At 33.1% G+C, this 71158-nt stretch overlaps 8 protein-coding genes across 8 annotated transcripts; 4 read left to right on the forward strand and 4 right to left on the reverse strand.

The window, feature by feature from the left end:
* Positions 1-893: 893 nt before the first annotated feature.
* Positions 894-4216, forward strand: LOC118056778 (oligopeptide transporter 1). The gene is made up of 7 exons (XM_035069122.2): positions 894-948; positions 1336-1781; positions 1928-2025; positions 2143-2715; positions 2811-3078; positions 3159-3341; positions 3424-4216. The coding sequence occupies exons 1-7, from the start codon at positions 894-896 to the stop codon at positions 4042-4044; spliced, it is 2244 nt and encodes a 747-aa protein (XP_034925013.1). The 3' UTR covers positions 4045-4216.
* An 11082-nt stretch (positions 4217-15298) lies between these two features.
* Positions 15299-17483, reverse strand: LOC118056867 (pentatricopeptide repeat-containing protein At5g66520). Its single transcript, XM_035069258.2, has one exon. It carries the CDS (start codon positions 17415-17417, stop codon positions 15534-15536), a length of 1884 nt encoding a protein of 627 aa, XP_034925149.1. The 5' UTR covers positions 17418-17483; the 3' UTR covers positions 15299-15533.
* Positions 17484-21995: 4512 nt separating this feature from the next.
* On the forward strand, positions 21996-27426 carry LOC118056865 (ER membrane protein complex subunit 8/9 homolog). Its single transcript, XM_035069257.2, has 5 exons — positions 21996-22344; positions 22540-22686; positions 22769-22828; positions 26838-27004; positions 27146-27426. The coding sequence occupies exons 1-5, from the start codon at positions 22135-22137 to the stop codon at positions 27174-27176; spliced, it is 615 nt and encodes a 204-aa protein (XP_034925148.1). The 5' UTR covers positions 21996-22134; the 3' UTR covers positions 27177-27426.
* A 1483-nt stretch (positions 27427-28909) lies between these two features.
* On the forward strand, positions 28910-31912 carry LOC118056776 (oligopeptide transporter 1). The gene is made up of 7 exons (XM_035069121.2): positions 28910-28991; positions 29211-29656; positions 29753-29850; positions 29968-30540; positions 30636-30903; positions 30982-31164; positions 31247-31912. Exons 1-7 carry the CDS (start codon positions 28910-28912, stop codon positions 31865-31867), a joined length of 2271 nt encoding a protein of 756 aa, XP_034925012.1. The 3' UTR covers positions 31868-31912.
* Positions 31913-39609: 7697 nt separating this feature from the next.
* Positions 39610-43471, reverse strand: LOC118056864 (ER membrane protein complex subunit 8/9 homolog). Its single transcript, XM_035069255.2, has 5 exons — positions 43078-43471; positions 42735-42881; positions 42593-42652; positions 40078-40244; positions 39610-39933 (listed from the first exon to the last, which is right to left on the reverse strand). The coding sequence occupies exons 1-5, from the start codon at positions 43285-43287 to the stop codon at positions 39903-39905; spliced, it is 615 nt and encodes a 204-aa protein (XP_034925146.1). The 5' UTR covers positions 43288-43471; the 3' UTR covers positions 39610-39902.
* Positions 43472-49515: 6044 nt separating this feature from the next.
* LOC118056863 (uncharacterized) lies at positions 49516-52121 on the reverse strand. Its single transcript, XM_035069254.2, has 6 exons — positions 51964-52121; positions 51828-51868; positions 51270-51433; positions 50927-51026; positions 50629-50798; positions 49516-50376 (listed from the first exon to the last, which is right to left on the reverse strand). Exons 1-6 carry the CDS (start codon positions 52017-52019, stop codon positions 49861-49863), a joined length of 1047 nt encoding a protein of 348 aa, XP_034925145.1. The 5' UTR covers positions 52020-52121; the 3' UTR covers positions 49516-49860.
* A 5440-nt stretch (positions 52122-57561) lies between these two features.
* Positions 57562-61065, forward strand: LOC118056775 (uncharacterized). The gene is made up of 8 exons (XM_035069120.1): positions 57562-57686; positions 57991-58135; positions 58960-59066; positions 59181-59222; positions 59304-59391; positions 59991-60087; positions 60297-60414; positions 60908-61065. Exons 2-8 carry the CDS (start codon positions 58005-58007, stop codon positions 61063-61065), a joined length of 741 nt encoding a protein of 246 aa, XP_034925011.1. The 5' UTR covers positions 57562-57686; positions 57991-58004.
* Positions 61066-65897: 4832 nt separating this feature from the next.
* On the reverse strand, positions 65898-69079 carry LOC118056862 (uncharacterized). The gene has a single exon (XM_035069253.2). The coding sequence runs from the start codon at positions 68800-68802 to the stop codon at positions 66916-66918; it is 1887 nt and encodes a 628-aa protein (XP_034925144.1). The 5' UTR covers positions 68803-69079; the 3' UTR covers positions 65898-66915.
* Between the last annotated feature and the right edge of the window lie 2079 nt (positions 69080-71158).

Consider the following 71158-nt stretch of genomic DNA (forward strand, 5'->3'; position numbering starts at 1 on the left):
AATTTCTTTTCAATATATATATATTTTTCCATTTTTGCTTCCTCTTGATTTGCTGTCATTTTCCTATCCTTATAATCTCTTTATATATTCCATATTTTTTATACAACCATCCTAAATTATTTTCTCTTAAAAGACATTTAAAAATATGATAATAATTATTTTTAAAGTACTTTTTATTAAAAAAAAAAATATATTAAAATAATATTTTTTTATAACAACATATATATATATATATATATATATATATATATATATATATATATATATATATATATATTTTTTACCACCCTCCATTTAAAACGCAATAGTGGTGGAATACTGAAATAGGGTTTTCAGCCAACCCAAATAATCATCTTTTTGAAAAATGTCGAAGCTTATAGTCAACATGAAGACAATGTGAAAAAGGCAAATAATAAATGTAGATGGGACGGGGATCCATATTAAGATGAAATAAACTACAAAAGTGTGTTTGTGCGCGTGCCTTGTTATAGCGGTGCAGTGTATGTTAGTGTGTTTATATTCATATTACCTGGTGTATTTACAGCTAGCGCTTTAATTATATCTCTACTGGTGCAAGCTAAGAACATATCCACAGTGGAAATTTCGTCCTTCAAAGCAGGTAAATCCCGGGTGGCCCGGTTCTCAGTCATCATTATCACTATGCATCGATTACCCTAATTAAGAGAAGAAGAAGAACATGGTCAGAAAATGATGCAGGATTCATTTCCTGTTCATGCACAGTTATGGCATGCATGAGTACATAAGGAAAGAAAATCAGAATATATAAGCAAGGCATTTTGGAGAATCTGTATAAACAGGTTGGAAGTGATCATTTGCTTGGAGCCTTGGACTATCCTCTTCCTCTCCCTCCCAGCAAACATAATCAAGGAGAGATGAGAAATTTGCCTGGTGATTATGTGAAGCATCATTTCGAAATCGACAAAGCAGGTAATCTACCATGTACATCTCCTCTTCTCTCTCAGATATTGGTTCAATGCATCTGTTCATCAGCTCTTCTCTCAAATATACATGTATAGATGATCAAATCATGCAGTTTTAGCCTTGTTTTGTGGATGCGTGTATGAGAAATTATTAGTTAAACAAGAAGTTGCAGGCTTCTCTTTTTACATGGAGAAGAAATCCATTATAAAAATTATTTATGTACCTCGACTTTATGAAAGAGAGGAGATTAGAACAACTCTGAATATATATCAACAATTACGTGCAAAAATCTGAAAGAAGATGCTTGCTTTGGAAGCATTTAATGTTTTTAGCATGCATGGTTAAGCCAGGTACAGTTTGTAATGAATAAAATTTTATGACTTGTTTATGTAGAAGATGAAGAAGTGAACGATAATCCAATTGAGGAAGTCAGGCTCACAGTTCCAATCACCGATGACCCTACACAGGCAGTCCTGACGATTCGAACATGGGTTCTTGGGTTGGCAGCGTGCATCCTTCTTTCCTTTGTGAATCAATTCTTCCAGTATCGTTCTAATCAGCTATCTATCGGTTCAGTTACAATACAGATTCTTGTTCTCCCCGTAGGAAAGTTCATGGCTGCAAAACTCCCAAAGAAACAAGTCTCGATCCCTTTTACAAAATGGTCATTTTCATTGAATCCAGGGCCTTTCAACATGAAAGAACATGTATTGATCACCATATTTGCCAACTGTGGAGCCGGTGGTGTATATGCAGTGTACATCATTACAATTACGAAAGCCTTCTACCACAGAGGGCTCCATCCTGTCGCTGCTATGTTGCTAGCACAAACCACTCAGGTATAACATATATGATTTGGATTTTATTTTTTATTCATGCAACACACACACAGATACACACACACACACACAGACATACATACATACATACATGTCAATAAATGTTTTCTATCTATCTTATAATGTTTCGTGGCACTTGATGCAAGTTGCTTGGTTATGGATGGGCTGGCATGTTCAGAACAATTCTCGTGGATTCGCCTTACATGTGGTGGCCTGCAACCCTTGTCCAAGTCTCTCTATTCAGGCATGTACTACTGCGATCTCTCTATATCTTTCTTCCCTTGTATTGAAAAGACTTGTATGGAAAGTCTGTTAATTAAACACTGGTGTAATGGTGGATATATATTTATGCAAACTGCAGGGCATTGCACGAGAAGGAAAAGAGAAAAAAGGGAGAACGTACAAGGCTGCAATTCTTTGCCATCGTCTTCGTTGCAAGCTTTGCTTACTATATTGTTCCTGGCCACTTTTTCCCTTCACTATCAGCTCTCTCCTTTGTTTGCTGGATATGGAAGCGCTCGATCACCGCTCAACAGATCGGTGCAGGGTTAAATGGTCTTGGAATTGGCTCCTTTGGTCTTGACTGGGCGACAGTTGCCTCTTTCTTGGGAACTCCTCTAGCTTACCCTTTCTTTGCCATTGCCAATACTATGGTTGGTTTCATCTTGGTTATGTATGTCCTTGTCCCCATAGCATACTGGTCTAACTTTCGTGAAGCCAAGCGATTTCCCATATTTACCTCTCACACTTTTGATGAAGATGGTCAGATATTCAACATTACCCGTGTTCTTAATGAGAAAACATTCGACCTTAATCTAGTGGAATATGAGAATTATAGCAAACTCTATTTAAGTATCTTCTTCGCCTTCTTATATGGATTGAGTTTTGCATCTCTAACAGCTACCCTTACTCACGTTGCTCTTTTTGACGGAAAGTACGCCATCTTCCTCAACATTAATTTTATTTAATTCCAGCCTAATTAATTGCTTTTTGTTTGTTTGTTTTGATATGGAATTTTCTTTTGAGCAGAAATATCATAAAAATGTTGAAGAAGACGACAACTGCAGTGAAAGACGAGTTTAGTGATGTGCACACAAGAATTATGAAGAAGAACTACGCCGTAGTCCCTCAATGGTGGTTTACCGTTATCTTGGTTATATCACTGGCTCTTTCGCTTCTGGCCGTGGAAGGTTTTGACCGACAGCTTCAGCTTCCTTGGTGGGGACTTCTCCTAGCCTGTTTCATTGCTCTAGTATTCACCTTACCCGTTGGAGTTGTTCAGGCGACAACAAACATGGTATGATCTTGTCTTTTGGGAAGCAATAGACACACAGACACATACTCCATCTCTCATGAACTGTGTAAACATCTATGCAGCAAATCGGACTAAATGTGATCACAGAATTGGTTATTGGGTACATGTACCCAGGGAAGCCTCTTGCTAACGTGGCTTTCAAGACGTATGGCTACATTAGCATGACACAAGCACTCAGTTTTCTCGGTGACTTCAAAATGGGGCACTATATGAAGATCCCCCCCAAATCTATGTTCATTGTACAGGTAAATCTTTATGCTGGCCACCCTCTAACTAGTCTATTTCATTTAAATATAGGATACTAACTTGGTTTTATTGTGTCTACAGCTAGTTGGAACAGTAGTTTCTTCCACTGTTTACTTTGCCACAGCATGGTGGCTTCTCTCATCTGTTGAAAACATCTGCAATCCAGACTTGCTTCCTGATGGGAGTCCTTGGACCTGTCCTGGAAGCGATGTCTTCTACAATGCTTCAATCATCTGGGGAGTAGTAGGACCTCTCAGAATGTTCACAGACAAGGGAGTCTACCCGGAGCAGAACTGGTGGTTCCTCGTTGGTTTCCTTGCCCCAGTTCCAATGTGGTTTCTCCAGCGCAAATTCCCTGAGAAAAAATGGATAAAGTTGATTCACATCCCCCTTATCCTCAGTGCCTCATCAGCCATGCCATCAGCGAAAACTGTGCACTACTGGTCTTGGGCATTTGTTGGATTTATCTTCAACTACATTATTTACAGGAGGTACAAGAGATGGTGGGCTAAGCACACCTACATCTTATCAGCTGCTTTGGATGCTGGTGTTGCCTTCTTGGGAGTTATCCTTTATTTTACCCTTCAATCCAAAGATATCTATGGCCCAGCTTGGTGGGGTGCTGACGTTTCTGACCATTGTCCATTGGCAAAATGTCCTACAGCACCAGGGATAAAGGTCAAGGGATGCCCTGTTCTCTAAGAAAGATTGAGAAATTCTACATCTTTTAAACTATAGGAATTCCCCCAGTTCTGTAAACTTTTAATCACGTTCTCCCTTTCAATCCCTGTTTTCTTTCTTCCATCTCGTTGCTGTTGCTTTGAATCTTGTTAATAAATTTACAAATGCTGGCCGCTGTGTGGTGCATTGCAAATTATGTTAGCTTCTCTATGAATGTTTCCAAAAAGGATACTGAAGCGCTCATGCTCCTGCACAAACAGTCGTCACTCTCATTTTGTACAGTCCTGATGCCATCAAGAGCAGCTCCCTCAAAATAGCAAACTGTGTCAAGCCACCTGGAGCATATTCGATTGCATAACGTAGGCAGGCAGCTCTCTTATCTTTTGAAAAATTCATTATTTTGGTATTTGTCATTGAGATTGTTTTATAAATATTATTGAAAATTCAATCCATTTTCATAAATAATTTCAAAAGTTGTGAAAGTTAAAAAGCATTTTTTTTTAATTTTCTAAACAATAAAAATGCAATAAATTATGGAAAAATAGAAAACAAACTAAAATTATATCATTTTGTTTTGGAGTACCAATGATGCAAATGAATTTATATAAGTAATTTTAGTGTGATTCTCAAAACTTTGCATATATGATTTTAAAAATTAACCTTTTTTTTTCAAATGCTTGCAAATATTTTGAGAGTTTTGTTATTCTAGGATTAAGGCAAATTAAGTGTGTCACTAATATTAACAAATAATGTAAATTAATTCTAATAAATATAATAACCAACAATATAATTAAAATGCTTAAAGTAAAAAGGTAAGGAAAAGAATTTACAAACTCGATTTTTAATATTTTTAACATGATTTAACAAGTCTACATTCACACCTCAACTTAACATTCACTTCTTCCATGATAAAAACATCCATTTGAAAAAGTGTAAAGTTGGCATGACAAGTATAGGCTAAAAATATCCTTATTGATTCTAGTACAACTACCAGTACAAATGTTTTTTCATAATTAATAGCTTCTTCTTGATCATATTCTTTGACAAATAGTCTAATTTTGTTTCTTACTATTATCCCATGTTTATCAGCTTTATTTCTAAACATCCATTTAGTTTTAGTAATTGAATGGTTGTTAGGTTTATGGAACAATTCTCAAACATCATTTCTTTCAAATTAGTTTAACTCATCTTGCATAAATAAAATCCATTTTTCACCCTCTTCAACTTCTAGAAATGATTTAGGCTCTATATAAAAAATAAATGCATAATGACCACTTATGTTTTTAAGATAATCTAGTATTAGTATCTTAAAAAGGATTACCAATAATTAACTCGAAAGGGAGAGAGCTTACATACCTTAGCTTCTTTTAGTGGCAAAAAAGAGTTACTTATCATTTCTTATTGATTGTTTGTGCTTGGTTGATCTTTTTCCATTCCTTCATTATTAGCTTCCATGAGTGACTTATCATTAAGACTCAAATGTTGAACACTTTTATTAATGTCATCTAGAATATCAATAATTTTTTTTTTCATTTTGAGTTTCCTCAGAGGCAATATGCATGGATTCTTCAAGACAAAGTGTTTTATTATTGTAAACTTTATATGCTTTGCTTGAGGAGTAAAAACCAAGAAAAATTCCAAATGAACCTTGAATCAAATTTGTCTAAATTATCCTTGGTGTCGAGAATAAAATACTTTGAACAATTTTTTTTGAAATATGAGATGTTGGGTTTCCTCCCTCTACAAAGCTCATAAATAGTCCTTTTCAACTCTAGTATCAAGGTAACATGATTTAAAACATACCAAGAGATGTTTACAACTTCTAGCAAAAAAAACTTTAGGAATATAAAATTCATTTAACATTGTTCTTTTCATTTCTTGAAGACACCGATTTTTTCTTTCCATAACCCTATTTTGTTGGGGAGTTTAGGTGTTGAAAAATCATGGTGGTATCATTTTTCTTCACAAAACGATTCAAACAAATTACTTATAAATTCACTCCATGATCATTCCTTATGTTTATGATGGAAAAACCTTTTTTTTTTTCAACCTTTTTTGAAAACTTTCCAAATTCATAAATAGTTTTATCTTTTGATTTTAAAAATAAAATCCATGTACATCTAATTAAGTCATTAATAATTATAAACATGAATCTATTTCTACTTATACATTTAGTTCTAGTTGGTCTAAATAGATCGATGTGTAGAAATTCTAAAGGTCTTTCAATTGAGATGCAATTCTTGCTTTTAAATGAAATTTTTACCTGTTTGTCTATTTGGCAAGCATCATTTAACTTTTCTTTCTTAAAAGCTATATGAGGAAGATCTTTAATTAGATCATTTTTAACTAGTTTAGAAATAATGTTCATGTTTATATGACATAGTCTTCTATATATATATATATAAAACTATTATTAATGTTAGAAATAAGACAAATTTGTATCTTTATGCATGCATTAATCTTAATTTTGTAGGCATTGTCTTGTCTATTTCCTACATAGATTACTTTGTCATTCTCAAGAATGAAACAACATGCATGGTAAAAAACAATCTTATAGCCTTCATAACATAATTGAATGATACTTAACAAAATGTTTTAAGCTATTAACAAGAAATACATTTTTAATTAAAGGTGAAGATTTCCCTCCAATACTACCAACTCTAATGATTTTACCTTTTGAGTTGTCTCTAAAAGTGACCTTTTCTCCATTGATTTTGGTAATGCTTGAAAACAATAATCATCTTGAGCAAACACTATTTAAACACCACTCCCTATACTTTTTTGATTAATTACTACATAAAAAAATTAAGATGAAGCTTTTGATACCCATACTGATTAGTACTTAAAAGTGCATATTTATCAAGGTTTTATATTATTATTTTGCACTTAAAGTATCAATAACTCCTTAACTAAAGCATGTTTTATAATAATAAGTCTAATACTATAAAATGCTCTAATATATGGTAAATGTTCATCTTAAATGCAGGCCTATCACATAAATCAAAGGATTGATTGATGAATTCAACTACTGAAATTTGTGAAGATAAAGAGAGGGTGAAACTTAGAAAAGAGATGTTGGTGCAGTCCAAACTAGAACACTGTTCGGTAATTGGGTCATATCTCGAGTTCTAAATGTCCAAATGACCTCAAATTTTTACACGGATTCAGTAAGACATAGGCCTACAACTTTCATGTTTTCATTAAGATCTAAGAAGTCTATTTTCAAGTCCAAATTATAGTAATAACGGAGAAGTGCGAATCTGTCCTGCAGCCCGAACACTGTTCAGTGTTTGGCCCATATCTGGAGTTCTAGAAGTCCAAATGACCTCTATTTTTTTTCCTGGAAAGTTGAGTCAATTTCTTACAACTTTTATGTTTTCTAGTGGACCCAGTTCGGATGGTAGCATTTTTGTTTTATTTAGACAAGAAGATAATGATTTTCACCAAGTCAAAAGTTGGCCACCCACTCAACAATTAGTCATCAAATCAATAATTTTGAATTTTGGCCTATAAAAGGAGGCATTTGCCATGTATTTGGTGGCTTGGCTGTTCAGATAAAGCTCATGCTCTTTATTTCTCTCTTTATATTTTTTTTATAATTTTTAAGTTTTGCTTTCATTAATATCTTGTTTATGCTTTTCATTTCCTTTCCTTTACTTAGTTAACTTGTATTTTCTTTATGTTCTTGTTTTGTTTATTTATGTTTCTCTTCTTCATTATGTTTAGCTAAGTTTATTATGTGAAGGTAAAAAGGTTACACTAATGGTGTAAGAATAAATATAGTGTAAACTCAACATGGATCTTAATGTTTAATATTAACATGTCTTATCTTTTTATCTTACTAATTCTTAATACCTTGCTTGTTAAATAGTTAATCTAGATTTGTGTTGTATAACACTTGGTACAACAAATACTTGGCACTCTCATAGCCCAACAGTATGGTATTACCTACACCTATGAAAGGAACTTGATTTGTTGTTAACATCAGTTAACATCATGAATTCCTGATAATATTTAAAAGTTTGGTGTTATGTAATTAAGATAATTAATATGATCATGTTAATAATTTATAATGAGCTATTAATGAGAAATCATGCGATTGGAACCTCCTTTATGTGTGGTTTCCAGTTGAATAATAAGAGTTTATACTATACTTGTTTGAAATACCATTGGTGGATCCTCTAACCTTGACATTTATTTTTATCATTGTTTAATCCTTACATTAATCTTCCATCTCAAAGTTTTCATTAATTTCTTCCTCCTCTTCTTTTTATTACTACTACTACTACTACTACTAGTATTATTATTATTATTATTATTATTACTATTATTACTACTACTACTATTACTATTAATATTATTACTATTATTACTATTATTATTATTATTTACATTCTGTTTATATTATATAATTTATAATTTATCTCTTTGATCTTTTCATAAACTCAGTATATAGGCTGGAAACCTGTGACCCGATCTTTTAGATTATTCTCAGGTATAACAACGCCACGTACTGAGTATTATTATTGTTGTTGTTGTTGTTGTTGTTGTTGTTGTTGTTGTTGTTGTCTTGTTATTTATAATTTATACAATTAACCTCTCTGTGGTTCGACCCCGGTCTTGCCGAGTTATTTATTACTTTGACACCCTGCACTTGGGAGAAGACATCAATTTTTTGGTCATGTCACATACCTTCTTATAACTTTTATGGTTATAAGTGGTTCCTTTTAGGACCTAAGTTATATTACAAACTTTGTCCTTCTTAATAGGACATGCATAAATCAAATGACCTATAACTCTACAATAATTGCACTTATGGTTAGGTTCATATGATTGTTTGGCTTTAACAAAATATTTTTTTATTCACTTTTAATTATTTTTAGGTTGGTAACCTCAACCTATTTTTTTTTTTTAAAAAACACATATTTGGCTAGAAAGCATGGTTTCTAAAATCTTAAAGCCTTATATGAATTTAGCTAAGGTAGTGTTCAACTTGTCTACTTTTTCTTTCAAGGATTTATTTTCACTCTCAAATTGATTCACCTTATCAATATCATCAATGAAAATGCAAGCTTTCTTTTCCAAAGTTTTTTTTTTCCAACAAGTAATCATGCATAGTTCTATTTCAATATATTATATTTTGAACTTACTTTTTTTAAATTCATCATATAAAGTTCAAATGCATAATGCAATTCATTTTAGGTAGGGTTAGATTCATCATCTAAAGATTGTACCTTATTTTTACTTTCAATTGTCTTGAAGTGTATGTTTATAACATGCTATTCTTTATCACTTGAACTAGAGTTTGAATCATCACTCCATATGGATTTCATTGCTTTTTTGTGATGATGGTTCTGCCTTTTATTTTGAATAAGTGGACAATCTACCTTGATGCATCTTGTTTTGTTACATTTGTAATGTTTAAAGACTTCCTTAATTCTTTCTTGTTTTAATCCTTATTGAAGTTTGAGAATCTTTTATTCCCTTATTTTTTTTCTTAGAAAATTTCAAAATTGCTTTGTAATTAGAGTAATGTCCTCTCCAATATCTATATCATCATTATCATCATCATCATCAGTTTCAACATAATGAACAATTTTGAATGCCAAATCCTTCTTTGGCTTTTCTTATTATTATTGTTTCTCTATTGCAATTAATTTCATGTGTCATCAAAGAACCAATAAGCTCTTCCAATAGAAGTTTAGTGAGATCCTTGGCTTCTCGAACAACCATCACCTTTTCTTCACAAGTTTTCAATAGGGACCTAAGAATTTTGCTTATAATTTTGGCCTTAGTATAAGTCCTACCAAGAGCATCCAAACTATTAGTTATTGTAGTCATTCTAGTAAACACACTAGTTATGGATTCACTAGGAAACATTTTGAATAATTCATATTCATGAACTAACATATTGATTTTAGATTTTTTAACTTAGTTAGTTAAAATCTTCAATTTTAATTGGTTTATAAGGACCATTCTCTGTGGATAACCATAAATCATAATTTAAAGATTGAAGATAAATAATAGTTCTAGCTTTCCAAGAAGCATAATCATTACTATCAAAAAAAGGTTTCCTAGAGGTGGATGATCCTTTATTTTAGATATTATAGCTAGTGATTAAAGATAAATAATAGTTTAAGCTTTGATGCTAACTATTGTTGTAGGATTAAGGCAACTATAACATTTAAGAGGGGGTGAATTAACTGTATCACTAATATTAACAAATAATAAAAATCAATTCAAATGAACACAATAATAAAAAAAATATAATTGAAGTTCTTAAAATAAATAGGTAAAGGAGAGAATTTACAAACTCGATTTTTAATGTGATTTAGCAGGTCTATATTCACACCTTAAGTGCCAAACCATATTTGAGTACAATAACAACCTGATGAATCTACACCAAGATTTTACACTACTTGAAGATTTTCCATGTTCAAGATTTTTCTTCAACTTAAAGATAAATCCTCTTCAATATTTTCTTTTCGTGAAAATACCTCACCAATACCAAGAGTTTTTCCCTAATTCTCAAGTATCTTTATATCTAAATAGATAACACTTATAGGATTATAAAATATTTAAGATAATTGTTATTTGGTTTTGACCATTAAAATTAATAAAAAAAATCACTTTTAACATAATTCATATTTTGGTATTTGTCATTGAAATCTTTTATAAATATTAATGAAAATTGAATCCATTTTCATAAATAATTTGAATTGTTTCGAAGTTGAAAAATATATATTAAAAAAAAATTTAACAAATTATAAAAATAGAAAACAAGCCAAATTATCTCAAATTGTTCTTGAGTCCTAATGATGTTATATGAATTTATACAAGTAATTTCGGTGTGATTTTCAAAACTTTACAGTTTAAAAAATTAACCTATTTTTCAAATGTTTGCAAATATTTTAATTTGGACCCTAATAAAATTTAAGACCATTCCAAAATATCTTATATATTTTTTTTTTAAAAAAATTGTTATTAAAAAAAACTAAAAAAGCTTCTTAATCTCAATTTTTTTGAAAAGTAAATTGAATTTTTTTAGGATATATAAAAAGTGTTAGCTCAAATGGAAGTGCCATATGGAATTGGTTTTTTCTTTGCAATGTTTAGGGTCAACTATTTTCTTACCCTCAGAGATTAACTCGTTATCTTTCTCACGAGGTTCAAGAATATATTTTTCAATAACCTTACCACTACGAGGAGTAGTGGCTGATTTGACTTGATCAATGTGTTGGCTTCTGGAGCTACTCGCACTTGAATTGTATTGTCTTTTGGGATTTTATTGTGGTTAAGATGAAAACTTATCTTTTTCATGAAAACTAAGAGCAGATGTGAATTTTGCAAGAGTATCTTTCAAATTTGCCATAGTTTGAGCATTTTGAGTGTTAATTGTCTCTTACTTTTCAATGAATGCATGCAATGTTTCCTCAAGATTCTTTCTAGGAGGGGGGATATAAGGAAGTGCATATCCATGAGAATTTTGAAAATTATGGTTTGCTTGAAGTTATGGCCGTGAAGTTTGTGCATTATTGTTATCACTCTTCCAACTTGAATTTGTGTGATTTCTCCAACCAGGGTTGTACATTTGGGAGTATGGATTATGACATGGCATTTGAAAACTATTTAAAGCACTGGCTTGTTCATGAAGACATTCCTTGAAAGAAGGCACAGTTGGACAATCATTAGTTGAATGTTCATTAGTTTCACAAATTTGACACATAATTTCTTAAACAGATTTTAATTGATCACTTTTTTTCAATTCTAGTGCCTCGACTTTTCTAGCTAACGATGCAAATTTGGCTTGGAGTTAATGATCTTCCCTAAAGTTGTACATGCCTTCATTAGATGTATGAGGTTGAGTTTTACCTGGTGCCTCATAAGTGCATGTAGTGTCTTAATTTTGAGCATTTTCAGCAAACAAGTCTAGGTACTCAATTACTTCATCAGGGTCTTTATCTTCAAAAGTTCCATTGCACATCAATTCCACCATTTGCTTAACTTTAGGTGTTAACCCTTCATAAAAATGTGAAACCAATTTCTATGTTTCAAAACCATGATGAGGATAGATATCAAGCAAGTCTCTACATCTATCCCAACATTAGTAAAATGTTTCTCCTGATTTTTTTAGTAAAAGTGGTGATTTGTTTTTTGAAAGAGTTTGTTCTATGAGAAGAGAAAAATTTTCATTAAAAACTGTTGTTGCATTTTATCCCAAGCACGAATGGATCCTAACCTAAGATTTTATAGCCATGTTTTAGCTTTATTTTTTAAGGAACAAGGAAAAAGCTTTAATCTGATGGTGTTCATGCTATAATTTAAGTCATTATAGGTGTTACAAACTTCTTCAAATTCTCTGAAATGCAAGTATGAATTTTCTAGATCTAAGCCATGAAAAGTAGGTAAAAGTTGAATAATGCCTGACTTAAAATTAAAATAAGATGCATCAAGAGAAAAAATTATACATGATGGTGCACTTGTTCTTGTTGGATTCATATGATCTCTAAGTGTTCTAACATAATTATTCTCATTATTCTCAATATGAAGTAACTGGTTATCTTTGTCGGCCATGTTTTCTGAAGAAGATGACGATTCTCTAGAAAGTCTACCACTTAATGTGCATGTCTAAATTCCTATACAAGTGCAGAAAAAAGAAGAAGAAGAAACTAAAATTAGAAAAACAAATAAAATTGAAAAGAAAAGAAAATATATAATTTATATGGTAACTTACCTCTTTGGCAACAGTGCCAAAAACTTGACATGATCAAAAGATTGATGTCTTATCCCAAGTGCAGGAGTGTCGAAGTAATAAATAACCCAGCAAGACCGAGGTCAAACTACAGGGAGGTCAACTATATAAATTACAAATAATAAAAGGAGTTGAAGAGAACTTTGAGAAGTGATAATGATGATAAGATTAAACAAGGATAAAAACAAATGTCAAGATTAAAGGATCCACTAATGGTTTTGCAAATAGGTATAATATAAACTGTTTTTATTACTCAACTGGAAACCACACATAAAAAAGGTTCCAATAGGAAGATTATCGTTATTAGCTCATTATAAATTATTAACATGATCATATTAATCATCTTATTTAAGTAACACCATAATTCTAAATATTTTTTAGCTATTTATGATGCTAACTTATATTAATAACAAATCAAGTTTCTTTCATAACAACGATGTTGGCCGAAGACTATGAATGATCAAGCATTTATTGTACCAAGTGTTATATAACACAAATCTAGATTAACCATTTAACAAGCGACATATTAAGAATTAATAAGATAAAAATGATAAGATATATTAATAGCAAATTATTTTGGATATAAGTATTGAAGTTCATGTTGAGTTTATATTATATTTATTTTAACACCATTAGTAAAGCCTTTTCATCTTGACATAATGAACTTAACTAAACATTATAAAGAAGAGAAACATGAACAAACAAGATAAGAACATGATTATGATATAAGTTAACTAAGTATATGAAAGGAAATGAAAAGCATAAACAATAGATTAATATAACATGGAAGAAAACTTGAACATTACAAAGAGAGAAAGCAAGAAAATAATTTGATCTCAAAATCAAGATGCCTAAATGCATGGTAAATACCTCATTTTACAGGCTAAAATTTAAAACATTGATTACATGACTAACTATTTAGTTGGTGGACAACCATTGACTTATTTGCTGGTTATTGATATTGTTGGCTAACCAAAACATCATTGCTAACATTAAAATTTGAGTACATAGTCTCATGAAAGTTGTGGGCAATTATATTAGCTTTCCAACAAAAAAACTCAAAGCTCATTTGAACTTCTAGAACTCGAGATATGGGATGAACATTGAACATTGTCTGGGCTGCAGGACAGATTCCGGCTTCTTTTTTGTTGCTAAGATTTGAACTTGAAAACGGCAGCTTTGAATCTTGGACTTTTCATAAAAGTTTTAGGCATATATCTTAGCTTTTCATCAAGATAAACTAGATCTAAATCCAAGGTCTACAACTCTAGTTATGATTCAACAACTGAATAATGTTTCAATTTGAATTGAACCAACATCTCTTCTCTAAGCTTATTCTTTTCTTTGTCTTCTTACTTTCAATAGTTAATCACATGAATCAATCCTTTGAATTATGAGATATAACTACATTTAAAATGAACATTTACCATAAATTAAAGTTATCTTATATTATTAGACTTGTTAATATAAACATGCTTAAGTTAGGGAATTTAATGATACTTTAGTGCAATATGATGACATAAAACCTTAATAAAAATGTATTTTTAAGTACTAATCACAAAACTTCACATAATCAAAAAATTGATATCTCTAAGCCTTCACTTTGCTTCCTTCTTGGACTTCTTGATTTATTTTTTAATGAAATCCTTCATACTTATTGATATGATATGTATATAAAACTTGTTTTTTAATATTTATTCTCAACCAGATATATTATTAGTTCAATTTTTATTTTATTATTATCATTATCAAAATATATAAAATCATAAATGTGTGATCTAAAAGTCATCAAATTTTACTAAGATTAAACAAGTAAATTTATATGATTTTCTAGGAGACCAACAAATTTTTGTAATCTCAAAAACTCTTATAGCAAATTGAATTTTTAATGGCATATTTTTAAAGTAGTTTGATCAAATGATATGTTATATAATTTGTGGTGTCTTCTTGAGTTTATACTTTTATTAATTAATTTAATTTATTTTATTCTTGAATTATGATATTTTAGATAATTTTTATTTGGTTCGACCATTAAAAATAATAAAAGCATTTCTTTAACAGAATTAATATTTTAGTATTTGTCAATGAAATGTTTTATAAATATTAATGAAAATTCAATCCATTTTCATAAATAATTTGAATTTTTTTGAAGTTGAAAAATATATTTTTTAAAACAAAACAATTTAACAAATTAAAATAGAAAACATGCCAAATTATCTCAAATTGTTCTTGAGTCCCAATGATTTCATATGAATTTATATAAGTAATTTTAGTGTGATTTTAAAAAATTTACAATTTAAAAAATTAATCTATTTTTCAAATTGCAAATATTTTAATTTGGACCCAAATAAAATTTGGGAGCATTCCAAAATATCTTATATTTTTTAAAAAAAATTTGTTATTTAAAACAAAAAAACTTAAAAAGCTGCTTAATCTCAATTTTTTAAAAAAATTAAATTGATTTTTTTTAGCATATATAAAAAATGTGAGCTCAAAATTGTATGTTTTTTTTTTAAAAAAAGAAAAGAAAAGAAGGTTTCATCAAAGGACAACGGAAGGACAATATTTACCCAAAACATATGACAACCCAGGCAAAAATTGGCATAAAACCGAGTACTACTTGGTTCAACTTGCTTCTCTCTTCAAGACTTCAAGACACAATTGCCTAAATTTCTAACCAAAAAGTGTGGAAAAGATGATTAAATTTGCAGCCAACTGTGACACTGCAATTTGAGAACACTTTGTTGCTGTCGATAAATTACCAGAAATCCCTACAAGAACACTGGCCATCTCTAAAACAATGGAAACGGTTTCTGTCACGTACAATTATCTCTCGACTTGTCATCCCTGATATGATTTTGAGGGCAGCATGGCAATCCTCACAAACACGGAGATTTTTCATAATCCTGATGGGTGTTCCCTCTGGCGTGGTCATTAACCCAAAAACCACAGCTAATTTCTCACTGTGACGATACAAAAACTTCTCCTTCTCCTTCTCCTCCACGTCCAACAGAACAACAGATGTCTTAGGTGCATATCCTCTACGCTTCATTTTGACCAGTAGTTTGTCCCATATCTTGCATATATCCTCAGCCTGAGGGTGTGTCTGATCTCCAGCAACAAACTCATGAACCACTCCATTAACAGTGATTGAACTCCACCCACTTGTCTTCTTCACCCCTCGATCTTTCATCAACTTCCTCACCCTTGCTGCGTCTTCCCATCGTTCTGCTTCTGCATAAATGTTTGATATAACCACATAGTACCCATCATTAAGAGGATCCAATTCAGAAAGGTGTTTTATTGCTTCCTCGGCCAAATCAATGTTTTTGTGAACTTTGCACCCACCAAGGAGAGCCCCCCACACCACTCCATTTGGCTTAATAGGCATGCTCAAGATAAACTCGCGAGCCTCTTCAAGGAGCCCTGCCCTACTAAAAAGGTCAACCACGCAACCATAATGCTCAATCTGTGGAATCACACCATAATCCGCAGTCATGCTAGCAAAAAACCTACGACCCTCATCAATCAATCCCATGTGGCTACATGCATGCAAGAGCCCAATAAAAGTAACCCCATTAGGCTTCACACCTAGTTTGATCATCTCAGAGAAAAGACACAGAGCTTCCTCTGCTTGCCCATGCATTGCAAGCCCAGCAATCATTGCTGACCATGACACCACAGTCCGTTCTTCCATTTCATAAAACACTCTTCTGGCATTCTCCAGGCATCCACATTTGACATACATATCAATCAAGGTATTACAAACATGAACATTTCTCTCAAACCCACTTTTTGTCGAGTATTCATGAACACTCCTCCCAAGATCTAGATCACCTAGATCAGCACAAGCTGCAAGAACAGAAACAACAGTCACCTCATTCGGCCTCACCGCTTCATCTTCCAACTTCATAAACAAATCAATAGCCTCCTTAGGTTTGCCACACTGAACAAAACCCGAAATCATCGAAGTCCATGACCTAACATTCTTGTTAGGCATCCGCAAGAAAAAGCCATAAGCACCATCAATCTCTCCCCTCTTGACCAACTGGGCTATCACTATATTCCAAGTAACAGCATCTCGTTGCGGCATTTTCTCAAACAACAACATAGCATCACCCATCTCCCCACACAGACCATACAAATTCAAGATCATATTTTGCAAGAACAAATTTGAGCCAAACCCAAGCTTCTGAAAAAGCCCATGAATGATTTTACCATTCACAACATCAGATAGTTTCAGACACGCTTTTAGGACAAAAGAACAAGTGAAAGTATCAGGCAAGACATCAAACAAACGCATTTGATAAAACAACAAAAGGGCATTAGAAGGGCAATCGCCCTCAGCAAAACGTATTAAACAAGAATTCCAAATGGAAGTTTGAGGTATTTCAAGGATATGAGAAAAGATTTGGTGGGCATAAGAGAAGGAAGGGGAGAGAGCACAAACAAAAGCAACTTTGGTTAAAGGGAGGATAGAGAGAGGAGTGTTTGTTTTTATAAGGCGAGCATGGAGTTGTTTTAGCTCAAGTGGAGTGTTGAAATTGTGGATCAGGCGATCATTATTTTTGAGGTTTTGGAAAGTGAGGGAAGGTGGTGGGAAACAGTGAAGGGAAGAAGATAGAGAGGAAGAGGACATCATTTCCTCTTCCACTTTCAGTTAACATATGTTATTCTTCTTGAATCCTTCCTTTGGCCTGTGAGGGTGCTTTATATATATATATATATATATCATTATTAATTTTAGGATCCATAAATTAATTAAGATAAACAAAAACTAATCTAATATTCATTTTAATAATAAAAAATTTCCTTCATAAAAATTAAGCATTCGAACTCTTAATTTGATTGATTGTGTTCCACATCAGGCATTACCATCTCCTATTCATTCTCCATGACTAAGTGTTGAAATGATTTCGTCAAAGCTGTCCACGGCAAGGCTTTGGCAATAGCCACGTCAAATGGTATTTACTGAGGCTTGCCTTTCTCAAGTGATTGGAGTGCTATAGCTTACTTTCGAAAAACATATAATTGAGATGAGGTGGTGGGAGCCACTACCCCACATCGACTACTAGCATGCTAATTGGCCCTTTTTCTAGCCTACCTCTCCAATACAAATATTCTTTTTGAATTCAACTGTATGAAGGCTAATGCTTTGCCCTCAAGATCGCACAACGAGCTTCCAATGAAGAACAGATCACATGATATAGCATCAAAACAAGAACTCTTAGGAAATCACCTACCAAACTACATATCCAGTCAATCTGATGAGGAAAATTAGAGATTAAACAGATAGTAGTGATGTATTTATGGCGAGGGGCAGCCATTCAACTTTCAAAACTCTGAACTTCAACACAGTAATACTTCTCAGAAGAAAATATCATGTTCCTTATCTGGGAAACTTCACAATTTAACACAGATATATCACTGCAAAATTTTCTTATTAATGGCAACCACGAGCCCAATGCTCATCCAAATCATTAACATTTAAATTTCGTCTGGTCTACATGCACGGCTGGGGCCAACCTTACTTGAAGAGTTCTGGATTCAGCCAGTCCCTGCAAATACAAAAACAAATTGCTGATATGATTTCTATGAATAAATAAGGTGCAAAGCCTGATGCTAAACTTGTCTGCATGTATATGAAAACAGAAGACACGCCATTCGACTCACACTCGACACATGCATATGATGCTTACTTGGTAATGTCATCAAGGTGGTCATCAAAGTCTACCACATCCTCCCACTTCTTGGATGAAATATAATCCAACAGAACAGCATTTGCAGCTGGTTCCTTAGTTGTCAATCGGCAGCCTCCATCTGATCCAGCTAGCTTCCAGTTCTTGGATGCATCCCTTGTGTAAAGCTAGTACAAGAAGGGAACAAATGTACTTAGACGCTAGACTGAAAATTCATTAAATGGGGGGTAAATTGGGCAATTAACAAAGTAAACATAAAAAATTCACGGAATAACACCGTTTAAAAATGTTATGGCGAAACAACACACTTTCACCTTGTTGCGTTTCAGAAGCACAGCATTTACTTTTACTAAATGTTGCTATTCCTAAGCGTGGCAAGATAGTTCTCACACTTTCAAATAACAACATTTAGTAAATGTAGCGCTTCTGAAGCGCGACAAGGTAAAAACTGGTCAACCAATTCGTAATGGTCAACAAAACCGATCGACTAATTCCGAAAATAGTAAGGAAAATCTCAAAATTGCCAAAAATAGAAGGCCTCGACGAGATTTTTTATATCTAGAGATCCGATGGTCCTCGTAGCGAAAAAATGGTTGCTATAGAGAAAACAACTTCTAGAAACTTCTATAAAAATCTGAGCACGATCCAACAGTTGAATCAAATGTTAAGGTTTTTTTGAGCTGTTATTTTGGTCTAATGCGACCAGACCTCCTCTTAGGCCTAGAACTATCCCACTGATCATAAATACATCTGCTAGGCCATCCACGTAATCTGATTGAGGCAGATCCTCATTTAGTTATGACAAACCCATACCTGACTGTTTAGAATCACTCGTTATCACAAGCTTGACTACATAATTGACATTGAAAAATAAAGGACAACAACTGTATGAATAATAACTTTATGTTATTTTAGTTGGAGTCTATTTTTGAGTTTACAAGACAAAGATGTATATTTTAACTCAAAAAACATATTTGAAAAAAACAAAGTTCATTAAATAATGGTTTTTATGTGGAACGGTCGACCTATTAATACAACAAGATCCAACGGGGCGATCAGTTGAGTCAAATGATTGGACTTTCACCTTGTCACAATTTAAAAGCACGACAAGGTGAAAGTGTGCTATTTCACCAAATCCTTTTCAAACAGTGTCATTCTGCCAATATTTAACATTTATTGTGCTAATTTGACCAAAAAAAAAAAAAAACAACCTTAAATGGGACCATCATACTAGGGTTCATCTATCAATTAGTGAGTGGTATGAGTTAATGGTGGCGCAATGGTAGGGGAGCGAGATTGTTTAATTTTTTAACACAACAGTGAACTATCACAGAATAATCACAAAAGTAACTGTCGGAATGCTAACAAAGGAGAAACTAAGAAATTAATGAAATCTCAAAAGAAAAGTTCAAACAGATAACTACACCAAAAACATATCATGTTGCTGATGGCATGAAAAAGACCTTAGATCAGTAAACACATAGACAAGTAACTTGTTGCATATCTGTAAAAGGTAACTTAAGAAGACGGGTAATGTTGAATATCTTACCATTATGAAAATATACCTCATGAAAAAAATCTTTTATTATATATTTTGATGTTATCACTCAAATTATTTTTAAATAGATTACATAAACTTAATAAATGATCTCTTACACTTTGATCACACTAAAAGTATCTTTTTTTATTTTTAACTAAGTGGTAAGATTGTACTTTGAAAGAGTTATACTTAACTTATTTTACTCTTAAGAGTTAATTTGTTTAACACTTAAAAGCTCCAGTGAAAACTTGTTTTCTCTAAAAAATGTGTTATAATCTTTTTTAATAGATGGAAGAATACATTGAAAATTCAAAATATTTTACTCCATCTTTCTTAGGGAGAGTAATGGCTATGCGATGATTTTCACCTAAAAATACCACTTGTTCACCTTGTGTAAATTACCTTACAACACTTTAAGCTTATAAACTCTTTAATCTACAAGCTTTTATTATTTTCATAATCCTCTCAAAAAATTAAACTTTATTTGCATCAATCATCCATTCCACATTCTTGAGATAGATTACATTCCATAAAGCTATTATATTGTAAGGTATGAAAAATCCTTAAAGGAGAGAATCTATTGTGAAAGTGTAAGTAGCACTTAAACCATTTAGAAAAATATTTGATTGTGAGCTATTAAAAAGTTAAGATCTTGATCTTGAAAAAAGATTATGAGTGAAAGGTTTTCTAATCTTGTTCCTATAAAAAAAAAAATCAGTGTATTGGTAAGGTCTCACATGTTAAGAAAATCATAAGTTAATAGTAAGTATTTGAATGATGATTCAATGAGTAGAGTAGGTGATTGTCCAAACCACAATAAACTTGGTATGTCTCTCTTGATCTTTATCTCATTTTATTTGTGCATTTCATATTTGATATTTGTTACCAAAAATTTGAAGATTTAAAATGATTAAATTTTTTAAAGTATCAAATATTCAATTAAAACCTAATTACCCTCTTTTAGGTGTTATTTTAGACTTTCAAGAGAATCTAGTATTAAAAATGAAGATATTTGGTATTGATTTTTGTTTTTATTTTTCAAATATTTGGAAAGAAAATATGAAAATTATAAAAAAGTGGTTTCAAACTTTTTAGTGGATTATATCTTGAGTTATGGTTGAGACTTGGTACAGGGTGTCTTGGATTCAATTCAAGAGCATGTTCGATGCGCTCAAGCATTTAATGACTAGGTTTGGGGTTTGGGTCAGGAATTGGGTTAGAAGGCTTAATATTTGGTTCTAAACCATGTCTAGGATGTCTAGGGTCTAGACTGACACTTGGTTCAGGGTGACCAAAAGTTGGTTTAAATTAGGTTCAGAGCAATCGAGATTTAGGCCAAGACCTTGTTTAGGGCGCATAAAGTTCGGGTTAAAATCCAAACCAGATTCAAGTTGGGACCCCAAACTAGAATGCCTACAAGTTTGTCATAGAAATCAAGGTTTGGTATAGGGAGTTAAAAGAGTTAACTTGAAGAATCAAGGTTTGTTTGAGACCTAGTCTAAAGCGCTCAGAAGCTGGGTAAGGACTAAGTTTATAACAATTAGGATTTGAGTTAGTCTAAGATAAAATCTAAGGTGCTTCTAGTTATGGCTAAGCCATTATTAGAGTTTGAGATGCAATAGGTTCTGGTCAAGGGTGCTCGAGATTCGTGATCTACATCAAGACACATATAAAAGTTGATTTGAGACATTTGAAGTTCGGGCTAAGTTTGATGTGGGGGTATGGTTTAGGTTGGGACTAATGTTGCGATTTGGATTGGGAATAAGTTTGAGACATTGAGTTTTGATCTCAATCCAAATTGTATGGTTTAAGAAGAGACTTCGTGTTTATTTAAAAATTGTTGGTGTTGCTTTTTAAATTTATTTTTTATTTATAAAATTTTATTTTTGATATTAGTTAATTAAAACCATATAAAAATATATATTTTAAAACTAAAAGAATAAAAAATAAAAATAAAAATATATAGTTGTAACATGTTGTGAAAAAACACCTAATACGAAGAATTAAGCCAAGACTGATTACGGGATGCTAAATAGTTGGAGAATTGAGACTGAGCGATAGACAGACAAACCCAGCCAAGATACGAGGCAATTTTCTCGAATTGAGAAGAAAAAAACACGATGGGTGGTAGTGGTGGTGAATTGAGATACGAGATTTCACAAAACGCCTACATAAAACTAGTACTCCACTCTCTCAAGCACAAAACCTCCGCCGTCAACGGGGTTTTCGTTGGCAGTTCCTGTGACGATGTTGTCCAGATCATCGACTCTGTCCCTCTGTTCCACAACCACCTAGGTCTTCTGCCTCCTCTCGAGATCTCTCTCATCATGGTAAACAACTAGTAATCAATATTTTCTTTTTCACTTTTGGTTAATAAAAGTAAGATCCTTTGTTAATTCAATGTAATTAACATGTACTTATTAGTTATAATTTGAAAAGTTCTGGGATTGATTTATACTTATGAGATGAGATTGTTGATTTTTTTTTCTAAAAAAAACTGGTTTTCTTGAATTGTTTGTGAATAGATAGAGGAGTATTATAGCGCTCGAGGTTTGGGTATAGTGGGTTACTTTCACGCAAATGAGAGGTCTGATGATGTGGAGCTTGGTAGCGTTGCAAAGAATATTGGCGATCACATCTATCGCTACTTTCCCCAAGCTGCCATTCTTTTGGTATGTATTCTTTCTGTTGTAGATGATGATGCTCTTGTCTGTTGTTTCTTGCTGGCTTTCATTTTGAACCTTTTCTATGCAGTTAGATAACAAAAAGCTTGAAGCTTTGCCAAAGGGGAAAGATCGGCTCCCTGTTATGCAGGTTAGCAGCTTTGTCTTATCCCGGTTGTGTTATTTGGAAAACGTCTAATGTTTGCTGGGAACATTTAGCAAGTGGTGGTTCCATCATAAAAGAGCCTTTGGTTTGCTATGCAGTGACTGAGAAGATAAATTATGCACCAAATATTACATTATTCTACTAAATCCTTTTGAGTGGCTTTAGAACCACTGCTTTTGATATATCCACAGATAGGACTATAGTTTACGGCCATTTTGCCAAGGGTCAATGGCATGCCTATGATTTATTCTGCAACAAATGAATTAATCCAATTTATGTTGTTTTTCATGGTGTTTTATCTACTGATTTGGGCTGTTTGGGAGGGAAAGAGGGGGAGGAAACAAATCTAGCATGGAATTGGTTGTAGAATGTTACTCATCTGGCAATGTAGGTTCGAACATCTTCGAGTTGACAGGACATCTAGTGGCATGAACTCTAGGGGAATAATAATTTATTAGTCTTTATGAGTCTCAAAAAATATTTGATTTTGATGGTTGCTGTAAGACTAATTGAAGAGCACTCAGGGGTGTCTAAAAATGCTGTTGCACATTGTGACAATGAAAGAAATGCAAATCAACGTGAAGTTTTCTGTAAGCCTACCAGTCTACTATACTTGATGTCTGATGCTTTTTGCTCTCCAATTTCAATGTATGCATAACCTTGCCTGAATTTAATCTCTCTCTCTCTCTCTCTCTCTCAAATAGAAACATAGGCTTCCATTTCAAATTCAAATGATTTACATCAGTGTTGATAACCCCAGGTATAGTCTCTAAGAACAGTTTCTTATCCTGAGAGCTAAAGCCTAGTCTAACACATTCATGAGCCGCTTGACTTGGCATCACTACATAACCATCAAGATAAAAGAGAGGGTTGTGCTGTGTGAGAATTTGTTCTGTGTTATGGTTTATGGACAACTTAGGTCCCTGATATGTTAGTATTTGGACATTGTTTCTAGTATTAGCTATTACTTGAATATGAAGCTCTCAGTTTGCATTTGTATCTAATTTTACTAGTTTGTAATCACAAAAGGATCCAAGGAAAATTTGGTCCAATAACAATTGGGGTGTCAATTCACTAATGAGCTTAGAAATGGTCTGGTTAGAGTTAAACAAATTGGGAACTGTAGTGGGCGATTGCATTTGAATTGTTGGCAGAATTGAGTGTAGTTAATTGCATGAATGAAGATCCTATGGGGATAGTTAGTTAGATTAAGGAAGCAACATCTGTGAGAAGGGACTGTGCTGGATTGTTCTGGTAAGAAGGGAAATGGTTGTTACACTGGCTTTGATGTGCTTGATAGAATACATGCCAAGAATAGGAATTGAAGGAACATATTGTTTATTATCAGCTAGACAGATCAGTCATAAAGAGGGAAAGGAGAATGTGATGGTTTAGGAAAGAAGTACTGGGGAAATGGCTAGATGGCTGTATATGTAATCATAGTGAAGTTTGAGTAATATAAACATGATACTTGGTGCAAAAGAGCAGGCATATCAGGAGATGAGCATGAATAATGTTGCTTAGTCAGTTGCAGTAGCAGGATGTCATGATTCATAACATCCTAGTTCTTGTATCACCTACATTTGAGAATTTAATCATCATTTTGTAATGCAGTGCTAACCCACCATATAGCTGCATGCATCAATCCTTGTTCGTCCAAAGCAGCTGAGAATCTGATCTTTGATTTGTGATGTCTCCGACTCGTTTTCAGAAACTGTATGGAGTTGGGACTTGATTTAGTGGAGAGTTCCTGTCCAATAGAGGTATATTGAGTTTTCAATGTGGCTGCACACACCTGTGTTTGATAGGGAGGGAGTTATACCTCCTATGGGTTTTGACAGGAACTACTTGTTGCCAGGACAAGGAGCAATAAAAAACCGATTCCATTTAATTCTGGTGAATAACAGTTGGAAAAAAGATCTATGTGGGAAAATTAGGTCCAAAACTGTCAACAAAATAAACTTGTGTGCCTAAGCATTTGTGACTTTGATATACTCTTTTCAGGAAAGTAGACCTTTCATTACATGAGGTACAAAAACAATGTGCTGTCTGAATCTCAATGGTGTGCATGCTGATTCTCAAAAAAGTCATGAGCCACTCCACTGGCTTCCCATTTGCAATTAGAATCCTGTAAAAGTTCCAGGGAGGCAGGCAACATTCGATGTACTCTATCAATAGAGTGAATTCAATTGACAGTTATTCCTTGTTGTGCATCAACTATTACAAAATCATTTCCCACCAGGAGGCTTGTGTAATCTGCATTTCTTACTGTATGGATTCCAAAATGCAATTGCCATTGCTTCTCCTATTTCTGGAATCATCTTGCTTGTGCTCCTCTGGTTGTGACTAGCTTAAGAATTTCCCTTGTGCTCATGAATTGCGCATCATTCCTGTTTTCTGAGCATCAGAGCAGATAGTAGCACCTGTGTGAATCTTGAAATTACCTTGTGTTGGGGGCATCAATACTTCTCTTCAACTATCTTTTAAACTCTCATGTGATCTCTCCATTGCTGCTCTGTGGTCTGATAGGAAGTTAATGGCTCTATTGATAATAACTATAACTCTACTTACATGCCAGAATTAATTGTTTATCCATATTTAGTGATTTATAGATATGTTGAAATATCAATGATCATCTGTTAAGTTACCTTTTACAGATATGCAACAAGTTACTTGTCTATGTGTTTATTGATCTAAGGTCTTTTTCATGCCATCAGCAACATGATATGTTTTTGGTGTAGTTATCTGTTTGAACTTTTCTTTTGAGATTTCATTAATTTCTTAGTTTCTCCTTTGTTAGCATTCCGACAGTTACTTTTGTGATTATTCTGTGATAGTTCACTGCTGTGTTAAAAAATTAAACAATCTCGCTCCCCTACCATTGCGCCACCATTAACTCATACCACTCACTAATTGATAGATGAACCCTAGTATGATGGTCCCATTGAAGTTTTTTTTTTTTTGTCAAATTAGCACAATAAATGTTAAATATTGGCAGAATGACACTGTTTGAAAAGGATTTGGTGAAATAGCACACTTTCACCTTGTCGTGCTTTTAAATTGTGACAAGGTGAAAGTCCAATCATTTGACTCAACTGATCGCCCCGTTGGATCTTGTTGTATTAATAGGTCGACCGTTCCACATAAAAACCATTATTTAATGAACTTTGTTTTTTCAAATATGTTTTTTGAGTTAAAATATACATCTTTGTCTTGTAAACTCAAAAATAGACTCCAACTAAAATAACAGAAAGTTATTATTCATACAGTTGTTGTCCTTTATTTTTCAATGTCAATGATGTAGTCAAGCTTGTGATAACGAGTGATTCTAAACAGTCAGGTGTGGGTTTGTCATAACTAAATAAGGATCTGCCTCAATCAGATTACGTGGATGGCCTAGCAGATGTATTTATGATCAGTGGGATAGTTCTAGGCCTAAGAGGAGGTCTGGTCGTATTAGACCAAAATAACAGCTCAAAAAAACCTTAACATTTGATTCAACTGTTGGATCGCGCTCAGATTTTTATAGAAGTTTCTAGAAGTTGTTTTCTCTATAGCAACCATTGTTTCGCTACGAGGACCATCGGATCTCTAGATATAAAAAATCTCGTCGAGGCCTCCTATTTTTGGCAATTTTGAGATTTTCCTTACTATTTTCGGAATTAGTCGATCGGTTTTGTTGACCATTACGAATTGGTTGACCAGTTTTTACCTTGTCGCGCTTCAGAAGCGCTACATTTACTAAATGTTGTTATTTGAAAGTGTGAGAACTATCTTGCCACGCTTAGGAATAGCAACATTTAGTAAAAGTAAATACCGCGCTTCTGAAACGCAACAAGGTAACAAGGTGAAAGTGTGTTGTTTCGCCATAACATTTTCAAACGGTGTTATTCCGTGAATTTTTTATGTTTACTTTGTTAATTGCCCAATTTACCCCCCATTTAATGAATTTTCAGTCTAGCGTCTAAGTACATTTGTTCCCTTCTTGTACTAGCTTTACACAAGGGATGCATCCAAGAACTGGAAGCTAGCTGGATCAGATGGAGGCTGCCGATTGACAACTAAGGAACCAGCTGCAAATGCTGTTCTGTTGGATTATATTTCATCCAAGAAGTGGGAGGATGTGGTAGACTTTGATGACCACCTTGATGACATTACCAAGTAAGCATCATATGCATGTGTCGAGTGTGAGTCGAATGGTGTGTCTTCTGTTTTCATATACATGCAGACAAGTTTAGCATCAGGCTTTGCACCTTATTTATTCATAGAAATCATATCAGCAATTTGTTTTTGTATTTGCAGGGACTGGCTGAATCCAGAACTCTTCAAGTAAGGTTGGCCCCAGCCGTGCATGTAGACCAGACGAAATTTAAATGTTAATGATTTGGATGAGCATTGGGCTCGTGGTTGCCATTAATAAGAAAATTTTGCAGTGATATATCTGTGTTAAATTGTGAAGTTTCCCAGATAAGGAACATGATATTTTCTTCTAAGAAGTATTACTGTGTTGAAGTTCAGAGTTTTGAAAGTGGAATGGCTGCCCCTCTCCATAAATACATCACTACTATCTGTTTAATCTCTAATTTTCCTCATCAAATTGACTGGATATGTAGTTTGGTAGGTGATTTCCTAAGAGTTCTTGTTTTGATGCTATATCATGTGATCTGTTCTTCATTGGAAGCTCGTTGTGCGATCTTGAGGGCAAAGCATTAGCCTTCATACAGTTGAATTCAAAAAGAATATTTGTATTGGAGAGGTAGGCTAGAAAAAAGGGCCAATTAGCATGCTAGTAGTCGATGTGGGGTAGTGGCTCCCACCACCTCATCTCAATTATATGTTTTTCGAAAGTAAGCTATAGCACTCCAATCACTTGAGAAAGGCAAGCCTCAGTAAATACCATTTGACGTGGCTATTGCCAAAGCCTTGCCGTGGACAGCTTTGACGAAATCATTTCAACACTTAGTCATGGAGAATGAATAGGAGATGGTAATGCCTGATGTGGAACACAATCAATCAAATTAAGAGTTCGAATGCTTAATTTTTTTGAAGGAAATTTTTTATTATTAAAATGAATATTAGATTAGTTTTTGTTTATCTTAATTAATTTATGGATTCTAAAATTAATAATTAGAAATATACTAAAAGGGATCAACCTTTCACTGTAGCAATCCACAGTGAAAGGCTGAAATGTCTTCTTCTTCTTCTTCTTCTTCTTTTTCTTCTTTTTTTTTTTCTTTTTACTTTGTTTTTTTTTTTCTTTGTTTTTCTTTCTTCTTCTTCTTTTTTTTTTTTTTTCTTTCTTTTTATATATAAAGCACCCTCACAGGCCAAAGGAAGGATTCAAGAAGAATAACATATATTAACTGAAAGTGGAAGAGGAAATGATGTCCTCTTCCTCTCTATCTTCTTCCCTTCACTGTTTCCCACCACCTTCCCTCACTTTCCAAAACCTCAAAAATAATGATCGCCTGATCCACAATTTCAACACTCCACTTGAGCTAAAACAACTCCATGCTCGCCTTATCAAAACAATCGAATTATCAAAACACAACTTAGTTATTGTTTTGGTTGTCCTGTTGGAGTTGTTAAAACAAAGAATGGAGTGAGATTTGTTTTTCTTTTTGGCTTCAGGCGTTGGAGATACCCTTACCCAGTGTGTTTATAGCATATACATAATTAGACTAGAATCCTTCAAAGTAGGTAAATACTGGCTGGCCCCATTGGCCTCGTTTTTTGTCAGAAAATGATGCAGGATTCATCTCTTTTTCATATGAATCATCAGATGCATGTTTACTAAGTTGGCGGACAGCCAAATTTGGGCAAGGGCTTCCTTGACTGTGAATGTATGGCTATTACATGATAGAATTTGTCTTTTTATTGCAAACTGTCGGTCAATGCTAGAATATAGAAGGCATGCTCCAACTAAGGACGATGTAGGATCTGTATAAATAGGTTTGATAATGTTTGTGTTGCTTTGAAGAGATTTGCTAAGAGCCTAGGACTATTCTCTTACTCTCTCTCCCGGGAAAAAAAACATAGGAGATGTAGAGAGAGGAGCTACGAAACATGGCAAATTTAGTCGACGAAGCAGCGCCCCAATTCAAGTTGCCTGATCGTGAGAAGCATCATTTTGAAATTGACGAAGCAGGTAATCAACCATATGCCTCTCCTCTTCTCTCTCATATATATATGGTTTTTGTTCAGAAAAAAAGTTGTTTTGTTGAATACTGCTGTACAATATTTTTTCACAGACAAATATTAAAGTTAAAGATGCTTGCTTTGTATACGTTTAATATTTTTAGCATGCATGCATGGTGAAGTCGGGTACAGTTTGTAATGAATAATATTTTATGGCTTGCTTATGTAGAAGCTGAAGAAGTGAACGATAATCCAATTGAGCAAGTCAGGCTTACAGTTCCAATCACCGATGATCCTACACAGGCAGTCTTAACATTTCGAACATGGGTTCTTGGGTTGGCAGCGTGCATCCTTCTTTCCTTTGTGAATCAATTCTTCCAGTATCGTTCTAATCAGCTATCTATCAGTTCAGTTACAATACAGATTCTTGTTCTCCCCATAGGAAAGTTCATGGCTGCAAAACTCCCAAAGAAACAAATCTCGATCCCATTTACAAAATGCTCAGTTTCATTGAATCCAGGGCCTTTCAACCTGAAAGAACATGTATTGATCACCATATTTGCCAACTGTGGAGCCGGTGGTGTATATGCAGTGTACATTATTACAATTATCAAAGCCTTCTACCACAGAGGGCTCCATCCTGTCGCTGCTATGTTGCTTGCACAAACCACTCAGGTATATATATATAAAAAAACACACACGCGCGCGCGCGTATGTCAAGAAATGTTTCTATGTATCTTATAATGTTTCCTGGCACTTGATGCAATTCAGTTGCTTGGTTATGGATGGGCTGGTACGTTCAGAAAAATTCTTGTGGATTCGCCTTACATGTGGTGGCCTGCAACGCTTGTCCAAGTCTCTCTATTCAGGTATGTACTACTTCGATCTCTCTAGATCTTTCTTCCCTTCTCTTGAAAAAACTTGTATGGAAAGTCTGTTAATTAAACACTTGTGTAATGGTGCATGTATATTTATGCAAACTGCAGGGCATTGCACGAGAAGGAAAAGAGAAAAAAGGGAGAACGTACAAGGCTGCAATTCTTTGCCATTGTCTTCGTTGCAAGCTTTGCTTACTATATTGTTCCTGGCCACCTTTTCCCTTCACTATCAGCTCTCTCCTTTGTTTGCTGGATATGGAAGCGCTCGATCACCGCTCAACAGATCGGTGCAGGGTTAAATGGTCTTGGAATTGGCTCCTTTGGTCTTGACTGGGCGACTGTTGCCTCTTTCTTGGGAACTCCTCTAGCTTACCCTTTCTTTGCCATTGCCAATACTATGGTTGGTTTCATCCTGGTTATGTATGTCCTTGTCCCCATAGCATACTGGTCTAACTTTCGTGAAGCCAAGCGATTTCCCATATTTACCTCTCACACTTTCGATGAAGATGGTCAGATATTCAACATTACCCGTGTTCTTAATGAGAAAACATTCGACCTTAATCTAGTGGAATATGAGAATTATAGCAAGCTCTATTTAAGTATCTTCTTCGCCTTCTTATATGGATTGAGTTTTGCATCTCTAACAGCTACCCTTACTCATGTTGCTCTTTTTGACGGAAAGTACGCCATCTTCCTCACCATTAATTTTGTTTAATTCCAGCCTAATTAATTGTTTTTTGTTTGTTTGTTTTGATATAGAATTTTCGTTTGCGCAGAAATATCATAAACATGTGGAAGAAGACGACAACTGCAGTGAAAGACGAGTTTAGTGATGTGCACACAAGAATTATGAAGAAGAACTACGCGGTAGTCCCTCAGTGGTGGTTTACTGCCATCTTGGTTATATCACTGGCTCTTTCGCTTCTGGCTGTGGAAGGTTTTGACCATCAGCTTCAGCTTCCTTGGTGGGGACTTCTCCTAGCCTGTTTCATCGCTCTAGTATTCACCTTACCCGTTGGAGTTGTTCAGGCGACAACAAACATGGTATGATCTTGTCTTTTGGGAAGCAATAGACACACACACACAATCCATCACTCATGAACTGTGTAAACATCTATGCAGCAAATCGGACTAAATGTGATCACAGAATTGGTTATTGGGTACATGTACCCAGGGAAGCCTCTTGCTAACGTGGCTTTCAAGACGTATGGCTACATTAGCATGACACAAGCACTCAGTTTTCTCGGTGACTTCAAAATGGGGCACTATATGAAGATCCCCCCCAAATCTATGTTCATTGTACAGGTAAATCTTTATGTTGACCACCCTCTAACTAGTCTATTTCATTTGGATATAGGATACTAACTTGGTTTTATTGTGTCTACAGCTAGTTGGAACAGTAGTTTCTTCCACTGTTTACTTTGGCACAGCATGGTGGCTTCTCTCATCTGTTGAAAACATCTGCAATCCAGACTTGCTTCCTGATGGGAGTCCTTGGACCTGTCCTGGAAGCGATGTCTTCTACAATGCTTCAATCATCTGGGGAGTAGTAGGACCTCTCAGAATGTTCACAGACAAGGGAGTCTACCCGGAGCAGAACTGGTGGTTCCTCGTTGGTTTCCTTGCCCCAGTTCCAATGTGGTTTCTCCAGCGCAAATTTCCAGAGAAAAAATGGATCAAGTTGATTCACATCCCCCTTATCCTTAGTGCCTCATCAGCCATGCCATCAGCGAAAACTGTGCACTACTGGTCTTGGGCATCTGTTGGATTTATCTTCAACTACATTATTTACAGGAGGTACAAGGGATGGTGGGCTAAGCACACCTACATCTTATCAGCTGCTTTGGATGCTGGTGTTGCCTTCATGGGAGTCATCCTTTATTTTACCCTTCAATCCAAGGATATCTATGGCCCAGCTTGGTGGGGTGCTGACGTTTCTGACCATTGTCCATTGGCAAAATGTCCTACAGCACCAGGGATCAAGGTCAAGGGATGCCCTGTTCTCTAAGAAAGATTGAGAAATTCTACATCTTTTAAACTATAGGAATTTGCGCAAGGAAACTATATGAAAAATTTGGTCGGTGACGTTGATAGAGACTGCTCAAGGGAAATAAAGAAGACAAAGCAGTGAAGTTCATTAATTCAGAAGAAGTTTACTGAAACAGCCACAGCCGTTGTACATAACATGTCGTCTTCATTCTAGATTCCAGTATTTGAGTTATTATTGGTTTTTTTTTTCTTTTTTATCGTATGATCTCAATGATACCAGTCTGACGTAGTAGAAGCTTCTATGGAAATAGAACGCCGCCTGTTTCTAGGAAAATTGTTCGAATCCTCGAACTAAGAAAATTACACTCGAATCCATGAGTTTTAGAAATTAAAATTCTCCCAGAGAAAATTCTTTATTGAATTCAAAAGTGCCTTACAATGAAAAAAGGCGGCCTTTATATAGGCTGCAAGTCCTAATTTGACTAGGAATATAATTGTTTAGGAAAGAAATAACTAGAATAAAGAAAGCAAATACTACAGCCAGGAAAGTAAATAAATCCTGATATTATGACATTAATGAGGACTCCTAAATAAGGTGGCAATCTGCTGGAAGAAGACTCCAATGGTAACTGCAGTTCTTGATTTCTCTGTATTTATATTATTCCCCGCAATCTGCTCTTCCTCTCCTCCTGTAGACTGTTCTGCATCAGTCTCTCCTGCATAAAAAGAACTCAACCCCGAGTGAGTTAAGTGAGAAGACGTCATATCTAGAGGATGATACTCATACAAATCTGCCACGTTGAAAGGAGGGGAAATGGCCATTTCTGCAGGAAGGTTTACAACATATACGTTGTCATTAATTTTCTGAAGGATCTGGAAAGGTCCATACTTCTTGTCTTTAAGCTTGTTGTATGCTCCTACATGCTGTCGTCCTTTGCATAAATAGACCATCACAAGGTCTCCTTCTTGAAAGGTTTGGACCCTTCGCTTTTTATCTGTTGTAGTTTTGTACTTGGCATTAGAAGCCTCAAAGTTTTGTCGCGCTTCTTCTTGAATGGACTTTATACGATCTGCCATATTTTCTGCTGCTATGCTTAAACCTGGCAGTTTTGGTAGAGGAACTAAGTCCAACGCATGGCGTGGGGACAACAATAAACAATCTAGAATAATGTCTTCCCAGTGGACCGGTTGAGCATACTGTTATAAGCAAACTCGGTTTGTGTCAACGTAATATCCCACTGTTTTGGTTTTGTCCCAGAAAGGTAGCGAATCAGATTCCTAAGAGTGCAGTTTACTACCTACGTCTAGCCATCTGACTGAGGATGGCTGGTGCTGTTAAAATTTAGGGATGTGTCAAACCATAGCCATAACGTTCGCCAAAAATGAGTCAAGAATTTGGTGTCTCTGTCGGATTTGATGGACTTGGGAACCCCATGCAGACACACCACCTCCTTGAAAATAAATTTGCTACGTGCACTACATTTGCAGTCTTCTTACAAGCAATAAAAAGAGTCATTTTGAAATACCTGTCGACCACCACGAAAACTGAATCAAATCCGCGTTGGGTTCATGGTAGGCCTAAGATAAAATCCATGGAAAGATCCTCCCAAGGTGCTGCTGGGATAGGCAAGGGCATATACAAACTGGTATTTTGGAACTGTCCCTTAGCAGCCTGACATACGGGGCACCATTTAACATAGTTGCCAATGTCTCTTTTTAACTAGGGCCAATAATATCTCTCCTCAGTAATGGCTATTGTTTTGTCACGCCTCAAGTGTCCACGCAAATCTCCACTGTGCAAGTCATGAATTATTTGAGCTCATAGTGAGCTCCTAGGTATGCATAATCGATTACCATGGAATAAATAGCCTTCATGGATATGCAGGTTCTCCACAGGAAGCTCGATTTGGCACTTTGTCCAACTATCTTGAAAATCTTCATCTCCAGCGTACAGTTCTTTTAGGCAATCAAACCCAATGACTTCAATTTGTAGAGTGACCAGTAGTAATGTCCTTCAGCTGAGAGCATCAGCTGCTCGGTTTAGTCGCCCAGCCTTATGTTACAGTGTGAATGTGAAGCATTGAATGAATGAAATCCAGCAGCCATGCATTCTGTTGACACTATTCTGGCTATTGATAAATCTTAGTGGCTGATGGTCGCTGAATAAGGGTACTACGTAGTGCTCCTAGACTTTTAAGGCGCGAAAGACAGCATATAACTCCAGCTCATAGGTAGACCATTTCTGGCGAGCTTCACTAAGTTTTTCACTACAGAACACGATTGTTCTGCCTTCTTGATACAACATAGCACCAATACCTATGATGGAGGCATCACACTCTACTTGAAATAATTTATCAAAATTTAGGAGTGCCAGAACTTGGGTCGATGATAGTTTTTCTTTGATCAGTTTGAAGCTCTGCTCTGCTGCTTCTCCCCAATAGAATTTCCTTATCTTCATGCACTCAGTAATGGGTGCAACTATTCGGCTAAAATCTCTAACAAATCGTATGTAAAACGTTGCTAGTCCATGAAAACTACGGACCTTGCTTACTATTCGCGGAGTTGGCCAATCTCGAATGGCATGGATCTTTTCCTCATCTACCTTAATTCCATCAACACTTATTATAAACTCGAAGAATAGCAAGCTACTGGTCATAAAGCTGTATTTTTTTAAATTAACATACAACATATTTTGCTGCAGAATTTTAAGTACTTCCCTCAAGTGTTCAACATGGTCAAATTGGGTTTGGCTGTAGATTAATATATCATCAAAGTATACCACCACAAATTTTCCCGTGATAGGTTTTAGTACCTAGTTCATAAACCGCATGAAAGTACTAGGTGTATTGGTTAGCCCGAACGGCATTACTAACCACTCATATAATCCCTCCTTTGTTTTAAAAACAGTCTTCTACTCGTCTCCCGGTCTGATCCGAATTTGTTAGTACCCACTTCGCAAATCAAGTTTTGAAAAAACTTTGGACCCGGATAACATGTCCAGCATATCTTCTAATCAAGGGATAGGTAACATGTATTTAATTGTGATCTTGTTGATTGCTCAACTGTCGATACACATGCGCCAACTACCATCTTTCTTTGGCACTAACAAGGCTGGTACTGCACAAGGGCTCATGCTCTCCTATATTATTCCCTTATTAATCAGTTCTTCTACCTGTGCTTGCAGAACCTAACTTTCCTTGGGATTCATCCGGTAATGGGGATGATTTGGCAAACTAGCTCCTAGCATGAAATCAATCTGATGTTGTATGTCCCGTACATGAGGTAATCCATTAGGTAGGTCTAACGGTATCACCTCCTGAAATTCCTCTAGTAATGGTAGCAGTGTGGGTGGAATGTCAATAGAATCCCTGCCAACTTCTCCTCTTACTACTACGGAAAAAATCTCTCTGGCCTTCTTAGTCTCTTCCATGAATTTGCCCCCATCCACTAGCAATATTGGTTTTCCTTGTGACTTCAATTTAATGCTGGCAAACTCTTCTTTTATAAGACCTAGAACGACCTTCAGGCCCCCCTTTATGAAGACATAAATGTTGTCATGGCCCCTGTAAGTGGCATCTACATCATACTGCTAGGGTCATCCCAGGATTATATGGCAGGTATACATTTCCACCACGTCACATGTAACCTCATTTGCATAATTCTTCCCAATTGAGAATTTAATGTGGCAAACTTTAGTCACTTTGACTTCAGTGCCACATTTGATCCAGCCAATTTTATATGGTGCAGGATGCTTCCTAGTTTGCAATCCCAATTTAGTAACCATTGCTTTTGATACTATATTTTCGTTACTACCACTGTCAATGATAATATCACAGACCCTCTTGTTCACAGTACACCTGGTTCTGAATATATTATGCTGCTAGGAGGGTTCTTCTCGTTTTGGTGTCAATAGTAGTCGTTGAAATATAAGAGACCACGAGAATAGTTTTCCCTCATCGCCTCCTGTTACTTCTTCTTTTTCATACGTATAGGCTGCTCCATTATCATCTTTCTCTATATCAAAGAGGTACTCTTCTTCTGGATCTATTAGGTTCACGGTACTCCTTCTTGGACACTGGTTGGAACGGTGTCCTGGTTGTCCACATCTATAACATTTATCCAAACCTGGACGGGCATAAGGATTTTTGGGCGTCACCTCGGGTGGAATGGTGTTGGCAGGCTTTGTTGGTGCTCCACTGCTGCTTATTCCTCGTATAGTGTTAGAGAAGGAGGGTTGAGTTGTTGAAGTCAGCGGGGTCATCGAATTTATTTCCACTAATTTTTCTATTAATAGAAAGGTCATCCATATTTTTTATGAGATCAAAATATTTGGTTTTCTCATCAAAATAGATATTCCAAATCCTTGTATACTTTAGAAAATGTTTTAGATTCAAAACCTTCAAGTTGTGTCAAATACACATCTTCATGAAGATTCTCATTCAGAAATGAAGTTGTGACATCCATTTGTCAAATCTCATAATCATTGTATGCATCTCCAATAAAAAAGATCTTTGTTTCATCAAAGTCAACCTTTGTCTTTATTTGTAACCTTTAACAAATAGTTTAGCTTTGTACATTTATAAGTTGTCATCAACCCACTTATATCCTATGAGTTTTATACCTTTTTAGCCCTAGTTGGTGTATATGGAATCCATCTTATATTTCATGGCCTCAAGCCATTTCTTATAATTAATATTAGATATTGTTTCCATGTAATTGGTAGGCTAATCAAGTATAAGTAATTCATCATTTTCAATTTTCATAAGAAGTTAATAACTCTATAGAGTTCTTGTGTTTCTTAAGCTTCAGGTTAAATGTTATAGCCTCAAGCTTGAGGTCTAATTGGATGATTTTTTTGTTTTGGAATTTCTTTAAGTTTTATTTTTCTCTCACTACTCTTTTCGGAAAAAAAATTATTTCTATCGAAATATAGCATGTTTTGAGACAAAAACCCTTTGTCTCAATAAGATGGTAAAAAAATATCCAATAGTTTCTTTTGGATATCCAACAAATTTATATTTGTCTAACTTAACTCTTAGCTTTGCAAATACAATACACGTTATATAAGTCTCACATCTTTAAATCTTTAAATATGATGAGTTTGGTCTCCTACCTTTTCATATCTCATATAAATTATAATAAATAGTTTTTATTGAAACTCTATTTAAAAAGTAAGCAATAGCTTGTAAGGAATAAACCTATAAATAAAATGGAAGGTTTACATAGCTCATTATGGACCACACTATATCAATTAAGGTGTTCCAAGAGGTTTCCCTTGTGAGATAATCTCATATTCTTTTAGATAATGTTAAAAATATTTACTCAAGTATTGACCATCTTAATCAGATTAAAGTATAATAATACTCTTTCCCATTTGTTTTCAACTTTACTTATGAATTCTTTGAATCTTTCAATTGATTTAGACTTATGTTTAATCAAATACACAAAACAATATCTAGAATGATCATCAATAAATGTAATGAAATATGTATATCCATATATGACATGAATCATCATTAGTTCACATATATTTATATGTATCGGACCTAACAATTCTTTAGGCCTTTCACTCTTTTCAATAAAGAGTGTTTTGTTCATCTTACATAATAAACAAACTTTACAAGTTTTATATGATTCATAATCAAAAGTATCACAATATCATTCTTTATTTAACTTATTGATTGTTTTTTCATTAAGCTAACTTAGTCTACAATTCCATAAATAAGATGGATATTCATTATCTAATCTATTCTTTTTTATGTTTATATTAAACATAGGCATTTCCAAATCAAGTATATACAAACCATTTATATAAGTACTAGAACCATAATAAACATTATTATTATAAAAGAAATAATATTTGCCCTTAATAATAAATTTAAATCTTTCAAAGCTAAATAAAAAACAGATACAATGCTTCTAGAAAGTATTGGAACAAAATAATAATTATCAAGTTATTGTATCAGCCTACTTGGAAAAGTATAATAAGAAGTTCTTAAGGCCAAAGCAACAACTCGTGCTCCATTTCTAACTTGTCAATCAAGTTCCTCTTTATATAATCTTATACTTTTCTTTAGTTCCTGTAAATTATTGCAAATATGAAAAAAAAACAAAAAAAAAAAACACATTTGGTATCCAATACCCAAAAACTACTACGTGAAGCACAAACATAGTTCTCACTCATAAACATACATGAAGTATAAACTTTAATAAGCTTCATAAACTTCATGGTTTTAAAATGTTCATTGCAATTCCTCATTTAGTGGCCTTCTTTGCCATAATGATAACAAGTACCCTTATATTTCTTGATGCCCTAGTAGGCTTGTGTGCTTTAAAGATATAATCTTTATTATCCTTATCTTCTTGCTTCTTGTTTTTTTAAAAAACTTTTTAGAAGACTAAACTAGGAGAATATAGCTTCTTCTTTTTTTCCTTTTTTTTAGGGCCTCTTCAGTAATGTTAAACATATTGAGTAGTTTTATCAATGCATTATTCAACTTATTCATGTGATAGTTCATAATGAATTGTGAAACACTTTGTGGTAAATAATGCAAGACCAAGTCAACATTTAACTCATGCCTATGATAAAGCCCAATTAAGCTAATTTCTTAACATACCCAATCATTTTCAAAAAAAGATGCTCACATACCCCATTAAGCTTTCCTCTTCTTCCCTCACTTCCCTTATCTTCTCTCACTAAACTCTATTTTCTCTTAATTTCCTCTCTTAATTACAAGTGTTAGAGTGTTTAGAATTGAAGGCACGCTCCATATCCATCAGTTGTGCCTCCACAAGAGCTTTTAGGTGATAAGTAGTTGACTATCTTTTTCCTGTCTGACATTATTGCTCAAGTTACCCAAAAAATGCAGGCAACATCATACACATGTGTCAACAACTTTTTCTTTTCTATGATATTTATTTTTTTATTAAAATACTAAGTTGCCTTTCATGTAAATTGAAAAAAATAATCATGATAAAAAAACATAAAAACCCTGATAGCAAGTTTTGCATTTTTTTTTTTTTTTGAAGTATTTTAATCTTTTAGCTATTTTGATAAAAACAAAAAAAGACTGAAATCCTTATTAGCCAAACAATTTTTTTTTATTCCAAATATAGTAACTTCACCATACAACAAAAATGTAAAAATATAAAAATCTATTTTAATCTTTTTTTTTTTTTTGTAACCCGGGATGTCAAGACCAGCTTATGCGCACCACAACTAATCTCCGGACTCACTAAACATCCTGCAAGCCCAGTAAGCAGGTAAGGCACCGCGGGGGTGACAGGTGTGCACAAGTAAAACTTGAATCCTGGTGCAGAGAAAGGACACAAGGCCCTTCCACCACTGGGCTATAAGCTCAAGTGCTTAATCTAAATTTTTATTCCAAGGGTATATGGTAACTGCTATATTCAATTTGAAAAGACCAATTAAACTCAATGAAAAAATCATTTCACCTCTTAATCCACTCTTTTCTTGCTATCATGTGAACAAAAAACAATTTCATGTGATTGGAGTAATGTCATGTGTCTATCCATCGCATAACCCCTTTATTTAATTTTTCCCCCCTAAGGCTTGCCTTTCTCGAGTGATTGGAGTACTATAGCTAACTTCCGAAACCCATATAAATGAGATGAGGTGGTGGGAGGCACCACCCCACATCGCCTACTTGCATACTAATTCGCCCTTTTTTCTAGCCTTACGTCTCCGGTACAAATTCAATTGTATGAGGGCTAATGCTTTGCCCTCAAGATCACATGATATGGCATCAATACAAGAACTCTTAGTAAATCACCTACCAAACTACATATCCAGTCAATTTGATGAGGAAAATAGGAGATTAAACAGATAGTAGTGATGTATTTATGGAGAGGGGCAACCTTTCCACTTTTAAAACTCTTAACTTCAACACAGTACTACTTCTCAGGAGAAAATATCGGGTTCCTTATCCGGGAAACTTCACAATTTAACACATATATCACTGCAAGATTTTCTTATTAATGGCAACCACGAGCCCAATGATCATCCAAATACAGATGCATGGCTGGGGCCAACCTTACTCGAAGAGTCCTGGATTCAGCCAGTCCCTGCAAATACAAAAATAAGTTGCTGATATGATTTCTATGAATAAATAAGGTGCAAAGCAGTGCCTGATGCTAAACTTGTCTGCATGTATATGAAAACACAAGACGCACCATTCCACACACTCGACACATGCATATGATGCTTACTTGGTAATGTCATCAAGGTGGTCATCAAAGTCTACCACATCCTCCCACTTCTTGGATGAAATATAATCCAAGAGAACAGCATTTGCCGCTGGTTCCTTAGTTGTCAATTGGCAGCCTCCATCGGATCCAGCTAGCTTCCAGTTCTTGGATGCATCCCTTGTATAAAGCTAGTACAGAAAAGGGAACAAATGTACTTAGACGCTTGACTGAAAATTCATTAAATGGGACCATCATACTAGTGTTCATCTATTAATTAGTAAGTGGTATGAATTAATGGTGGTGAGATGGCAGGGGGGCGAGATTGTTTAATTTTTGCACACAGCAGTGACCTATAACAGAATAATCACAAAAGTAATTGTCGAGATGCCAACATATGAGAAACCAAGAAATTAAGAAGTCTCGAAAGAAAGTTCAAACAGATAACTACACCAAAAACATATCATGTTGCTGATAGCATGAAAAGGACCTCAGATCAGTAAACAAATAGGCACGTAGCAAGTTGCATATCTGTAAAAGGTAACTTGACAGATGATCACTGATATTCCAACATATCTATAAATCACGAAATATGGATAAACAATTAAATCTGGCATCTAAGTAGAGTTATAGTTATCATCAATAGAACCATTAACTTCCTATCAGACTACAGAGCAGCAACAGAGAGATCACATGAGAGTTTAAAAGCTAGTTGAAGAGAAGTATGGATGCCCCCAGCACAAAGTAATGTCAAGCTTCATACAGATGCTCCTATCTGCCCTGATGCTCAGAAAACAGGATTGGTATGCACAATTCATGAGCAAAAGGGAAATTCTTAAGCTACTCGCAACCAGAAATAGGAGAGGCAATCCCAATTGCATTATGGAATCCATGGAGTAACAAATGCAGATTACAGAAGCCTCCTGGTGGAAAATGATAGTGTAATAGTTGATGCACAAGGAACAACCATCAATTGAACTCACTCTATTGATAGAGTACATCGTGTGTTGCCTACCTCCTGCAACTTTTACAGGATTCTAATTCAAATGGGAAGCCAATGGCATGATTACAAACTAGTAAAATTAGACCCAAACGCAAACTGAGAGCTTCCTGTTCAAGTAATAGATAATGCAGGGTCATGGTAACCTGAATTATTAAAATTGATGGATTCATTAAAATCTCATAAATAAATCAATCTCTCCACATAGAACACCATGGCTCTTCCTTTTGTGATATCACTCCATCCCAGCACAGAATTCAATGCATGTGCATTATTCATCCATACAATGGAGACCCAAACAGACATGAAATTTTCACACAAATCAAGACAGGGCTGCACACCAGTTCCAAATACAAATGGAAACCCAAACTTAAAACACAAAATGAACTCACTCAATTCTGCCCAGATCCAACTGGAGAATAAATTGAGACCCAACTTGATTTGCTAGCAACAACATAATGGAGGCAGTGAATCAATATGGATTGATCTGATTTCAGACAAATTACAAATCATACGATTCCTAGTAGGAAAAATACTAGAAACAATGACCAAATACTAACATATCATGAACCCAAGTTGTCCATAAACCATAACACAGAATGAATTCTCACACAGCACAACCCTCTCTTTTAAAAGAGAGATGGTGATGCCAAGTCAAGCAGCTCATGAATGTGTTAGACTAGCTTTAGCTCTCGGGATAAGCAACTGTTCTTAGAGACTATGCCTGGGGCTATCAACTCTGATGTAAATCATTTGAATTTGAAATGGAAGCCTGTGTTTCTATTTGAGATCAAGAGAGAGAGTTCTTGTGGAAAATTAAATTCATGCAAGATTATTCAGACATTGAAATTGGAGAGCAAAAAGCGCCAGACATCAACAGCATTTTCAGACACCCCTCAGTGCTCTTCAATTAGTCTTACAGCAACCATCAAAATCAAATATTTTTTATTTCTCATAAAGACTACTAAATTCTTTTTACAAATTGGAAAAAGGAAAAAGACTTTTTCATTTTTCCATGATAAAGCTTGGGATTGGGAAACATCTAGATGTTCTCCAAATTTTTCCACCCACTAAAAGCATAATGGAAAAGGCGCTTCTCCTTGTTCTTTTTTTATAATGACAACTGTATTCTACACACATACACCTCTTATCCCTGCCATATGAATAACAACAAAGCCAATGCCAGATTTGCAACACCCCCCCCCTCCTTTTTCCCCCCTCCCAAGCAGCCCAAATCAGTAGATAAAACACCATGAAAAACAACATCAATTGGATTGATTCATTCTCTGTGTAATAAATCATAGGCATGCCATTGACCCCAGGCAAACTGGCCATAAACTATAGTCCAATCTGTGGATATATCAAAAGCAGTGGTTCTGGCGCCACTCAGAAAAGGTTATAGAAGGATAATGTAATATTTATCTTCTCAGTCACTGCATAGGCAACCAAAGGCTCTTTTATGATGGCACCAACACTTGCTAAATGTTCCCAGCAAACATTTTCCAAATAACACAACCGGGATAAGACAAAGCTACTAACCTGCAAAACAGGGAGCCGATCTTTCCCCTTTGGCAAAGCTTCAAGCTTTTTGTTATCTAACTGCATAGAAAAGGTTCAAAATGAAAGCCAGCAAGAAACAACAGACAAGAGCATCGTCATCTACAACAGAAAGAATACATACCAAAAGAATGGCAGCTTGGGGAAAGTAGCGATAGATGTGATCGCCAATATTCTTTGCAACGCTACCAAGCTCCACATCATCAGACCTCTCATTTGCGTGAAAGTAACCCACTATACCCAAACCTCGAGCGCTATAATACTCCTCTATCTATTCACAAACAATTCAAGAAAACCAGTTTTTTTTTAGAAAAAAAAATCAACAATCTCATCTCATAAGTATAAATCAATCCCAGAACTTTTCAAATTATAACTAATAAGTACATGTTAATTACATTGAATTAACAAAGGATCTTACTTTTATTAACCAAAAGTGAAAAAGAAAATATTGATTACTAGCTGTTTACCATGATGAGAGAGATCTCGAGAGGAGGCAGAAGACCTAGGTGGTTGTGGAACAGAGGGACAGAGTCGATGATCTGGACAACATCGTCACAGGAACTGCCAACGAAAACCCCGTTGACGGCGGAGGTTTTGTGCTTGAGAGAGTGGAGTACTAGTTTTATGTAGGCGTTTTGTGAAATCTCGTATCTCAATTCACCACCACCACCACCCATTTCAATACGAGAAAATTGCCTCGTCTCTTGGCTTCGTCTGTCTGTCTATCGCTCTCTCTTCCTTCATCAAAATAAATCGAAAGAGTGTGCATTATAGTACCAGTTTAATCCCTCAATAAATTATCATTATCCAATAGATCTTTGAATCATTTTGTTCATCGGAAACGAAGTTAAAAGTGACGTGAGTTGCACATGCTATATTTTGATTTCATAAATGTGATACGTTAAATAGTTCGATTTATCCTCATACTCGAGAGTTGTCTCTCATAAATCCCTTCGTATTTATGAGATATTATATTATGAGATATTATATTATGTGATATTATATTATATTATAACTTATTTGGTTCACGAGCTTTTCCTTCTTCTTTTTCAAAAAATGCAGTAAAGTTACTGTGTTTAAGATATAATTTACTATTATTAAAATAGTATAATTACTATTTTGTTCCTTCATCATTAAATCTTTTAACTTTGGGATAACATGATATTTTCAATATGATATAAATATTTTTTTTTGTTGAATGTATGGGGTTATGTTGGTAATTTTGTTTCTAAATATATATTCTAATTACTCATTTAGCCCTTAAATAAAATAATCAATTGCCTTCTACTCGACCATTTTTTCATCTTTATTTTTTATAAAATAGTGTAATTGCTCTGAAACCTTAAAAAATAAAACCAATTAAACTTACCCAATGATTTTTTTTGTCATTTTACTTCATTTTTATTGTAAATTTTAAGGGTGCTCAAAAATATTATTGTAAATTATATTTATTGAATATAATTAAAAAGCATGGGGGTGGCCACCAAACACCGCCTTTGGGGGCACTGTTTGAAAAATCTCGGCGTCTCCGACCTGACAAGGCAATACATGTGCCATCATTCACTGCTGTTAGACACTAGCAGACATATCTTTTTCACTCTTTTTTTTTCTCTCTCTACCTAGATTTTTGTGCCACCGTTTAAGAAAGAAAGTCGTTAACGATAATTAAAACTTATAATGCAATCGCATTCTCTACTCCAATTGAAACTGGAAAAATTAAGAAATAGTTGTAGATCAAAATATTTAATCTCGCAACACAGATCATATATCTAGTTGTAATCAATACTATGTTTCTTATAATAAATATTTTATTCAATCAAACAATGATAGAAACATAACATAAATAAGAAAGTGACTGAATAATATGAAAGAAAAAAATTATGCAAGGTTTCAAATATTAAAAAAAAAATGTTATAATTTTATGTAAAAACCAAGTAAAAACTAAACGATATTTAATCAAAAACTAAATTATAAAGTTGAGAGATAGATGTGGTTGTAGATATTTGATCTTGAAAGACAGGCCATAGACTTAATTATATTTAATAACAATATTTCTTGTAACCAATACTTCATTTAATAAAAAATAAATTAAAAAAAAATTCATAGGTAAGCAATTAAATAAATATAAAGCAAAAAAAATCCGGCTACAAAGCAAGAATGCCTTCTAATATAAGAAAAAATGTTGAAGTCATATGTAAACTAAGTAAGAATTAAATCATGTTCTATTAAAAAAAACATCATAAGAATTTGTTATAAATTATTAAATTTGAATACAAATAGTCAACAAAAGATGAAATTGCAAGAAAAAAAATTAAAAAAAAAACCCAGGCGCACAAGCTTAGATTGAGTAGCCTGGTATGCTTGGGAAGACTTTTTTTTATTAAAAGTTGGAGTATTTGGTGTCCTCCTCTTGTTTTCTTGAAAAAAAAAAAACATGTGAAGCATTGCCTTCTGGTTCAGTTTCAAGTGACCGGAGATTCACCAAAAAATAGGTCAAGGATTTTCAATCTAATTTTTACTAAAATACCTAGAAAACACCCTACACGCATTGAAAAACATATTAATGACCTCAAATAACCCAAAAAAATGGATTAAAAACAAAAATCAACCTGAAATCAAAAAATATCGTGAGCTTAAAAAATACAATCTTTGGCAATATGAAGGGAAAAGTAGACCTAGGATAAACTCTTATTTGTGAATGGAACTCTAACATCAAAATTGATATTTTTCATGGCCAGAATCGATATCAACTAGGATTATCTCTCCTTCGCTAAATTCTAGCCACTTTCTCTCTCCTTTATAAAACAAGAGACTAAAAAATAAAAATAAAATTTTATATCACAATTGAATTCTCAAAATATCATGGGACTAAAATTTTTTCATTTAAAAAGTAAGAGAACCTAAGTAAATTTTTCGACTCATTTTTTAAACCTTAGTCAATTTCTTCTTGTTTCACGTTGTGGTCTTCTTGTTTAAATTATGACCCTTCTTAATTATTATTATTATTTTTTGTTGATAAATTAGCAATTAATTTGGGCATAAAAGGATGCAATTTAGAAGAAAAAAAATTTGAGGACTAAATTTTTATTTATGTATGTATGTATAATTGTGGATTGCTGAAAACCCCATTCATTTTACTTTCTCTCTAATTGAAGAAAAAAGAAAGAAAGACAGGCGGCATTGTGAATCCACGGGTTCTTTCTCCTAACGTCCATGGTGAAATTTAGATATTCCAGATCCTAGTAGAATTGGAAACCTTCTTTTGGCCCTCACAATCTAACTTCAATATGCGTGCAAAGATGGAGCAGTTATGAGAATAAAGAGAGTCCTTGTAATAATACATTACCTAGAAGCATAATCTATGATTAGGGATGGCAATTTCAATCATGTATCTGGTATCATCCAATTCAATTGGAATTTTTATTCAATTTTATCAGAGTCAAACCTGCAAAAGACCTCAACCATAATTATTAAACTCGGACAGGCCTGATAGGTCGACTCGGAAGCTAGACTTGTCCAAGTTTGTTAAAAGACCCTATGATGCAACAACCCAATCAAACCCAGTCAATCTATGACTTGGGCGACCCAAGTGAAACATGAGCAAGACTCGGTGTTTTTTTTTTTCAAATGTGAAATTTGAAACGCATTAATATATATACTCTATATTTCAAAGAAAAAAATTATGTTTTTTTAATCTGGGATAAAAAAAAAACATTTTGGTTTAAATACTTTAACTTAAAAGGATAACATAGTATATTTTTAATGTGAAATTTGAAACCCATTAGTATATATACTCTATGTTCCCAAGAAAAAAACTATATTTTTTCAATATGGGATAAAAAAAATATTTAAATACTTAAACTTAAAAGCTTAACATAATATCTTTTTAAAATTGAAATTTATATACTCTATATTTCAAAGAAAAAAGTTATGTTTTTTCAATGTGAGATAAAAAACATTTTGGTTTAAATACTTAAACTTAAAAGCTTAACATAATATCTTTTTAATGTAGAATAAAAAACTTTTTAGAATATTCTTTTAAACTTCATTGTTTACAATATATAGTCTATATTTACATGGATTTCTTTTTAATTTTTTCATATAAAATATTAAAAATTTAATTATTTTTTTTAATTTTTCCAGGTTGATTTGGGTTAACCCATGAAACTTGGGACCCGACCCCTTGGTCGAGTCAACCCCCAAGCCGGGTTTAATAATTATGCCTCAACGGTTTTTTAAATTTTAAAAAAAAAATTAATAACTTTATTTTCATAGTGAGCATTTTTTTTCCTTATGCTTCATAAAAATGTATATAATTGCATTTGAAATTTGGACTTTGTTTTGGAATATAGTTTGTTATTTAAGTTTAGAGTTTACTTTTATATAATTAATTAAAAAAACATTTAGTAGTCAGAACACCTACACTTACAAAGAAAATATATATTGGTGTTTTGACGACCACACTTCAAAAATAAGGAAGGGAATATAGTAAATGAACAATCCCAATTCATTACATAACTCAAGTCAATTATGGTATGTTGAGTTTTTATCAAAATAAATGATTAAGTGTGTCATACTGCTCAAAGACAAGCAAACAACAAACCACCTTTATTCAGCAAGCATTGCATGCTCAAGTTATTATTGGAATATATTTTTATATCATTTAATTCAATCCGTCGAGATTTTTTGAACAACAACGATGTTATAATTGAAACTTCAATGTGTCTCTTAAATCTTTTCAAGTTCTCTCTCCCCTCAGTCCATTTCTTATTATTTTTTAAATGTTGTGACTGAATAGCAACATGCTTGAATTTTACATTTACCCATCATAAAATATACAAACTATGCTATTTTATTAATTGTTTTCGAACTGGATTATTTCACCAATATTTTCAGGCTATTTTGATGTTTTTCATTTGGGAATACGAATTGCACCAAAACAACGTTCGCGTTCCCGGACCAGCATTATACGGCCTATATGACGCAATTATCACTCAGCTGAATTGACTGCTCTAGCATTTGAATAGTTGTGGTAAACGGAGAGAGAGTAACTACACCACAAAAAGGTTAACGCATAACAAGCAAATTTGCTTAATCCATGGGTTTCCCTATTATTTCAAAATCACGAGTTAATTGTAAAATCATACAATGTTACGCGTCAATATATATCTTTTAAAATCACGTCAAATATATATATATATATATAAATCAAAGTGAAATCATGTAAGATTAGTAGAATCATGATTTTATAACTAATTTTGCAATTTTATAGTAATTCCAAATTCTTAATCTTCTCATTGCATGCACACGAGTCCCCACAAGCACTTGTATCTATGGATTTTTTCTTCAAATAATAATGCAAGACTGAAGAAAACAGTCTTGCTTAAACTCTTCTTTAACACATAGAAACTTGTCTATTATGCTACAAGTATATCCTCACAAACAAGAGTGACAAACCATGCTCTAAAATCTAATCCACCATGTGCTTATTTCTAAATACCAGTCTTTTCAATAAGTTTACTGTTTGTAGGTTTTTTATAGAAAATCTCATAATTTGTTGAAGATATGTTCTAACAAGAAACTAAACTTCTAGATTTAAAAAACCATGTCATACTTTGAATTGATCTTTCTGTTTCATACCACTTGTTCAAATTCAATGGTGTATAACAAACAATATCTAAAACTAATAAAGTATAACAATATATATATATATATATATATATATATATATATATATATATATATATAAACCATAACAATATTTAAAAGTGATATGTTATTCTTAAAACAAAAAACATTAGATAAACTAAAACTATCACTGCAAATGATCATGCATTTGGAGTGTATTTGAAGAAAATAATGGAATTACTGTTGGCCAAATAAAACACATAGTTGTGAAGACACAATTGTTATAAATGTTTTTAATTATACATGAAATCTAAACAACCACATGCATGGTGTATACCACATCTTTGTTGATGAAATTACTTATTATTTCCATACACCATGTATGAAAAAAAAAGTTAATTATAATTTTCCAATCTTACAACCCAAATTTTCATTGCATTTTTCATAGTGTAAAAAAAAACAATTTTGACAACCTTGGCATTTCACATTGTAACACGTTAATATACTGCATCCTCCTTTCCCTTTACATCATCACATGCTCGAGGGGCTCAAAGCTTAAACAAGTGTAAGGAAAAAAAAAAAAGAACACTTATTTTCATAATTTTGTTTGAAACAATTATCTGGCTACAAAATAGGTTTAGCCTCTCCACGACAACACTGCTTTGGACCTTAGAGCATTAAAAAAATCCACCACACTAACGGCTGCTGCAGAGATACAACTGGATAACAGTTAACAATTATAGAAAGCATATGTCTTCCACAGCCACGGCCATTCAAAAAAAAGACACTGAAAAAATAATCACATGGGGTGCCTCCCCTTTAGAGGATAATAAAACTAGACTCCATCTAAAGCTGAACTAAACCATTGTTGAAGACTACATGTTTTACCAAAGATCAAATAGCCTGACCAGATCAACGAGCATGTTTCTTTTCTCACATAATTTAAAATGGAGGAACCTATGGCCTCACATTTACCACCACTTGGCAAAAAAGTAATTTGGGTTCTTGTGAGCTTTTACCTCAACCTAGTCCCAAGTTGCTTCATAATTAAACCAGGACAAAACTCACATTTTTAGCCAGAAACCTAGGGTCAATTCTTGATAGATAAGAGTTGAACATCTATAATGTTCCCCTCATTGGCATCAACATAGATCACCTAGTCCGCCAACACTTTGTGCGAAACAGGTACTAACCATAGAGGCATCTCTAGAAACAAGCTAAGAATAAATGTTAAAGTTAGAAGTCTGGCTGCTAATCAGATGCAAAGAGAGAGCCAATAAAATATAAATACATCTAATCTAGATCAAACTTAAAGACATGGCAACATACTCCGAACCAAGATGCTATAGTCTATAGCACAATCTGAAACAACTACAATAAGTAACCGAGACAACCAATAACTTAAGTGAAGCAAAAACTAAAGTCTGCTAGCCACCATACAATAGAAGAAATAGTCTAATTAAATAGGTCTTCTGATCCTTAAAAGCTTTCCTCACTTGATTTGATAGTAGACTTCTAGTACATGTGGAAAGTGCCTATCCATTCACAAGGCTTTAAACTAGAGTACCCTGTTTGAAACTTCTAGGCAAAGCTTAAGGAACAACTGCATGAAAGTGCTCTTTCTATCTTGCATAAGGATGGTAACGACTACTGCCAGTATAGCCTCCCCGTCCATACAGCCCACCTGCTCCTCCATAACTAGTACCTGGACCAGATTCATAAGCACTGGTATAACCAGAAGCTCCATAATTTCCATATCCCTCACCTCCTCGACCATATCCTCCTAAGCCACTAGCACCATAACCCCCACCGAAACCACCTCCATAAGGCGGATAGCGACCAGAATAACCAAGGGAGGCTTCAGCTCTGTAACCTCCTAGGCTAGTCCCTCCAAAATTTCCATAGCCACCACCAAAGTCCCCACCACCACTACCATAGCCATATGCACTACTGAGTCTACTAGACAGGCCAGGTGTCCTATAAGGGCCAGGCCCAAACCCTCCATCAAACCCCCCATACGGACCATTGAATCCACCATAATTATCACTATTGAAAGAACGACCCCTAGTATTGCTACCGTATGAAGGAGCAGATGGTGGGTTTGAGGCTTTCTTTGGTTCAGCTTTCTTGATCTCCACCTACAACAAAGCAACTTAGTTAACCTAGGTTCTGCAGCAGACAAACTAATGTGAGCCCTTTCCTGAGATCTATACCTGTAACGATCTCCAATGCTATATTAGAACAAGAAATGCTAAAACTTAACTACATACATGAGGAAAAATAACCATTGTATGACAAGAAAAAAGAAAACAAATGCAATAATGCATGTTGCAACATAACAAGGATCTTTTTACATTCTTCTTTCTTGGAAACACTATAAACAAGCTTACCTGGGTACCAGCCATATCAATCATATTTCCATTGGATAACATTTCATCAACAACTTCTTCACTGTCAAAAATTATAAATCCAAATCCACGTGAACGGTTGGTTTCATGATCACGTATAATCTGGTGTTCAACTACTTTCCCGTATTTAGAAAAAAAATTCTGAAACTCATCTGAAAAAAAATAAACATCCCAAATTAGCAAAGGTCTCAAGAAGTGCTGCATGAACTAAATAGGGAACACAGATAGCAAACTATCACCCTGTCAACAAAGTACATCAGCAGAACTTAGCAGCACTTACCTTCAGTCACAGAAGATGGAATCCCGCCAACAAAAATCTTCTTTGTTTTAAAATCCTTTGACTGCCCAGAACCTTTAGGAATAGTCCTTTTAATCTCAACCTGATCCATTGTCCTTTGTTAGTCTCAAGGTGAATTTGAATTTATGATATCAAACTACTCTATCACAATAACTGAAGTTGAACAATCAGACCAAATTATATTACTCTGATCACATCATAATGCATTGATCAAAAGTACAAATAGGTGGCATCGAGACAGGAAATCACTAACATCAGAATGTTGTTTTTAAAGTACTCTTTTAAGGAACACGGTGATGTGGAACCTTTAAGATGGATAATATACCTGTTTTCCATTGATCACATGAGTGTCTTCAATAACCTTGTCAACAACAGAAGGATCAGCATAGGTTATGAATCCAAAACCCCTAGGTTGACCAGTGTACCGATCCTTCATAATTACAGAATCAGTAATCTCCCCATATTTCCCAAAGTGCTTGTTAAATGTAGCTGCAATTAAATCAATACAATGTTAGGGTAAAACATAAAACAACAAACCACCACCCAACAAAACCTCAATTCCGTGAAATATACACTAACCAATTCCATAGTTTCAACAATCACACAGAATTAAAAATAAAAATAAAAAGCTATATTGCAATAATCCTTTCAAATAAAATACATCCATCATTCAATTACAGACTAAATAGATACAATAAGCAATAAACCATAAACTCAACAATAAAGTAATACCCACCACAAAATCTCAGTCCCGTCAATCTATTTCAACCAGCTTCAGAATTTCAACAGCCCAGTAAAAATAAAAGATTTACAGCAATCACCCCCTTAGAACATCACAAACTAATCAATTCAATTTTGAATAATAAAAGCGATGATAACTCACCATAAGTGGTGTCTTTCGCCAATCCTCCAATAAAAATCTTCCTGCAGACCAGATAAAAACGCAATTAGGACATGAAAGATTCAAATCAATTTGATTCACCAATTTTCTCAGAAACCAAATCAATAGAAATACGAACCCGGGGCTGGCTCCATCGCCAGTGTGGGGATTGTCGATCTTTGATCTGGAACCCATTATCAGGCCGTTTGCTTGTATGGTTTTTTCGAGAAAAATTGGATCGATCGATTGATTGAAGAGAATGAGAGGAGAAGCCTAGGGTTTGTATATATATTGAAATCCAAGGAGATCTGCTGTGTGGTGCCTTGATTGCTTTTTATATGAAAAGACGATTTTGACATTCATTGAACTAAAAATTGACCGATGTGTCCAACCGACTTCACCTGGGCGGACATGGACCGGAAACTTGACCCGCTGAGTCGGTTGGTAAATGGACCGTGCTCAGCCTGGGCATTTATCCATCTGGCCAGCTCGGCCCGTCCAGTTGCTTTTTTTATTTTATTTATTTACATGTCCATAACTATATATTATCATTGTACCCGAGTTTTATTAGAATATTTACTCCAACAAAAATATTATTAAATATAATAATAACCACACAGTTAAAAAGGACCTTGTAGATAACTACTAAATTTATTAGTTTTACTTAAAAATAATTTACATGTCAAAATTATAAAGACAAAAGCGATCTACTTTATATAAGAAAAATAAATAATTTTTTACAATTAAAAGATATATATCAATAATAATAGTAATGTGTAAATTCAACTTTATTTTTCATTAATAAATAAACTAAAACATTAATATAACTTCTAAGAAATAGGTTAATCTCATTTGTTTTCCATTATATGCCTGTTTATATACCACACAGAACATTAAATAATATAAATTAAACTTTTTAAATCACCATTAACTTATATATTAATTTATTGGCTTTTTATATTGAACATCAAAACTCTAAGAATACTTTAAAATAGATCATTAAAAGCTAATGATTAAAATTTTAAAAAATATAAAATCACATGAAAATATTATCAAGATCCTTAATATAAAAATATAGCTATGAAAAAAAAAATTATAAATCATTTTATTTTAAAGAGTTTTCTTTTAATATTAGTAGTGATTGTAAAAAATAATAACTTCATAAGTCAAAGATAAGATATATATACACACACACGCAATAATGATTAAAATTTTAAAAATAATAAAATCACATAAAAATATTATCAAGATCCTTAATATAAAAATACAGTTATGAAAAAAAATCTTATAAATCATTTTATTTAAAATAGTTTTCTTTTAATATTAGTAGTGATTGTAAGAAAGAATAACTTAATAATTCAAAGATAAGATATATACACACACTAATGATTAAAATTTTAAAAATAATAAAATCACATGAAAATATTATCATGATCCTTAATATAAAAATACAGTTCTGAATAAAAATTTTATGAATTATTTTATTTAAAAGAGTTTAGATTGTAAAAATATTTTAAAATGTAAACTCTTTTAAATAAAATAATTCGTAAGATTTTTATTCATAACTGTATTTTTATATCTATTCACCTCACCCTATGTATAGTTAATAATAAATTCACATTAAAATTCAACAAATTACTAAAATCGACATTAATTACTTTTTTAACATAATCCTTTTAGTTATTTTTTATATTATTTTTACTGGAGAAAAATATTTATACCCTCTTGAAAAACTCTATCAATATTAAAAAAAAAATATTGAAATAATATTAAAAAAACTCTATCAATATTTAAAAAAATAGTGAAATAATATCATAATTTTTTATTCATAGTTATATATCTAATTTTTTTTCTTTCATATAATACATATATATATATATGAAAAATAAATTATTTAAATTAAAGGATTCATAAGAAACTATGATCATAGTATAATTAAATTAATTATTATAGTTTCTTATGAATCCTTTAATTTAAATAATTTATATATATATAACTCTTTTAAATACAGATAATTCATAATAATAATTGTTGCACCTGATATTGTGGCGACCCATCTTCTTTTATATAAAAAGAGGTTTTTTATGTGTGAGAAGAGAAAGGTATTAACTCTGTAAAAATGAGTTATTATTTAGTATTATGATCACTGAAAAATCCTAATTGATTAACAAAGATCTATGATAAAGGACTGGTTATGCTATAAGAAAGATTATATCACCATAAAACATCTTATCTTATATAGAGTAAGTTGCATTGTTAATCTTGATTTTTATTCCTTACAGTTTGTTGTGTCTAGTATAATTGTGATTTATCTACAAGGTAATAATGGATCTACTATTTTGAGTTAAATCTTGGGTTAAAAGTTAAATTTAATCATTCTATGTTGTAGTTTATTTTTGTCACTCCTAATTATATATTTGGAAAACATTCAATGAATTGACAATTCCAAAATTATTTACTTATAATTACAACATATGGTTGATTATCAATCAAGTCATATTAGTGAATAATTCACGAACCTATGTTAGGCTCATTATATTTAGCCCAAATCCTATAAAAAGTTAATGGAAGATGTTTCGATAAGGTCCAGTTATCCTATAACACCTAGGCTTTATTCATAATATTTATTGAATGAAGACTTAATATTCCCGATTTATACTCATATGTAGTCGGTGAATAGTAGATTAAAAGATGTGCGAATTAATACCTATACAAATATTTTTGGCCTTTTCTTTTTTAAATGCAAACATAAAAATGCCAAAATGATATCAATAATTAGCAAAACATGTGTGAATTAAAAAAGGATGCAAGAATAATTTTTTTAATTGTTTTTATACGAGAGGGTTAGCCATATGCAAGACTTAATGGTGATAAAATATATATATATATATATATATATATATTTTGAATGATGAGGATTATGTAATTAATAATAAAATGGATGAAAATCAAACAATGTTAATTGTTCACTGAAAGCATTATAAAAACACATAAAACCCTTGATTTTGCTTGTATAAAATTACAATAAGTAATAAACACAAACACATGCATCATGCTAATCAAATTATTCCACATAAAATTAGGTTTCTAGTCGAGCATTGGGTTTTTTGGCTATTATGATTTAGCTTTATTAGGATTTGGGTTTTTCAATATCAAAGATTAAACTTCACTTACAACTCTTCATAACCCCTCAGAAGTCTCTAAAGCCAACGAACTAGTTAGGCTAGCCCACTCTTGATCGTGAGTTATAAAAAAAAAAAGCATAAAAATTGTGTAACCATTTTCAAAGTTCTTTTAGGAACAAGAAAAATTATAATTGTAAATTTAAAATTTGAATTATACCTTTAATAAAATTGATCGTGGCTTTTATGTCCCAATAAATGTTAAAAAGAGAAATTAATGTCAACTAAAGACCGAGTTAAAAATCTGAGAGATATAAAATAAAAATGCATAAAAATTGTGCAACCATTTTCAAAGTTTTTCTAGCAACAAGAAAAATTATATTTGTGAATTTAGAATTCGAAGCATACGTTTAATAAAATTGATCACGGCTTCTATGTCCCAACAAATGTTAAAAAAATAAAATTAATACCAATTAAAGATTGAGTTAAAAATTTGAGAGACATGTATAAATCAAGATATCCAATCTTATTCCATAGATAGCTCTCAAATTATTTTTTTATTTATTTAAAGAAGAGAAATAATTTAAATTTTTTTGAAACAAATTTATTCACTAATATAATCCCTCCTGTTTTTATTAATAGCGAGTTGGCTCACTCTTTATCATAAACAACGCCAAAAAAAAATGTAATTATTGTGAACATATTTTCTAAAAGCAAAAAAATTCTATTTCTCAATTTAAAATTTTATATGTATGTTTAATAAAGTCGATCGACTCTTTTATGCACCAATAAATATTAAAAAGAGATGTTAACTTCAATTAAAGATCAAATTAGAAATATAAAAATAAAATTAGATCAAGACATAAGAGTATGTTCCATAAGGAGTCGTTAAAGTTTTTTTATTTGTTTACATGACAAAACATTTTTATATATAAGAAAAGCAATAATTTAAATTCATCTAAACAAAATAATTCACTACTGTAACTTCTCATTTTCTTATTAATATTTGTTACATGTACAGTGTGTATGTTGTTTTTCTATATCATTCATTCAATAAAAATCAAAAGTAACTAGAACAAGCATTAAAAAAATCTTAGTCACTTTAAAATAAAGATAAAAAAAAGGTATTCATCTAATTGAAATTTCTTTATCTTATTAACATGTTCAATTTTTGTTACCAGTAATTTTGTCAAAGTAGAAAACATCTTAACATTATCATAAAAGCAAGTTTTCATTAAAAAAAAAAATATATATTTTGATAATTCTAACATGAATGTATTATAAAATATAAGAATAATACATCGTTTGCATGTTATTTTCAAGAACGCTTTGGTAGCGTTATTAAACCCGACTTGACTCGATGGGTCAACTTAAAGGCCCCTCGACCCAAGTCTTTACTTGGCTCAGGTTTTAAATTAAATTACATTATGGTTGTCCTAATAAGACTCAATTTATTTGTGGGTTTGATTGTGACCCTAGGTAAAACCTAATTTGATTAAATATTTTTTTTTAAATGGAGCCATTTTAATTATTTTTTATAAATATTAGCATGATGATGTGTTGGGTCAACTCAGGTCTTCACATGTGGCTAATTAACTTGGTCAACTTGGCCAAAAAACTTGTTATAGTTTGCCTTTCAACAAAAAATTAAAAACAATGTTGATCTAAATTTTTTTATTTAAAGGTTGATAAAAAAATCAATTAAGATAATCACTTTAAAAAAGTGAAAATCAATGGAAATAAAAGATATTAAACGGACCCAATCTATCTTTTTTCAGAATATTTATAAAAAGTTAATTAAAATAAAATAACCTTATATGAAGCTATTTATGTATAAACCCATCAAGTTACACTGGTATATTTTAAAAGAAAATGATCTGACCATGGCGGAACGCATGCCAAAAATCTAGTGAAATTTACAAGAAACCACTATACAATCCTAATAACATAAAAATATTTACATTGGATGTCCATGGTGTTAGTAGATACTATAGCTATTTTTTGGCAGTCATTAAATCTAAAATATAGTTTTTAATTAAAAGATTTTTTTCTATCAATCCATCTCTTGTTTCTTAACTAACATAATATTTTAACTAAAAGCATTGTTTCTATTTTAAAAAAATCATGATTATTAAAGTAAGTTTTTTAAAAATATCAAAATTGAAAATCCATATTTTGTGTGATTAAAAACTTAAAAAATCATAAAACACCACTTTGAAATTTAGCAATGAAATAATTTATGTAATTAAAAATTTATAATTCTCCTAAAAAATACACATGAAAAATTGAAAAAATGTAATGTAGTTTTTAGTAATTTTTGTGCAACTATTTGCTTTCTTTATTCAAAAAATTAATTTTTTTTTTGAGATATAGTTTTTCCCGCAGCAAAGCCTAATAATCTCAATAATAAATAACGTAAGCTTAACATGCAACTCCAATTTTATTTTATTTTATTATTGATAAAGGTGGGTTTAATATATTATTTGTAGACCAGGTCTCGAATTTAAGCAAAAAGGAAAAAAAACATTGGGCTAGGCCCAAGGAAATAGGTTTCCCTTCTACTGATGGGCCATTGCCACCACTTTATATTCAGTTTTATTATATTTTCAAGAGCCATTCTACTATATAGCCCAACACAACCACTTGCGCTCCATTCTCTCGTCCTGTCTCTGCCCCCTCCTCGCTCGCTCGCTCGCTTGAATTATCGGTGAAGAAATTAAATTGGGAATTGAATCTAAAGGTAAAACCCTAATTTTCTGTATTCATCATATTTCGATTTTACATGTATACTGAATACCAGACTTTGACCTTTTCTCTCGATTGGGGGTTCTCAATCAAACCCTAACCTATTTCTTTGAGCGTATAATTAATTTTCTTTTTTGGTTTCCGAGAAAGTGAAGGAAATCGAGTTTTCTAATTTGAAGCTTCAAAGTCTCATTCTCTGGACTGGTTGATGATGCATATTCTTATTCGATTATGGAATATTCAGTTTCAGATTAATTTTTTGTACTAATATTTGTTTTTTTTTTTTGGGTAAATGAAAGGTTAGATAGTAATAATGACAACTGCAGCTAGACCTACATGGGCTCCTGCAAAAGGTGGTAATGAACAAGGTGGGACTCGTATTTTCGGCCCATCTCAGAAGTATTCGTCAAGGGATCTTGCTGCTCATACCACTCTAAAACCAAGGTAGGTCTTTCTCAGCTTCCCTTGATTAGGAAATTTTGATTCACTTGAACCTGCTTGTAATTGGGGTGTTGTTAGTCATTTATTTAGGTCTTAGCAACTTATGCAAAATTTTAAACTGTACCTGTTGCTGGATTAATCGGCTAGCTTATTTTGTCCACGTGATTGTTTCTTGCTAATGAATAATTGTAATTTCTGTAGTAGAAACATTTACCTAGTTGATTTTCTGTGAAACGGTATAAAAAGCCTTTAAATACATCCGTGTTTGAACATTAGACCAAATGAAATTACAAGATTCCTTACTGTGCTGTTTATAACTACTTTCTCTAAACAGAAGATTGTGGTATGGGGTTCTCTTGCTGTGCTTCCCTTTTTTGATCCCAAGAGAATCTGTTTGCTGTAAAGTAGTTGAAGACTTTTTCTCAGATCCAAAGAAAAGATTTGAGTCCTCTCACTCTTTCTCTATGAGAGAGAGGTGGAAGAAATGAAAGTAGTTTTCATTTTGTGTCTTCTTTTTTGTTTGGGGGTTGGAAGAAATGGAAGCTGTTTTATGTTACACACGTACCACTTCAGTGTTTCTCATGTTTTTCCCTTGTTTGCTTGCACATCTGTATGTTAGTGGTTGTACACATGCACATCTTTCTGCTTTTGCATTGAATCTTCATCTGTATTTGATCGGCATGCATATGAAGTGATATTCTGTTAAGTATCATTCCATGTAGATCTTTATGCTGTCTCTCTCTTTTTTCTTTGTAAATGCCCTTAGAATCTTCCCTTTTCCACAGAAAATCATGACTTTATTTCTGATTACTGTGTGTGCATCACAGAAAGGAAGGGCAAGACACCAAGGAGGAATTGCAGAAGAGGAATCTCCGTGAGGAGTTGGAAGAGCGTGAGCGGAGGCATTTCTCATCAAAGGATAAGTCTTACAATGGTAATATACTTACTAGAGAAGCATTTTTTTTTTGTAGCTTTGTGAATTCACTTATACCCTTTGATGGTTAAAGCTTGCTAGTTTGCATTCTGAATATTCAGTCTATTATTGCAGATGACAGAGATCGTAGAAAGGGTAATCATCTTCTCTTGGAAGGTGAGTTCGCCAGCACTTCTAAACCATACTTCAAATTAATGAGTTTTTGCATCACCTCACTAATTACATAAGCTATTGCAGGTATAAAGAGGGACACTGAAGATCGTATCATCCCACGAAGTGTGGATGCTGATGATTCTGATGTGGAAGTTAACAATGATGATGATAGGTTGCTACTTTTGGCATTTCAATAATCAAAGTTTAATTTGATGATTGAATTTGGTGAACCCTTGTTCGATGGTTTACAATGTGTTATTTGTTATGTTACTGTGTGCATGACTGTTGCTGCTTGCTTAGTTTCCTGGAGTAGAGATCAATTGAACTGTAGTGCTACTTGCAGGCTGTGGAATATTTATTTTTATGCAGCTGTGTTTTCTTTTTTGTGCAAAAATATAAATAAATGCTTATTATGTGTCAATTTGGTGGTGTCCATTGCTTGTCCACCTCTTCTTTTTTCTTGCTTTTCATGATAGTTTAGAGGTGCTTTGAACCTGCATGCTTTAACTTGTAAGGTCCTCAGGCTTGAGTCCTTTTTTTTTTGTATTTATTTATAATTTGTTCATTTTGGAGCATGTAAGGTCTTTGGTTGCTCTTTTCTAAAGCTTTGGAACTATTTATAGGTTAGAACTTAGAAGAGTCAATCTTAACTGTGATGAATGTGCCTGTATTTGTCTGTCAGTTGTTGCACTGTCACTAATGGTTTACAAGTTGCAGTGATGTTGCTTTTGGATATGTTTGTGTCATAACACTGTCTTCTCTTTCCTTTAGTGATGATGAGGATGACGATGATGAGGATGACACAGAAGCTCTCATGGCTGAGCTTGAACGAATAAAGAAGGAAAGAGCAGAGGAGAAGCTCCGGCAGGTAACTTCTTTTTGATTATTTGATTATTTGTTTTTATTAAATGAGGAAGAAAGAGCAAGGAGAACCTCCATTAGGTAACCTGGCAGTTGGCACCATTAATATTTCTTCTCATTAAAGATTGGTGATTAATTCACTCGTGTTAATAATAATGCTAACCTGACTGTGGCGGGTTTCATGAGCAAGGATTAATGTGCTTTATTTTTTTGCAGGATCAACTACAAGTGGCTGAAGAGCTTAAAGCAAGGAAGAGCAGCTTCTTAGAGAAACCACTGGAATTAATTTCAACCACCACCTTTAGCGTGAAAAGAAGCGTTGGGCTGGCTGGAAGTTCCAATAAACCAAGATCAATCTATCTTTTTCATCCAATTGAAACACCATTCTAATTCCTTTGTATCCACGCCAGGTGGGATTGATACGTGGTCTTCAAGAACCAGGCTCGAGGTGAAACAAAGACTCCTAAGCGCCTGTATCAATGACCCATCAGGAATGACTTCCACCGAAAATTCCTGCAGAAAATACATATGAAATAAGTTGTCAATCTTCGTTAATCTGAAACCCATTATGACCAAGTTTGGCTTTGGAATTGATTGTAATCTATTTAAGTATTTTAAACCTTTTTGCTGATTTCTATGTGGGTTCTGTCATGATATCAACATGAAAAGAAATTATTGCTCAAATATGAATCGTTGAGCCGTGATATTCCGTCGAATGTCTTTTTGTTTAAATTGTGCTCACATGTAGCAAAACCATAAAGATAGGTGTTTTTGGCCCCTTCTGCCATCGTTTTTTCTGAGATGCGGAAGTTTTTGTGATGTTTCAGCGAACTTCCAGTGGCCAGCGGTTGACCTAAGAGCTCGTTTGCTGGACTGTGGCTACTTTACACGCTGTGCTATTTCTCCTGTTTCTCTCGAAACAGAACACCTTTCTGGAAGGCTTGCAACCAGATTTTGCTTGCGCTTTTCGATAACGAAGCTTTAAATGGAGTTAGTACCAACATTATCTGATTTGTTTTAAGATAACTTTTCATGGTGCGTTTTGAAAAACAAAAAAAAGTTTCATAAAAATAATTATTAGTTGGATTTAGATGTGTTTAGTAAAATCGTGATTGAAATTTATAGTATAAGTAAAAAATATAAAAATATAAAAATGATTTAGATAAAAATGTTTCTAGTTTGTTTTTTTATTTAAAAAGTATTTTTTTAAAAAAATTATTTTTTTTTATTTTTTATTTTAAATTAATATTTTTTTAGTATTTTTAGATATATTTTAATTCGCTTGATGTTGAAAATAATTTTTTTTAAAATAAAAAAAATATTATTTTAATGTATTACAAGTAAAAAAACATTTTGAAAGTAAACCAGCAACTCACTCATTAAACACTCTGGGAGATTATTATGAAATTTAGTTAAAAAATATGTAAAAATGTTTGGCATTAAACATTAATCTTTTGTTACCAAATATGTTTTGCTGCTTTTTCCACCAGTTAACGTTGAAAGCTAGGGAAAATAACATACTCTTACTAAGTAAAAAAGACACGAGGGCTACAGGCAACTTGTTTTTAAAAAGGTGGTATAAAGGCTTGACTAATGGTAATGAGAATTGTATAATTAATACATAATAAAAAAATAGGATAATGACAATAAATTAAACCATATTAAACAAAATAATAATAATAATTTAATCTTTAAAAAAATTTAAAAAATAAGTTAAGATTCTAGCTATCAAATGTTTAAAAACAATTTTATTAAAAAAACTATTGATCGTAAGTCACTTATTTAAGCAAGTATATCAAATATAAGTATCAGTTATAAATAGATATAAAGCCAATTTAAAAATTGAATGTCCATTTCCAAACAATTCTATGTAATAATGATAAAATTCTAAAGAAAGATTAATATATATATAAAAAGGATATCATGAAATACCTAGCCAAACTAAGTAAGGTAACAAACTCTGTGACTCTATCATATAGACAACTTAATGAAAGGAAAATTCAGAAACATTATTGAAGCTCCAATCCCAAATAAAACAAACAACAACAAAATATGGAGACCAAATTTAAAAGGTCAGAACATTGTGCTTCATGAATTTTTTTTAATATTTTTTATCAAGTTATTATACCGGTCTCATGGAAAAGATGAAATCATGAAAAAATAAAATAAAAACATTATGTCAAAATAAAAACAGGATCAAAATTTGATATGGAAAAAGACTTAGGTGAATGAGTTGTAAAATAAATCAGTTTAAAAAACTGGTACCCAAGTAATAACAAAAACAATAAAAAGAATGAGATCATTAAAAGGTCAAAACATTGTGCTTCATATTTTTTTTAATTTTTTCTATTAAGTTATATATTACAGTTTCGATGATTTAGTTTTTTTCCCACCTTCTACATTAGATATTAGAATGGAGTTTATAATTTTTATTTTTATTTTTTACTATGAATTAATTCCAATCTCACGATCCATGTCCGCAAGTTCAAGTGTAACTCGATTGATTTAAGTTATTTTCTTGTTGCTTTTCGCTAATTTTTTTTTATTTCATCATTAAATTGGAGTTGTAAAGAATTTAACTTATGATTTCTTTTAATGACTTTTTTATAATGGTTTTCTGATCTCTGACCTGATGTTAAAATTAAAATGTTGATATCGATTGGCTTTGGGTTTATTTTTTAGCTGTCTTTTTTTTAATTGATTTTTTTTTTTGCATTTCATCCTTAGCAACCCAATCTTTTATTTTTTTTGTTTTTTTTTTTTTCATTTCTACTTTATTATTAATTTATTTTTTTTGTGAATTATGTTACATAATTTTTTTATTTTCTTTTTGTTGATTATCATACTAGTCTCATGATTTAATATTTTTTCTTGATTTCAGCTCTTCAACATTTAGATCTGTTAAAAGATGGAATCTTCATATTTTTGTTCTATGAATTATCTTAATCCATGACTAAGTCGTAAGTTTTGGTTAGCTTATTCAGTGACGTGAGTCATTTGTTTTTTTTTTTGTTTTGTTTTATCCTTGTATATATAATATTATATTATTTTATCATTCAAAATTGAGTGATTAGGAATCAACCTTCATAATTTTATTTTAATTTGCTTCATACAAGGTTATAATATTCTCCATAAATTATATTTTTCCCCTTCTTTTTCTTATCTTCCTCCTCTCCTCTCATCGCGTTCCCCACGACCATTATCATATGAATAACAAAAGTACTTGTATTTTATTTTAATCAAAATTTAATCTTTTTTTTATTGCCTGTTCTGTTTTGTTTTAGTTTTTTATTTAACTTTTCTTGCATTTTAAACCCCTCATTAATGGGTTGCATTGAGAATTTAAATCCAATGATTTTCTTTTTGATTTGCCATTTATGGGGTAATCCTATCCTCATGAACCAAGTCACGAGATTACATTTAGCCTCAAGTTGACTTTTTTTGTTTTTTTAACCTTAGCTTTTTTTATTTTTTCATCTATATCTAAAGTAGGATCTGGCTTTCTACCATTTTTTTTTGTTTTTGTTATATTGGTAATATTTATGAGTGTATCGTGTTTGTCTCATGTTTTACTCTCTTTTCTTCTTCTTTTAGATATTATATTTCTAGGTACACACCCCAACACTGGTTGTGTTGATACTAATTGAGTTCATTGTATTTTCTGTTGTGAATATGCTTTCATAATAGTGTTATTCTATTCTTGACATTTGTCATCGGTGGTTTAGAGAGTTAGTATTCCCGTGTTAACTCGAGGCTTTTTTCATATATATTTTGTTAATTGAATTTCTAGTGTCTTAAATAAGTATGTAGATGGCTTTAAAATGATTTTTTTTATTTCCATTTAAAATTATCCTGGTCTCATAACAAGTTGCAAGTTTTCTAGGTTAACTTAAGTTGAACAGGTTTTTTTTTATATTGTTTTTTTTTCTTGATTATGCCTTCAAATGAGTTGGTTTAGAGTGAGATTATTCATAATTATTTTTTATTTGCTTCTATAAGGTATTTGTTCGCAAACTCAAGTTACAAGTTTTAATTGGTGGATAATTTGAGCTTGTGATTTTCTTTTTTTTGCATTTCTATTAACTTATTTTGTGTTTTATTGATTCAGGTCGCAGATTTGTTGAGTTATTCCAAGATGACTCAGATTGTTTTTTTAGAATATTTTTTTTTTATTTTAATCATTTAACAATAGATAATGAGAATTGAGTTTCATAATTAATATTTTTTAATTTTTTTATAGTATAAATATTCCTATTCTTAGCTCGGTTTTATAGCTGAGCATCTTATCAAGTTAAATAAGTTTTTTTTTATTATTTTTTTCTATATATTTTTCATCCTTTACACTTTTGCTATGAAAATTTGCTTTCCTAATATTATATATGTTTTTTTAAAGAATTATTTGTATATTTTTTATTTTTTAATTAAGTCACAAGTTTTATAGGGTTTATTAGTTTGACATCGCTGTTTCTCAATTTATTTAATTAATTAAATTATAATTAGTTTTCAATTTGTTGATTGTATAAAAAACACACATGTAATCACAGCACATTTATTTTAAACCTTGTTTTTTTTTTGTTTTTTTTTTTTTAACACTAGCAATTAAATTTATGCATAAGTTTTCACTTAGTGGTCTGTATAAAAAAACATTGTAATCACTAACACATTTATTTTTACATTAGCGTAGTTTAAGCCTATATGCTCAGCTTTAAGCCCAGGTGGAACTAGGGTCTGTTCTTGTTCTCTCCAATGAAACAAGTGACTTGAAAGTTGACATTGGATTAATAATCCTTGCAAACAAATAACCTGTATGACCCAGGAAGCAAGGAGATGAGGGGCACGATTCTAATGCCTAACAATTTTTATAAATAAAAACAAAGAATCTTACAACAATGGAATTACTTCATATCATGTTCAAATACATGGGATCACTCCTTCACAAAATAAATCAGGAGGAAATATTACCAATTTCAATTTTTATCGAAGCTGCCCAGCAAACCAATAAACTATAAAGAGAGAAGCCATACATCATAAAGCAACGGGAGAAAGAAGAAGTAAGAAGAAACCTTTCCAGTCTAATAAACCAGATAAGGCACGGTACCGTGCAGGCAGAGAACAGGCACCGTGAACAACAAATATGGAAAAGGTTATATTGCTTCCTAAGATAACTCACAAACTACGATATTCACCAGAGTTCCACTTCGAGCAGAGTCCTCGAACACGCGATTCCTGCATAACTGGTTTTCTTTGGACTCATTCACTGGTTTTCATTTGGCTCTTCTAGCACAAATTCGATATAAATCCTTGAGACGATTACCAAGTTTGTATACTACAAAAGACATGATATGCTCCCCTGTTGAATGATATATCAATAAATTGTAACAGCTAAAGCAGACAAAAACAGATAGAAAATCAAGAATCATAATAGCTTCATAACTACTTGAGTTCATCTGAAGAAAATACTTAGCAGAGTAAACTGAAGAACCAATCATGTAGTAAAATGTTTACGCCTACCTAGGCAGGGGTCATCAAAACACCTAAAAATCAAAAGGTCTCTAAGTTGAGCTTGCTTACACCTAACTAATCTCTGAAAAGTGCAGGTTCGCATTAATTCAAGCACAACATAGTTTCAAGGAAGGCCAACCAAAACAAGATTTTCCAACCACTCAACAATCACTGAAATTACTCTGATGGAGTGGCTATGTATATACTTACAGAAAATTCTCACTCTGAAACCCAAAGCTACATTACGTGATTCTTCATCATGCAAGAGTCTTTTTGGTCGAAAAATATGTGTCCTTGGTAGATTCTATGTTTGGGTTTAGATTCTTTGATTTATTTAGTAAGCAGGGGCAGGAATTGTAATTTCATCATGCTCTGCAAATCAGCTGTATTTTAGCAATTTTCAGAATTATTACGTGAAGGTCCAGTCTATGTAGGAATTTGGAGGTCTTAGTCTTTAATAATTTAATTTCCTGTTTAGTTTATTTCCTAGTCAACAAGGATTAGTTATCCTAGTCTACTCTTTTAGGGAGTCTTAATCTCTGAAAATAGGGATGCTATGTTTAAATTTTCAGCAGAGTTGAGTTATGAAATAAATTGAGTTTTTAGAGTTATTTTTGAAGGTTAGTGCCTAAGGTTTCTTCTCTGTTCTCTTGTTCTTCTACTTTCTCTTCTTTCTTGTGTTTACTGTTCTCCTGCTACAGTCTGCGAGTTACTGTTCACAAGACTAATTTCTCCTTATCTCCTCCTAGACAAACCCTATTCTACCCTAATTCCAACAAACAATAAAACCCTAGCTGTCCACAAAATCCTTTGTAGAACAGACATCTCAAATCTGTCCTACATCACACCAAATTATATCAATGAAGTTTTATTTTGGCTCTGCAACCACGAGAGGTAATTGGACTCCTGTTCTCTTAAAAAACTGCGTTATACATTTATTATAAAAAAAACCTACAGCTTCTCGTGTTCAGCAGGATAAAAAAAATAAAAATGCTTTTGTGATAGTTTGAAACTCTTTCCAACCTCTATGGACAGGACTGAATTATCATAGCAAGAAACTGACTCAACCGTAAAAAAATACAGAATGCTGCACATAGCACAGATTCCAAACCAAATCATTGGCTTCATCAGAAAGTGAAACTCTATCAATACACAAAATAGCCAAGAACTATCATACAGGCTAAACTTTAAGGAATCTCCTTAAGCATGATGTGACTTTAGCAGTCAGTCAAACCGCCAATCTGTTTTGAGCAAGTAGAAACAAACACACAAGAATTGCAAAACAACTGAGGAGAAACCATGATGATAGATAGGTGATGGGAAACAAGACGTGTCAAGTTACCTCTATTGCAGAGGGGAACAGTGTCATTCCACCAATGATGCTAAGCCCAGTAAGATATGCATTATAACCAGGTATATCCTCCTGAATTTCAGTTGCACCATAATCCATGAGCACAATGTGAATGATGGACAGGCTAACAGCCAGTATGTATCTCCCTTCCATCACCAGTTGCACAGCAGCTGGAATTGTTGCAAACATAGGTGGAAATATAGGAAACAGGGGGCTGAAAATTGCAAGTATGGTCGACACATACAAGAAGTGTATATCATACAGTCTAAACAAAAGCCATGTAAGACATCCCTGAAAGAATGCAATCTCAGCAGTAGCCAGGAGAACTCCAGAAATTGCCTTGTCGAGAACCTCAACACATCTAATCCTAGCTGGTTTTGGAATTGGAAGCATACCCATCACTTGTTCAGTCACCCCACCAGACTCTGATGTAATTAGGTAATACAAAACCCAGAAGAATATCACTGATTGAGATACAAAATTGAAAACCTCTGCTGCTCCAGAAATGATGGAGTTTCCAATGGACAACATGAGCTTAGCGCCACCACCCAAAACAGACGCACTACTAGCAAATACACGCTGTGACACCTCCATCCCTTGAACAGCATACCCCTTTGCCTTTTCAACTAGATCTTCTCGCGTAAATATCAATTCCCTAAAGATTGCATCCAGTTCTGTATAGATTTCTCCCCATTCCTGATTGAGAAGTTTCTTCCTTAAGCTCAAAATCTTCTCTGTATAGGGAGATGGGCGCATCAACGTCACTGATTGCTGAGAAGTATTAGCTGGAGGACTAATAACAAAATGCCTAATCCCAGTAACAAACTCAGTCATATTATACTGCATTGCTAAACTATCTATCTGGTCAGACACTGTTTCATAGAATGTTGTGGTGTATTTATCTACCATTCCAGGGACATCATTCTCGTCCATCCACTGCTTGATGCCGAGCTTCTCTGCATAATTACTCTCTTCCACATGTGATTTCAATGAGATGACGGCGTCTTTCCCTTCAACAGCAATCTTGTAAGAGAAGAATATCAATCCAGCCATAGACCCCACAATCATACCAACAATCAATCCGATTGCTACAATGGTTTTCAACCTCTTCAACACACCTCTTGTGAAAAATGGGGTAAGTGAACTACGCCTAAAACTATAATTCCTAAGAGAAGAGACAGTGGAAAATGTAGAGTTTACAGTTTTTGTACTGCACAAGAAGCCTGAAGCAAGAATCAAGAGTGAGCCCAAACCACCAATCCTCTCATAAGAAATCACAAAGACACCAAATGACAGCAACCACCTTAATAACTTAGAAAAACCACTCCTATGTCTCCTAGAACTGTCTCCTTTTGACTTTTTAAGAAAAACCCTTAAACAGACCTCCTTAATATCAACAAGGGTGCCTACAAAAACCGTAAAAATAGAAACAGGAACCGCAAGAACAGTCTCAGTGAGACCTAACTGGAGAGGCTTAGTCCAAAAAGCAACAAGGGTCTGTTGTATCCCTCTTAAAGGAATAGAACACAAAATAGCCCACTGAATAGGCCTCAAGTACGCTTGCAAAAGCTTGCATACGAAATAAAGAATGAAGATAGCGAAAGCAAGACCAGCATGGGCCATGGCTATGTAAAGAGCAAGGCGTACCTGGGGATCACCTGAGGCTGAGAAGTTAGTAGCACTAGTTTTATTGTTATGGTGATGGTGATCATGGTGGTCATTGGGCGCGTGGGGTGGCGCGTTGGGTTGTGGGGGCGAGGGCGAGGGCGGGGTTGTGGAGGGTTTACGGTACGAGGCGGATCTAAACATGTCTTGCCATGGAAGGGAATCTTGTTTGGAATTTGGGTCCGTGTATGGTACCATTTCCATCTTTTCCGATTTCAAATTTCTACGGAGAGAGAGAGAGAGAGAGATGACCAAATAATCTTCTGCAGATGCGGATGGGTGTGGAAATTATTCTGCTTTGAGCTTGAGACAGGAGAGAGACAGGAGAAAGTGAGTTCAAGACAGGGAGGGCCAATGGGATGTCGACAGGTAGGGTATAGATGCAGTTAAGCTTTGAAGTTTGAAGTCAGGGGAGAGAGAGAGTGCGGATAAATTGGGGTGTCTGGTTTGATGAAATGATTGGAGGCAAGTTTGTGTTTATGCATGGATCGCGAGCAGCACACCCGTGGCTCTTTGGTGCGTTTCTCAAAACCTATTTTTAGCAAATAAATATTTTTAAAAATCCAAATCATTTTAAATTATGGATAAAAAACGACCTTTTAGTCTAATTTCCATAGTATTCAATCACGGTTAGATAGCCGCCCAGTTAAGATTAGAATTTCAAGTTTTGACTATATAATTCAGATTATTTTTTTTTAAATTAAAATAATATTATTTTAGTGAGAAATAGAAAACAAAAGTTAATAAATTACAATCAAGTTTTGATCAGGTCAATCGAGTCATACTAAATTTTATTTTATTTTATTTTAATTCAGCCTGATTTCAACCTTGGATTAATCAAATTCTAAATCGATCCGTTAACAGTGAAAAATATAAAAACAAAAGTTAATAAATTACAATCAAGTTTTTGATCAGGTCAACCGAGTCATACTAAATTTTATTTTTATTTTATTTTAATTCAGCCTGATTTCAACCTTGGATTAATCAAATTCTAAAATCGATCCGTTAAACAGTGAAAAATATAAAACAAAAGTTAATAAATTACAATCTAACCCCCCCAAAAAAAAAAAAACAGGTATTTTTTATTCAACTAGTATGATTTCTTAAATGAAGAACATTGTTTATTTTTTAACTTGGAAAGAACCCTAAATCTGTCATGGTGGGGATTAGATTTTTTAGACATTGATTTTTGGAGAAGACAGGTCACGATTCTAATTTTTTTTTTTTGTTTTTTTTTCCTGGTTATCCTCTTTCTTCTCCTGGGCCATTGTCGTGGGGAGAAGTAAGGTTATCATTGGTCAGTGTGTGGCTGCGGGAGAGGGCTCTATGGATGACGCTGGTGTTTCCATAGAAATCTAGAGTAGAAAGCAAACTAATGCAAGAATCTTGGCTTTTCGGTTTTTTATTTGGGCAAAAATCAATTTTTTTGTGGTTTGGAGGCTCTATAGTTATTTAATGAAAAAGAATAATAAACCTCTAAATAATTAAATATTTTTTATTGAATTTTTTATGAACATGTTAAGTTCTGTATAAAATTTGAGATACAAACTGTAATTTTTCAAAATTTAATAAAAAAATAAAGTTTTAATCAAACTGTAAGATGTTATTATGTTCGTTTTCTTGAAAAAAAAAAAATTTGTGATAAAAGAATATAAATTGATTACTTTTAAAAGATTATATAGAAAGCTAACATAAAAAATAAAAAAATATTTTTTTATTGATTATTGATGGAAAATTATTAAAAAAATTGCATATTAGATTTGTATAGTTGTTTATATATATAAATTAATTAATAATTATATCATAAAAAGTTCAAATCTTATTTTAAAAGCAAGGTATAATTGTAAGAGTTTCTAAACTTTAATATAATAATATTAATTAAAAAAAATATTAGAAAAAAACTACTTTTTTTTTTTATAAGTTTATTTCACTTTATCTTCATTTTTACATCAACATGGTTTTTAAAATTAGAAAAAAAAAAATTGTCTTTTCAAACACATTTCTCTCTGTCCATGGTGAACAGGACCTTGGGTTAAAAGGGGCATGAATCTCATCGTCTTCAGCGTCACAATCAGGATCAAGTGATGGAAAAAACTCTCCATGATTTTGGTACTGCATGGGAATGCGATGTCAACTATATTTTTAAATAATTTAATTTAATTTAGTTAAAATTTAATATAATTTATATATTTTAAATCATTTTAATATGTTAATATTAAAATTAATTTTTTAAAAATAAAAAATATCATTAATATGTATTTCTTCTCTCCCTCTCCAATCAACGCAGGATCTTAGACTGTCCTCGAGAAAGAGGCATTCAAGCCCAGATTCCTGGCTGTGTTTACAGCGTCGCCTCCTGTGATTTGATTGTTTTGATCTTGATAGTTAAGAGGGGATGCTGATTTCTCAATCAATGCCGAATACACTTTGTGATGTATATATTTCAAGAAATAAATTACATTAATTCCTGGAAATAAATTGGTATTGGGATGGGAAAATAAAATTTCAAGAACAAATTGTTTTTCGGTCAAGAAAATGGAATTCCAAGAAATAAATTGTT

This window comes from Populus alba, chromosome 1 (genome assembly GCF_005239225.2).
Source record: "Populus alba chromosome 1, ASM523922v2, whole genome shotgun sequence".
Taxonomy (NCBI): Eukaryota; Viridiplantae; Streptophyta; class Magnoliopsida; order Malpighiales; family Salicaceae; genus Populus; species Populus alba.

Coding starts and splice junctions, on each gene's coding strand:
- LOC118056867 (XM_035069258.2), bottom strand. CDS start 17,417: ATGATGTCCTCTTCCTCTCTATCTTCTTCCCTTCACTGTTTCCCACCA.
- LOC118056864 (XM_035069255.2), bottom strand. CDS start 43,287: ATGGGTGGTGGTGGTGGTGAATTGAGATACGAGATTTCACAAAACGCC. Junction 42,882..43,077: donor TCGAGATCTCTCTCATCATG/GTAAACAGCTAG, acceptor GTTTGTGAATAG/ATAGAGGAGTATTATAGCGC. Junction 42,653..42,734: donor CCCAAGCTGCCATTCTTTTG/GTATGTATTCTT, acceptor TTTTCTATGCAG/TTAGATAACAAAAAGCTTGA.
- LOC118056775 (XM_035069120.1), top strand. CDS start 58,005: ATGACAACTGCAGCTAGACCTACATGGGCTCCTGCAAAAGGTGGTAAT. Junction 58,136..58,959: donor CATACCACTCTAAAACCAAG/GTAGGTCTTTCT, acceptor TGTGCATCACAG/AAAGGAAGGGCAAGACACCA. Junction 60,088..60,296: donor CAGAGGAGAAGCTCCGGCAG/GTAACTTCTTTT, acceptor ATTTTTTTGCAG/GATCAACTACAAGTGGCTGA.
- LOC118056776 (XM_035069121.2), top strand. CDS start 28,910: ATGGCAAATTTAGTCGACGAAGCAGCGCCCCAATTCAAGTTGCCTGAT. Junction 29,657..29,752: donor TGCTTGCACAAACCACTCAG/GTATATATATAT, acceptor GATGCAATTCAG/TTGCTTGGTTATGGATGGGC. Junction 29,851..29,967: donor GTCCAAGTCTCTCTATTCAG/GTATGTACTACT, acceptor TGCAAACTGCAG/GGCATTGCACGAGAAGGAAA.
- LOC118056778 (XM_035069122.2), top strand. CDS start 894: ATGAGAAATTTGCCTGGTGATTATGTGAAGCATCATTTCGAAATCGAC. Junction 949..1,335: donor TTTCGAAATCGACAAAGCAG/GTAATCTACCAT, acceptor TTGTTTATGTAG/AAGATGAAGAAGTGAACGAT. Junction 2,716..2,810: donor GTTGCTCTTTTTGACGGAAA/GTACGCCATCTT, acceptor TCTTTTGAGCAG/AAATATCATAAAAATGTTGA.
- LOC118056865 (XM_035069257.2), top strand. CDS start 22,135: ATGGGTGGTAGTGGTGGTGAATTGAGATACGAGATTTCACAAAACGCC. Junction 22,687..22,768: donor CCCAAGCTGCCATTCTTTTG/GTATGTATTCTT, acceptor TTTTCTATGCAG/TTAGATAACAAAAAGCTTGA. Junction 27,005..27,145: donor CACCTTGATGACATTACCAA/GTAAGCATCATA, acceptor TTGTATTTGCAG/GGACTGGCTGAATCCAGAAC.
- LOC118056863 (XM_035069254.2), bottom strand. CDS start 52,019: ATGGGTTCCAGATCAAAGATCGACAATCCCCACACTGGCGATGGAGCC. Junction 51,434..51,827: donor GGCGAAAGACACCACTTATG/GTGAGTTATCAT, acceptor ATTTAATTGCAG/CTACATTTAACAAGCACTTT. Junction 51,027..51,269: donor ATGTGATCAATGGAAAACAG/GTATATTATCCA, acceptor ACAATGGATCAG/GTTGAGATTAAAAGGACTAT.
- LOC118056862 (XM_035069253.2), bottom strand. CDS start 68,802: ATGGAAATGGTACCATACACGGACCCAAATTCCAAACAAGATTCCCTT.